Source organism: Helianthus annuus, chromosome 3, assembly GCF_002127325.2.
Source record: "Helianthus annuus cultivar XRQ/B chromosome 3, HanXRQr2.0-SUNRISE, whole genome shotgun sequence".
NCBI classification, from domain to species: Eukaryota; Viridiplantae; Streptophyta; class Magnoliopsida; order Asterales; family Asteraceae; genus Helianthus; species Helianthus annuus.
Window position 1 is genome coordinate 51,904,439 of NC_035435.2, and position 72,089 is coordinate 51,976,527.

At 39.4% G+C, this 72,089-nt stretch overlaps 1 protein-coding gene and 2 long non-coding RNA genes across 4 annotated transcripts; 1 reads left to right on the forward strand and 2 right to left on the reverse strand.

The window, feature by feature from the left end:
- Positions 1–29,263: 29,263 nt before the first annotated feature.
- LOC110927679 lies at positions 29,264–30,395 on the reverse strand. The gene is made up of 3 exons (XR_002585818.1): positions 30,307–30,395; positions 30,108–30,204; positions 29,264–29,383 (listed from the first exon to the last, which is right to left on the reverse strand). It is a non-coding gene; the product is annotated as an uncharacterized LOC110927679 (long non-coding RNA).
- Positions 30,396–32,543: 2,148 nt separating this feature from the next.
- LOC110928999 (ethanolamine-phosphate cytidylyltransferase) lies at positions 32,544–38,650 on the forward strand. The gene is made up of 10 exons (XM_022172087.2): positions 32,544–32,702; positions 33,645–34,043; positions 34,817–35,052; positions 35,152–35,315; positions 35,909–35,980; positions 36,622–36,689; positions 36,768–36,888; positions 37,178–37,243; positions 37,334–37,456; positions 38,376–38,650. The coding sequence occupies exons 2-10, from the start codon at positions 33,688–33,690 to the stop codon at positions 38,445–38,447; spliced, it is 1,278 nt and encodes a 425-aa protein (XP_022027779.1). The 5' UTR covers positions 32,544–32,702; positions 33,645–33,687; the 3' UTR covers positions 38,448–38,650.
- Positions 38,651–42,124: 3,474 nt separating this feature from the next.
- Positions 42,125–44,153, reverse strand: LOC110928998. 2 transcript variants are annotated; one of them, XR_002586775.2, is made up of 4 exons: positions 43,948–44,153; positions 43,393–43,654; positions 43,177–43,282; positions 42,125–42,475 (listed from the first exon to the last, which is right to left on the reverse strand). It is a non-coding gene; the product is annotated as an uncharacterized LOC110928998 (long non-coding RNA). The 2 variants fall into 2 exon arrangements; XR_002586776.2 differs by having other exon boundaries at positions 42,125–42,478.
- Positions 44,154–72,089: the final 27,936 nt, after the last annotated feature.

Genomic DNA, 72,089 nt, shown 5'->3' on the forward strand with positions numbered 1-72,089 from the left:
TTCGACTGTAGCTCATTTTCTTTCTCTTCTTCTTCACTTCCCCACCACATTATTTGATTTGCTTCTTCCTCTTCTGCTATTTGATAGATCAGAGTCTCGACTAGAAGTGTTGATGGTTCCACAAGTATATTTCCCTTAGGATCCAAATAACATTCTTTGTCAGCGTCCCATCTCTTCGCGTTTTTTGCCTCTTTCCATGCACGGTAATGTCTGTCTTTCATTGTTTGGGCTAACATCTTTCTGTTGACATATTTTACTTCTTCTGTTCTAGTATCTTTGAAAGGAACGATTTTTGCCATGAAGGCATAACCTACTGCGTCTTCTTCCGGTAACACATCACTCCAATCGTATCCCTCATCATCATGGATAACAGCTAATCCTCTCGACTTTTCTTTGGGAGCATCTTCTAACTGTTACATTCTGGGAGATTCAGATTTGTTTTGATGATAAGATGGCCCTTTTATAATAGTCTTCACGGAATGGGTTTGCCGTTTCATCAGCAGCTGCATTTCGACATTCACGTTTAAAATGCCCCTTTTGCTTGCATTTAAAGCATGTAACCTTCGATTTATCAAAACCTACCTTTGTTGAGGGTCCGCCAATGGAGTGTCTGCATGTTATATCCATGAATCTTTGAGCCCTTCTGACCGCACTCGCCAACACTATCTTATATCTATCAACTCCATCTCTTCGGGGTCGATTTGATCATAATCTTCCTTGGTGAGGTTGGTGTTTCCGATCTTTCCAGCAACAAGGCTCTCATATGATTCTAAGACGGATGCCAAAAACACCATTTGCTGCTTTGCGGATTCTTCGCTGAAGTTTTATGCATTTTTGAGGTCGACAGCAATATTGCATTGGAACATGTTTTTCGGAATTGACTGTTGTTGTTGTCTTGGAGCAGTTGACGATGACCCTCCATGATAACCACTACTTGGACTTTCTTGATTTGACATGTTTGAATTTTCTGCTGAGAAAGCAGTCTTTGGGGACACAGTTTTAGGGATCATACTTCCTCGATAATATAAGTCAACATTTTGCTGATACGAGGAATTGTTGACTTTGTTCGTTTTCTTGATCTCCAATTCGTGACTCTCCAACCTTTCGATTAGTAAATCAACTGTCAGATCAGTTGGCTTCACTGTGTTCTTCAGCATTAAAGCAAAGTACTGCCAATCTTTCTCATCAGGTAGTGAATCAAACAGCTTATCAACCAATTCTTCCTGAGTATACACAATCTCATATCTTTCAAGTTCCAACTTTAAATGCCCAAATCTTTCTATCATCTTTGACCAGACTCATTTTTCAAACACCCAAACAGATCGAATTCCTTTTTGAACAAATTTTTCTTATTTTTAACAATTTCAGCACCACCCACACATTTTATCTTTAATTTCTCCCATAGATCTCTGACATCTTTGTATTCAATCAATGATATAATATCATCTCTTACTGATTGATGAAGTAAAGCGATGCATTTCTGTTCCGCAATGAAATTCTCTTGTGGAGTATCAGTTAAATTCTCATAATCAATTATTCCGATGTTAAAACCACTCAACTTAGATAAGCAAATACCTGTAGCCATTCCTCAAATCTACTAGCCCATCTGTTGTAATCCTCTATGGCCATTAGCTTGGGCGGTTTGTTGTAGGTGTTGTAGGCATTATCAACACTCAAAGAATCAGCAATGGTTTCCTTCGGACTCGGGTTTGGTGCATTTTCATTTGTGTTACTCGATGTGTTCTCTCCTGAGCTGCTAGTGTAAGCAAAAGCGTCACTGAATGGATTCAGAAAATCATCCATCTTCAAGTACCTGAAACAATCAACAAACACTTAGGAAAAATTTTTGTGATTTTAGAAACAGTTTCAAACGAAAAGAACTCCAAATGAAATGGATCAATCTTCAAGCGGAATGACTTCAAGCGAAATAGACCTAACGCGAAATGAAAATAGCTTTCCCATGAAATGCAAGTTTCAAGCGAAATGATCCTTTGGTACGAAATGAAAGTCTATTTCGTACGAAATGAAATACTCAGTGACTATTTCATGCGAAATGAAGTCCAAGATGTTGATTCCGTGCGAAATGAAGATCAAGATGTTGATTCCGTGCGAAATGAGGTTCTCAAGGTCGATTCCGTGCGAAATGAACTTCACCAGTTTGATTCCGTGCGAAATGGACTAAATCAATCCGTACGAAATGATGATGACATCATCCTATCGGCCATAATTTTGTCAATTTGATCTGGTTTTAGGTCGATTTTAAGTCCAATTCTTTCAAGGATTCGTTAAAACTGTGTTTTACGTGATATATGTGAAATTTAGCCCATTTTAACCGTTAAATCCTGATTGATTTTGAAAATTGTGAAGAAGAATGAGTAGAAGTGAGAAATTCTGGTGAAAACAAGCTGAATCGGTATGAACTCTTCCTCCTGTGCTCTGATACCACTTGTTGGATCGTTATACGACCTGAATGAGTCGTTCAGAAGAGTTTTAATCCATATCAAAGGCGGAATCAATGATATAGACTTGATTACAACTTGATTCTCCTTAATTATCTTCTTTTTATTGATTTCAAAGCAATACAGATCAGTTGACAATTCGGCAACACCTCGGCTCTGAAATCTCGAACGTTACAAATGACAAACCAGCTCAGGTATTTATAGACTGACCATTCCGCACGAAACAATTCGAATGAAATGGTCATTTCGTATAAAATGGCAATTCCATTTCATGCGAAATGGACTAGCCTTCATTTCGTACGTAATGGCTCAAATCCCATTTCGTGCGAAATGTCCTACAATTATACAAAACTTATTTTCCCGACATCTGAGCACTGGTTTATCCTATCTAGGTACAAGACTCGATAAAAGACAAAGTTAACAGACATTAATGCACCAACAGATCGGGTAGGCTTGAGTCGATGGTGAGCTGCATGCTCATACGGGTTAAGGTTCCATAGTCGTAATCGCTCGAGAGTTCCATCCAGTGATGCCATCACATGTTTAGCTCTTTCGAAACAAGGGTACACGGGAGGCCCTTGTGATCGGTCTAGGTAGTGCATTTGGTACCATCCAAGTAATGCCTCCAACTTAAATCCAAAGACCACGGTTTCCACCGCAGGTTGTGACTCGTGTAATTCCCCTTCGTAAATCCACTACATAAGTCGTCACCTTCTCGTGTTGCATCGGCGTGTAACTGGGACTCTGATTCGAACCATCATGGTATACCACTAGATCATCAGTACCCTCGGATAAAAGCGATGCTTAGTAAAGCACTGCACAGTTAGGTTTCAAAAGCTGAAAAGACGTTCTCCTGTTTTGTCTCCCATGAATTCACAGCACCCCGCTATGCTAAAGAGGTTAAAGCTGCGCAATGTTCGAAAATCCCGCGATAAATCTGCGATAGTATCTAGCGAAACCAAGGAATTGTTGTATCCCTGAAGGAATCTTTGGTGTTGATCAGTTTCTAACAAAATGGATCTTAGCGAGATCCACGTGTATTCCCACTTCGCTGATTATATGACCAAAAATGTACCTCTCGAATCAAGAAGTTACATTTAACAATACTTCGCGCGGAGTTGCTCCTCTCTCAGGAGCTCTAAAATAAGATACAAATGCCGCTCATGATGTTCCTTTCTCCTGGAAATGATTCAAAACGTCAAAAATAAAAACGGTCGATTTATGTGGTCCATAAAGCTGCTGGTGTGTTGATTAACCCAAAGGTCATGGAATACAAAGTCGCAATGGCCGCATTGCATTTGATATGCCGTTTTAGGAACATTCTCCCCTTGGACTTCCATCTGATGATAGTTCGTTCGTTAGTTAATCCTCGAATGGGAGCTTGACCCTCGCAACTGGTCAACAGGTTGTCAATACATGGTCGAGGCAAACGGTTCTTGACTGTCACCTTGTTGAGTTCTCGATATTCAGTACATATACGAAAAGGCTTATCTTCACGGATATAACTGGGGCTCCCCAAAGCGAAAAACTAGGTCCGACAAAACTCCTGGCCAACAGTTCCTGTAGTTGATTAGATAGTTCTTGCAACCCTCCTGGTGCAAAACGGTAAGGAGTACGAGTAATCAGGGCTGCCTCTGGCGTGAGATCAAACCGAGATTCTTGTCACACCCCCAAAATCCACATGCGGAGTACCACCGCTTGGGGGCGCGACTGACCAGTATCCAGCCACCAATTATACTGAGCAATTTAAATAATAGCAAAAGTAGTATTCACCAACCATAGGGTTAGCAAATATCATAACCAAGTTCAAAAGTTTTAAGTTCAAATAGTAACATAAATAGCGGAAGCGTAGACAAAACAGTTTAAAACAAAGTTCATGGTTCGAGTCGGGTTCATGGTCTTGGCTTACTATATGTATATATATAACTATGTATATCATATGTACACATTGTCAACACATAACTTAACAAGAGGATCACATAGCATATCAAGATCAACACCATTTTTCATTTAATAATATATATACACATGATGTCACTACAAGGCAGTTGCTCGGGAAAACCTAGAGTGTCACATTATCCCCAAGTTTTAAGAACTTTCGTCCCGAAAGTTAAGGCAGCCACTGACAAGCTAGTTTGAGTGAGAGTGTTTCAACGGGGTGTCACATCATCCCCCCGTTAGTTTGGAATTTCATCCCGAAATTCAGTCGTAGCTTCAGTGCTGGGGGTTTCATTTGGGAACAACTGGGGATACATGTGCTTCATCTGGTCTTCCCGCTCCCAGGTAAACTCTGGGCCACGTCGCGAGTTCCAGCGGACTCGCACGAGAGGTATCTGGCTACGTTTGAGGGTTTTGATCTCTCGATCCGTGATGTCAATCGGTTCCTCAGTAAAGTGTAGCTGTTCGTCAATAGTGAGTTCCTTGAAAGGAACTATGAACGTTTCATCTGACAGACACTTCTTCAGATTAGACACGTGGAAGACGTTGTGCACCGCGCTCAGCTCTTCATGCAGACTCAATCTATAAGCGACTTTACCGATTTTCTCGGTTATTTCGAATGGTCCGACATATCGCGGATTAAGCTTGCCCCGTTTACCAAAACGAACCACACCCTTCCAGGGTGAGACTTTAAGTAGAACCCGGTCACCGACCTGGAATTCTAGTGGTTTCCTACGCTTATCAGCGTAACTTTTCTGACGGTCACGAGCTGCCGCCATGCGTTGTCTGATCTGGGCAATCTTTTCCGTTGTGTCTACCACCAGTTTTGGGCATGTGATCTGGCTGTGACCAACTTCCGCCCAGCAAAGAGGTGATCGGCATTTACGACCGTACAATGCCTCAAAGGGTGCTGCCTGAATGCTGGTGTGGTAGCTGTTATTATATGAGAATTCCACTAGCGGTAGATGCTTCTCCCAATTCTTGCCAAAATCGATCACACATGCCCTAAGCATGTCTTCCAGGGTTTGGATGGTGCGTTCCGACTGCCCATCCGTTTGTGGGTGATAAGCGGTGCTCATGTCCAAACGTGAGCCAAAGGATTTGTGCATAGCTTGCCACAACTCCGAAGTAAAACGAGCGTCTCGGTCGAAAATAATGGAGGTTGGCACCCCGTGCCTCGAAACCACTTCCTTTAAGTACACGTATGCTAAGGTAGAAAACTTATCTGTTTCCTTAACGTGTGCAGACTTGGTCAATCGGTCTACTATCACCCAAATAGTGTCATTCCCGCGTTGGGACCTAGGTAGGCCAGTGACGAAATCCATGGAAATTTGCTCCCATTTCCATTTCGGGATTTCTGGTTGTTGGAGTAGGCCTGCTGGTTTCTGGTACTCTGTCTTGACTCTTGCGCAAGTCAAACATTTGCTGACATATGTTGCTATGTGGGCTTTCATGCCAGGCCACCAATACGTAGTCCTTAAGTCGTGGTACATCTTATCCGAACCATGATGTACTGAGTAACGGGACTTATGGGCTTCGTCCATCACAAGTTCACGTAGATCTCCATAGAGTGGAACCCAAATGCGCCCTGTCACATAGTAAGCGCCGTCTTTTTTTTGTTCTACCCGCTGCCTCGATCCTCGCAGGGACTCGGCCCTGATGTTCTCTGGTTTCAATGCTTCAACCTGAGCATTTCGAATCTGAGTAGGGAGGTTAGACTGGATAGTAAGTTGTCGCGCTCGCACGCGCTTAGGTGCAGTCTCCTTTCGGCTGAGGGCGTCTGCCACGACATTGGCCTTGCCCGGATGGTAATTGATGGCGCATTCGTAATCATTCAAGAGTTCGACCCGTCGACGTTGTCGCATGTTTAACTCCTTTTGCTTGAAGATATGCTCGAGACTCCTGTGATCGGTGTAGATGGTGCATTTGGTACCGTACAGGTAATGTCTCCATATCTTAAGAGCAAAAACCACTGCTCCCAGTTCCAAGTCGTGCGTAGTGTAGTTCCTTTCGTGGGTTTTAAGTTGTCGAGAAGCATAGGCAATAACCTTCTCATGTTGCATCAACACGCAACCGAGCCCATAAATAGACGCATCGCAGTAAACCACAAAGTCGTCGGTACCTTCAGGTAACGAGAGAATAGGAGCACTACAGAGGTTATCCTTCAGCTTCTGAAAAGCCGATTCCTGAGTTTCATTCCACTTGTAAGCAATACCCTTCTGGGTGAGTGTCGTGAAAGGTTGAGAAATCTTCGAGAATCCCTTGATGAATCTGCGATAGTATCCTGCCAATCCTAAGAATTGACGAACTTCGGTCGGAGTCTTAGGTGTAGGCCAATTCTTTATAGAGTCGATCTTAGCTGGGTCGACGTGAATTCCGTCCTTATTGACCACGTGTCCAAGAAAGTGGACCTCTCGAAGCCAGAAGTCACATTTCGAGAACTTGGCGTACAGTTGCTCATTGCGAAGGAGTTCGAGAATAAGACGCAAATGTTGTTCATGCTCCTTTTGACTTTTCGAGTAGATCAGGATGTCGTCGATAAACACAATTACGAATTTGTCGAGGTAAGGCTTGCACACTCGGTTCATGAGGTCCATGAATACCGCAGGCGCGTTGGTCATCGCAAAGGGCATGACAAGGAATTCGTAATGACCATAACGAGTTCTGAATGCAGTTTTAGAAATGTCTTCGTCACGGAGTCTTAGCTGATGATAGCCTGATCGTAGGTCAATCTTAGTGTAGTAGCTCGATCCCTGCAACTGATCGAATAGATTGTCGATACGTGGGAGGGGGTAGAGATTCTTGATGGTAACCTTGTTCAGCTCACGATAGTCGATGCACATTCGGAATGTGCCATCCTTCTTCTTAACAAAGAGCACTGGTGCTCCCCAGGGTGACGAACTAGGACGGATAAATCCTTTATCCAATAGTTCTTGTAGTTGCGTAGAAAGTTCCTTTAGTTCTGCAGGGGCTAGTCGATAAGGCGCACGAGCTATAGGCGCTGCTCCGGGAGCTAGCTCGATTTGGAATTCGACCTGACGGTAAGGAGGGAGTCCAGGTAGTTCTTCAGGAAATACCTCAGGGTAGTCACGTACCACTGGAAAATCTTCAATCCTCTTTTCCTTCTCCTGTGTGTCGGTGACAAGTGCTAAGATGGCGGTGTGCCCTTTTTGTAAACACTTCTGGGCTTTTAAGAATGAGATGATGCCTGTGACTTCTCCGCCTTTGTCACCTTGAACGATGAGGGGTTTGCCGAAACGGCGGGGGATGCGAACCATTTTCTCTTGACAGAGGATTTCCGCGCGATGTTTGGATAACTAATCCATACCAATGACGACGTCGAAGCTTCCAAGATTGATAGGGAAAAGATCGATACTAAACGTCTGACCAGACAATACTAGCTTGCAGTCGTTGATCACATGTGAGGCCTCGATGTTTCTACCATTAGCTAACTTGATGATATGCTTGGAACTTAATAACGCAGGCGGGTGCTTAAGCTTCTTACTAATACGTAGGGATACATAACTAGCATCGGCTCCAGAATCAAATAATACAGAAACATAACGATCATCGAGTAGGAACTTACCCGCCACGACGTTGGGGTCATTCCTTGCTTCTCCAGCTCCAATCACAAAAGCTCTTCCTCTTGCACCATTCCCAGCGTTGTTGTGGTTTTGATCGTTGTTTCCAGCTCCCTGGTTATTGTTGTTGCGGTTCTGGTTCAGTTCAGGGCAATCCCTTCGCATGTGCCCCGTTGCTCCACATTTGTAGCATCCACGGTTATTTCCTTGCTGCTGTTGTTGTTGTGGTTGTTGTTGATTCTGCCTAGCTAGGAACTGACTCCTACAATCTTTGGCTTCATGCCCCATCTTGTTGCATCTTTGACACTAATTTTGCCACATGGCCCGCTGTGATGTCGGTTACACTTGTTACACTTGGGGTGGTTCCCTCGATAGCCACCCTGTTGCTGAGGGCCTTTGTTGTTTTCAGTTTTCCTTTGCTGAGTTGGGGCCTGAGTGGGGTTAGCATCCTTGCTTTGGTTTCCTTCCCACTTACGCTTGTTATCACCAGAAGCTCCATCAGTAGCACTGATCCTTTTGGGTAATTTGCCCTGCTCCACAGCCTGATCAGTGAGTTTGTGAGCAAGACGGACGACTGGCTGGATGGTATTAAGGTTGGCTGAGGTCACATGGCTTTGAATTTCTGGGGCCAAACCCTTGATGTACAATTCGATCCTTCGGTACATAGGTCGAGACATGTTTGGGCAAAGAGCAGCATAGTCGTTGGACAGTTTGGTGTAGGTCTCAATCTCTGACCCAACCATCTTAAGCTCAAAGTACTCGTTCTCGAGTTTGTGGATGTCATCCCTGTGACAGTACTCTTCCTTGATCATATCCTTGAAATCTTCCCATGCAGTAACATTAGCAGTTTCCAAACCAAGCATTTGAATTTGCGCTTTCCAAACCAAGCATTTGAATTTGCGCATTTCCTTCAAGTGTGCCAGTAGCAAACTTCACCCAATTAGTAGGGGGACACTCGCAGACAGCGAACACACCTTCGACCTTCTCGATCCAGTGTAGAAGACCTATGGCACCCTCAGTGCCATTGAAAGGGAGAGGCTTGCAGTCCATGAAGGTTTTGAAAGTACACACGGGTGGTTGCACAGGCGCATGCTGACCTGTTGTGAGAAGCGAAGCGAATATGTTTAGGGGTGAAAAGACGATGCAGCGGTAGGATCTAAACATCCTAAAACAATGAGCTTACCTCCAGGGTGAGCTGTGAAAGCTGCAGCCACCGTGTTGATCAGGTTAGTGAACTGAGCCTGAGTCATGTTAACGTTTCCTCTTCCGCGTCCACTCATCGTCTTCATAACCAGAAAACATAACATGAGTGTGGTTTCGTAATGTAGCGAGAATAGGATAGAAGAGAGAGGTGTATCTGTCTAACTAGGCACACTAGTACGTATAGCAGAACAGAAAGCATAAAGTAAGCAAGCAAGTAAACACTAGTCCGAGCTATGAGGTCTAATGTGTTGAGTCTTGCACTTGGAGTGTAGTGTCGTCACGAGTCACGGGTTATAGTCTGGTTTTTCTCAAAAAGATTCCCTTTTTAAAACCAAGTTTACTATAACCAATGGCTCTGATACCAATCTGTCACACCCCCAAAAACCACATGCGGAGTACCACCGCTTGGGGGCGCGACTGACCAGGATCCAGCCACCAATTATACTGAGCAATTTAAATAATAGCAAAAGTAGTATTCACCAACCATAGGGTTAGCAAATATCATAACCAAGTTCAAAAGTTTTAAGTTCAAATAGTAACATAAGTAGCGGAAGCGTAGACAAAACAGTTTAAAACAAAGTTCATGGTTCAAGTTATTTAGAACCCAACACGTGGGTTAGACGACCACTACACATCCCCAAGTAGCAAGCTCCTGAGTCACTGGGTACCTGCAAAGCATGCAGTAGGGTATCAACAAAAATGTTGGCGAGTTCACGAGTTGTCCAGTTTTTAATTACCAAAAAGTTGTTTCACCAGTTAATTTATCCGTTTATACATGCCATGGGGAGCTACCCCATAAGTAAGCGACTAAACTGTTTTTCCAATACCGAATACTTCATGTGACCGTACGTTTCCGTAAAGTGCCCCGTTTGTCAATGTTCTATCATCATTGACGGATTTGCCAGAGTCTATTAGTTCACTCCCGATCCCATACACGGGCACGGTGTGAGGCTGGTAAGACCTAAATAGCGCTATCAACTAATAACCCGTTCGCCTGGCCCCGACGACTAATCGGTATTAAGTAGTAGGGACTTGAGTGATAGAGTTTTCGTTTAGTGTTGCCCATTGCATTCCGTATAAACAGTAATTAACTAAGAGTCCCACACAAGGGGAGAAAAGTAAGTTTGTTCCCAGTAACAAGGGAAGAAAAGCAAGTTTGTATCCCTCACGAGGGGATAATGTTGTTTTTAGTTCCGTTTCCCAATCCACCGGGAATGCATGCTTTAAGTTATGAACTCACCTTGGGTTGCTTGGGAGATTAGCTTACTTGGTCAAGCTTGCTGGTCACCACGTCCTAACATAGTTACCAGTATAGGTCAGGTTTGGGGTACAGGAAGATCACGTATATTCTACACATAGCTAACACATCGCATGCATAACATGTAAATATCCACCAAGTTATTGGGCCTGATCTAATACTTAAGCTGTTAAACAGTAACCGTCAACACCTAACATACAAATCATAAGTGTTATTGGGCCTAGCCAATCGTACTAACAGTTAGCAGCATTACAGAGTCCAAATAAAACAGTATGCACAGTCCGCACACTTTGGCCCAATAACGGAGACAAGCAGCCCAGTCGAGACGGGGTGGTCTCGACTCGAGAACGTGCAGTCTCGAGTCGCAACCATGAGATCTCGAGTAATGCCGGCATGAGTCGCAACCTCGGGAGTCTCGAGCTTAGTCTCGAGTCGAGAACAGGAGATCTCGAGTCAAGATCGTGATAGTCTTGGTTCCTTGATGCCTGCCTCTTGGTCTCGAGTTGTCACCTTGGTGGTCTCGAGTCGCAACCGAAGGTCTCGACTCGCAACCACGGTTGTGTGCACACGAAATCCTTCTAGAACCTGTCCAGCTCGTACTGTCCAATAGAATTGTGATTTCATGAAATTGTGTACTACCCAATAGGATTTCATAAACATGTTTCTTTGTCTAAATCCTAATCACAACAGATCAAACATCACAATTTTTAAATATTCAACACATCTTCAAACAGTTCATCTTTTAGGTTTTCTCATTCATCTTCATATTCATTCAGTTCATCACCAATATGATCTTAAAATCATGACAATAAGCCTAAAACACTACAACACATAAATCATGCATTTTATAAGCAATAACATGTAATATCTCATTCTTTTCCTTCAAGAACATATATGTGCACAAATCATCAAGATGTCTTAATCAGCCTATAATAATGCATATCAGTCGGTCTATATTTTATCATTCCAAGATCACATTGCTAAGCACCCAATACTTCTTGCAAATGGGTTCATTTAACACACAATATCAATTACCAAAAGTAACACACTAACCGAATGGTGTTTGGTGTGAGAGTAGTAAGGAATGAGCCGAAAAGAGGACCTTCGAGCTAAGACAAGAGTTTGATTTCTGCTACACTTGATCCGAGACAAAGAGGAGAGAATGGTGTTGCTAGGGTTTAAGGTTCTAAGTGAGAGAGAGAGAGAGAGAGAGAGAGTGTGTGTGTGTGTGTGTGTGTGTGTGTGTGTGGGAGAGTTGTGAGGGAATGTTGCAAATGGTGAAAAGTGGCAAGGTTGGCCACTCTTATGGGTTTTATACCCGGACCGAGTTGGTGCACCCTTGTGGTTTCCGGGCATGTCCCAACCGGCCCAACTGTTTAAGGTTCACTCGAGACCGAGTGGTCTCGAGTCGGGTTCATGGTCTCGGCTTACTATATGTATATATATATAACTATGTATATCATACGTACACATTGTCAACACATAACTTAACAAGAGGATCACATAGCATACCAAGATCAACACCATTTTTCATTTAATAATATATATACACATGATTTCACTACAAGGCAGTTGCTCGGGAAAACCTAGAGTGTCACAATTCTGCCTAACAGTTGTGGAAGTAAACCTGAAAGTTCCTCGGGTAGCACACCGAGAGGAATCACGAACAATTGGTGGATCCTCGATCCTCTTTTCCTTAGCCTTAACGTCAGTAACGGTTGCTAACATAACGAGGTAATCCCTCCGTAGACACTTCTTGTCCTTCATTGCTGAAATGATGCTAACCTTTACACCACTCTGACACTTTAGGTCAGACGAAGATTCTCCACTAGGGAGAGGGATACGCAGAATTTTCTCCTCACCGGGTATATTTGCACGATATCTGGAAAACCAATCCACACTAACTACTGCATCGAAACCATTAAGGATAGTAGAAGGAAGGTCGATGTCGAACACTTTTCCCACAAGGTCGAGTTTGCATCCCAACGAACATATGAGGTTTCAATTGACTTACCATCAGCCGATTCCACAACAGGTTTGGTTTCAAGAAGCATCAGGGTTAAACAGAACAGAGACGAAGCGATTAGTTACCAAGAACGTGCAGGCCACCATGTTTCTATATTCCTGGCGTTGCCCACGCCAATACTAAATTCCCTTCCACGAGCATCATTTCCAGTGTTGTTGTTTTTGTTACAAGGATTTCCAGTACTGCCGTCGTTCCCTTGGTTGTTGTCGTCTTGATCTAACAACGGCCAATCCATGTCGTGGGCACCTTCATTTCCATACTGTAGGCTATGATTACGAGTACCTTGATGTCGCTATGACAGTTGTCTCTAATGTCGTTGATTGAAACGGAGCCCTGCGATCTTTCACCAACAGGGTCCATCTTTTCACATTCCGCGTCACGTCCTAAGGCGCTACTCATTGTGCTGGCAGTTACACATTCCACACCATAGTCAATTTTCATCGTTTATGTCCCGATTAATTCGTAAGAGTTGACTCCCATAAGTCGCTAACTAGGGTTAAGGATTTGGTTGAAGTCAATTTGCTAGAGTTTGTTGCCGCTAATCAGGGTCGTTCTAATACTGAGGTCGATAAGGCACTACGCTCATCCTCTTGTCCACTGTTCTTGCAAGTTGATTGAGTAATACACGGTATGTTTCTAGAGTGTTGCAGAAGTGATCGCACTTCGGGATCTAAGGCGTCAATACATTGAGTTCCAGCAAACGAAGAGGAGTGAGAAAGGTATAGACCAATCATTTGACGCTGCGACCTCCAACTCAGGGACGTTCATACAAGCACCTAACATTCTACACAGTTTGTTAGGCGTTCAGATGGGTGTTCAGTTAATACTCGATAGCATTGAGATTCGTAAGGATTCAGAGAGGAGTGAAAAGGTCACGTTCGAGTAGGAGACAATCACTGCTATGACTCCTATAGATTTGTTATGTTCCTCATTGGTCGAATAACGGATCAGAACCCCTTTTTCACTTGTTAAGCCTCACTGGGACTCACATGCACCCCACATTATTATTATGTGTGCACCCACAATAATATTGTGATTTGCATGCTCATCTCAGTTCCTCCTAACTCATGTCAAATGGTTCTTCAAACTCAGATGTCAAACGGAGGTTATCAAAATGATAAAACCACAGAAATCCAACGACTATGACATACCATCAACGCATCATAACGTGTGTTAGTGCAGTAACGTCTATCGCCTTCGTCAATCCGAGCCGTAGCGAGAAACAGTTCAAAACGAGCTTTATATTGTAAAAATTAGATAGAAGTAGCAAGGTGGCATTTTGGTAATTAATGAGAAGTCTCATTAATTCCAAGGGCTATATATAGGAGAGTTATGTCATCATTTGCAAGACTTTTTGCTCATTTGGAGATTTAGGAGATCTAAGCTTAGAGAGAGAAAGTTCTCTCACGTGATTCTCGGTTTTGTACACGTTATCATATTCAATTGAATCACCTTTTTAGTACGTTCCTGTGTGTTCGGTCACGCACGTTCACGGATTCCGCACGTCGAACGTTCGTTACGCAATCGTTTGGTGTCAAAACCGATCCTACAAGTGGTATCAGAGCAGGAGCTCGATTGCACTGATCAAACACATAGATTCGTACCAGATTTCATTGATTTCAGATCCGAATTTCATCTATTTCTTCATCTTTTTCACTTTTATCACAGTTTTCACTGAAAAACGTCAAATTGAACAGGTTTTTACGATTCAAATCGGCTGATTTTTTGATATGTTGTGCGAAAACACTTGATTTACAACCCTACCAAATTTCAGATTCAAACTCCTAGCTGTTTAGAAGAAATTTGAGTTTTTCGGTCCGATTTTGCGTCAAAAACCTGATTTCGCTCGAAACTTTAGCTTGATTTCACTCCAAAAACAGTTTACTTCTAATTCTGCTCGAAAATTATCTTCTGATTTCGCTCGTAATCAGAAAAAAACAGATTTCGCTCGAAATTTTACTTGTGATTTCGCTCGAAATCAGTTAAATTCTGATTTCGCTCGAAAGATCCTTTCTGATTTCGCTCCAAATTAGAATTATTTCTGATTCCGCTCGAACTTCAAAAGTTGATTCCGCTTGATCATTGGTTTCGTTTTGAAAAGTCTGTCAACATGTTACAGTCTGTCACGTGAACAGAAGTTATCAGTCCAATAAGATTTTTGTGTGGCCCAAAAGGATTGTATTGACATTTAATGTTGTCGGCTTCTTTAATTCAATCAACATTCATAGGTCCAATTTGCATGATGATTTGTAATGATAAAACTGCATGTGACAATGACCATGTGACAAGAATTGTGAGGTCCAATGATAATCAATTGAGTGTTGTATTTGAAAATTGTTGACTGTACACCTAATATTTTCGGCCCAATCAACATATTAAATCAATTATAGATTGTCGGCCACTTAAAAGGAGAATCAAGTTTGCATGTGAAGAGTAAAATTCAATTAGTCAATTTGTGATATCCATGTGACTACACTGCTCAAGTCAAATATCGGTCCAATAACAATCATGTATAGTTGATTGTTGTCAGCCCACCACACGGCCCAATCACAATATTTAATCAAGTCTTTTAAGTGTTGACCCAATCATAGTTTAATAAAACAAATTGTTGTTGGTTTGTGGTTGTCGGTCCTTGTATGATTAAAAAGAAAAGCCCATTAAAACGGTCTAACCATATTTGTTTGAAAATTGCTTGTCGGCCCATTCAATATAAGGTTTAAAGCCCAAGTTTGTTCTGGTTAAGGAGTTGTTTTTGTGTGAGAAGCCTAATTCATTCAGTGATTGAACATTGAAACGAGTTCGCGAATCTTCGACAATGAGTCTTAGATTGATTACACCGTCACACTTTCACGTATTCAATCCGTTTAAACTGTTTGTTTGTTTGGTTGCAGGTAATTCAAGGATATAAAATCATGGATAAAGTGAAACCTTTCAAAGATACAAGAACAGAAGAAGAAAAATTAGTATACAGAAAACAGAGAGCTCACTGGAGGATGATGAGAATTTCTCGTATTTACCATGAAGCTAAGAAGGCGAAGAGATGGGATGCTAATAGAGAATGTTACCTTGATCCTGAAGGAAACATTGCTATTGATAATAAAACTCATAGTGAGGAAGCTCTAGCTGAATGTATTGCTGAAGAAGAAGAAGCTTTACAGAGAAAATGGTGGGGAGGTGAAGTAGAAAAAGAAAAAGAAAAAGATGAAACTTCAAAATGTGAAGTTGTGATGACTGAAGAAGTTGTGAAAGAAGCTGTTACGGAAAAACAGCATGTTCTTGAAGAAGTAATTTCCAAGAAAGAAGAATCCGAGAAGAATGGATCTTCAAGTTCTGAAATTGTGTGCTCAAAATGTGACAAATCTGCAGCAGACAATGTTAAACTCTTGAAAGATGTGGAGAGTCTAACATTGGAAATCAAAAGGCTGAAATCTGAGAATGTTAAACTGTTAAGTGACTTGAACAGTTTGACATTAGAAAACAAGGTTTTGAAAGAGAAAGAAAAAGAATTTGAAAAAATTAAAGTTGAAAATGAAAATGTTTCTTGGATCAAATTAGAAAATAAGGTTTTAAAAGAAAAAGAAACAGAATTTCAAGATCAGATAAGAGTTTTTGAAAATGAAAAATCTGTTCTTGAAGAAAACAAAATTGTGAATGAAAAGGCAATCAATTCTCATCTTGAAAAAATCTCTCAGCTTGAAAAAGAAGCTGAGAATTCAAGGAACAAAATTGAAGAACTTGAAAAGAAATTGAAAGGCTTTGTGACTTCATCATCATTACCAAATCTTGTATGTCCAAAACCGATCAATTCTGTTCCAATAAGTGACAATGTCACAAATTTTGACAAAGTCAAAATTGAAGATTGTGATGACAAATCTGATGATGAAAAAGAAAAACATTTTTGAAATTAAATTAAATGTTTAAAAATACTGTTTTACATTCTGCTGAGAAAGGTGAATGCTCAATGCAAAAACCTGTAAAGAATAATGTGGAACAGAAACAAAAAGAAAATAAAAGCTCATCAGATCAATCATCCAATCACAATAAAAAATCACAAAAATTTAAAAATCAAAACTCAAAAATAGTTGGTAACTAGTGGTGCAGGTCTGACCACAGTGCTCAAATGCCAAATCAAGGATACAAGAAGAGAAATGACTACCACAAGGCAACTCAATGCTTCGATCTAAGTGTGTGGTATGAAGATGGTGTGTGGTATGAAAGTAGTGAAAGGTATGATAACAGAGTATGTTACACTTGTGGCTATCAAGGACACATTGCTGTTAACTGCCAAAGTTAGAGATTTGAAACAAGAAGGTGCTATGAATGCCACATCAGAGGACACATTGCCAGAGATTGCCCAATGAGATCAAAAGGAAGATCGAGGGCTGAATCTCAGAAAATGGCAAAGAAACCAGTCAGTGTCAAGCCCAAAGAACAGAAAGTTCAAGAACCAAAAATTCAAGAACAGAAAGTTCAAGAAAAGAAAATTAAGCTTTCACAAGGGCAGAAAGACAAACTGAGGAAGAAAAGGAAGAAGGCAAGAGAGTATCTGGAAAGGATTTTGTCCTCGGATACAACTGGTAATCCGAGAAAAACTTCTGATGAATTGCTTTCCTCAACTAAAAAGGCAAGCAAAACGAATTCATCAGATGCAAATCTGAGGACAAAAGAGAAGATAAAGAAAGAAAAATTAACTAAGCAAAATGATAAACAATCAAAGAAAGTTAATTTTTCAGACAAAATCATTATCAAGGTTTTCGAGTATAAAAGAGATCGTGAAACATTATTCATTTCACAGGCTAATAAGTTTGGAAAACCTAGATCAAGTAAAAATTGGGTACCAATGAAGGTTGGCGATGAATCTGGCTCATTAAAGTCAAACAAGCCACTTCAGGCAATGAATCTGACTCGAAAAAGTCAGAAGAGCCACAAATTGAGGTGAAAAGTGGTGAATCTAAATTGTCAAAATCACCCAAGGCTGGTCAGGCTTGGGTAGATCTTTCCAAATGAAAAACCTGACTTGTCGGAGTTCCCAGGTTGGTAAGTGTGGAACAGGAATCGACATCTTTCTTGAGAAATTCACAGGTTGGTAACTGTGATATTTCAAATTACAAAAGACTAATCAAGGACATTAAGTTGTACTTGATTTCTCTTTCCGACAAGTGATTAAAGGAAAACAATGTGATGAAAGAACCCCAAGTTTGTGAAAAGACAAACAAAACTAATTTTCCGGAAAAACCATTTTGATTAAAACAAACTTAAGTGTTTTGAAATCTAAATGGGAAAATAGTTTGTTGTCAGGGGGTTCTGACTGTTTATGCCAAGTGAATGGCGAATTGAAGTGATTTGATATCAGTTTGTCACGTTTCTTGTACAATTTATTTTCAAATTTTCCTAGAAAATCAAAATTGAAATATATTTTGATTTTAGGGGGAGAAAAATTAAAAAAAAAATAGAAAATTTGAAAATGTCAAAAACATTGAAAAAGCAAAAATGAGTTTTGTTGTGAAAAAGAGGAAATGATTGTACACCAGTGGACTATCACAGCATGCTAAAGAAATGAAATGTCAAATGTGATAAACGGTCTCACTAAGGATGTGACGATAGGCTCAGCTAGACTAGTAGATTTGCGATAACGATACAAACTAAATGAAAAAGCCTAGTTCTAGTGGGAAACATGATTGAAAGCATAGTACTTAGTTTTGTCCTTCGTGATTGTGTACCTACTCAGTAATTGCTGAATGCTAAAAGAGCATAAAAACCAGTCAGTTTGTGAACTTTCACAACTTGCTGAAAAAGTCGTTGTGATTGTGCATTTTATTTTGCAAAGATTTAAACTTGTTTTATTTCTTTATTTTGTTTAAGCATTGGACATCCTTTGCGTATACGTGAGTATCGACCTGGATGTTATTGCCTAAACGTTCTGCGTTATTTTCTTTGGTGTTTCGTTTAAGCTTTGGATCACCTCTGCTTATACGGGAGTATCGACCTGGTGGTTAAAGCCTAAACAATTTCAACTTGTTTTTATTTTCTTATTTTGTTTAAACATTGGACTTTCTCTGCGTATACGGAAATATCGACCTGATTGTTAATGTTTAAACATTCTGCTTTATTTTCGCATATATCACAGTTGATGAAAGTTTAAAGGCATTACTTGAGTTAGTGTATTGCATGATGAGGGGATATGCTTAGATCGTGGGGTCCATAAGAATTTAGTGCAAAATTAATATACCTTAACGTATCGGTAAACATTTCGAAAGTTTTTAGATTGAGTTTAAGAGGACAACTCTATCGTCAATCTATGTGAATCGTTTAGAACATAAAATGATTAAAGCTTAACGGTGCTAGTGATTTGTCTCATGAACTGATATGATCCTCTTACACAAACTCACAAAAATATTATATGTATATATTTCTTTACTGCATTTCTATTAAAATCAAAAATCCAAAAATATTGTGTTTTAGTTTAAATTTTGAAAAATACAAAAAGATTTTCGACAACTGATGTTGAAGAGCTGATATTCAAAATTCTAAGTGTTAAACATGATGAATTGGATTGGAAGAAGATGTTGGAAACTTTGAATGTTATATACAATTGTTTTGAAAGATTGTGTGATTAGTTAATCAAGATCATTCATTTGAACTTGATGTAACTATACAGATTGATGAAAGAATGATTTCTACCAGTAAGTTTCTTAAATCTTAATGTTATAAATTTGTGAAACTTATGGTGAGGTAGAGGATGTGCAGGTTAATCAGGTTTCAAATCCTGAGCAGATGCAGAACAAAGCCAAGAATTGATCCTGAACTTGTGAATCTGTGAAAGCCAGACTACGATCCCGTCAGCTGAGTCTAAGGGGGAGTCTGAAGACGAGCTCAACGCAAGAGGAAGCGTGGATTCAAAGAGCCAGATATCTATCTTGGAGGAGCTTGTATACGGAAAGCCAGGCGTCGATCCTAAAAGCACGGAAGCTTAACGAAAGGGGAGCCTGAAGGAAAAAGAGTCTAAGAAGAAGGGGAGCAACGGAAGCTCGAAGACAGATCCACGGGGATTCTGTTCGTGAAAGAGAAAAGACAAGACGCTACGAGATTGACTACGGTAATATCCAAGGGGGAGTCTGTTAGTGCAGAAATGTCTATCGCCTTCGTCAATCCGAGCCGTAGCGAGAAACAGTTCAAAACGATCTTTATATTGTAAAAATTAGATAGAAGTAGCAAGGTGGCATTTTGGTAATTAATGAGAAGTCTCATTAATTCCAAGGGCTATATATAGGAGAGTTATGTCATCATTTGTAAGACTTTTTGCTCATTTGGAGATTTAGGAGATCTAAGCTTAGAGAGAGAAAGTCTAGAGAGAGAAAGTTCTCTCACGTGATTCTCGGCTTGGTACACGTTATCATATTCAATTGAAACACGTTTTTAGTACGTTCTTGTGTGTTCGATCACGCACGTTCACGGATTCCGCACGTCAAACGTTCGTTACACAATCGTTTGGTGTCAAAACCGATCCTACAACGTGAACAAACAATTCATGTAATCATGCTATAGTGACGAGTGTGTGTCCGTACGCTACATCATAAACAAATGTGTACTAGTCATGTAATGTATACAGCAGGTGAAAAAGACGAACCTTGCAAGCTGGAGCTGAGTGTCATGGTCGTATTCACGTATTCAGAACTGTTCGGTTATAGTCTGGTTTTATAAAAAGAAACATTTTTTAAAACCAAGTTCACTATAACCAGTGGCTCTGATACCAAACTGTCACACCCCCAAAATACCACATGCGGGAACCCCTGCGAGGCGTGTGACGTACCAGGATCTAGCCACCAATCACATTGAACTCATAACAATATTTCAAATAAACTTTCATTCATTAATGTAAAGTGTTACAAAACATTTAAGGTAACTCATCGTGTTCAGCGGAAGCATAAATCATTTGCTAAATGTTTCATAAACCATATGTACAAAAACCATTAGACTTGTCTCGCGATTCCATGTATCTCAACCCATGACCACTCCAGCCTCCCAGACAGCAAGTTCCAATGATTTATACCTATAGACCTGCAAGCATGCAGAAAAGTGTATCAGACAACGCTAGTGAGTTCAAAGTTTGTTATCACGTTTAGTTACCAGTTATGAGTTTAAAACATTTCAGAGTTTTGATGTTGTTAATAACTCAATTACCGCAGATGGCTCCAGATTAGATTATTTGCCCTTCCCCAATGCTCTATCAAACATTGGTCAAGTGGTTAAGGTAATTAGCTCACGCCCGTCCTCCCTGGTACGGTGTGAGGGTGCCAAACCTAATAGCGCTATCAACTAATAACCTCGTTGCCTCCCCGACAACCAATTCGGTATATGATGGGACTTAATGATAGATATGAGTGTATTAACCAACATCTTATGTTTAACATTCCATTCAAACCCAATAACCCAGTATTCCTCCCCGGAATACCTACCAGCTGTCCCTCCCCGGGACGCATGCTTGAAAAAGAGTAGTGAACTCACCTTAGATTTGCTCGGTATAATAAGTTACCCATTCCAGTTAGTCAACCAATCCTACCGTGGTTACCAATAATATCAGTTTCATAACCAATCCAGTCACGTATATCACACAGATTACATTCAGTCACAAAGGTCACTGTATAACATGTAACAACTACTCAGTTCGCATACAAGCTCACATCCCACGTGAATGTCACATAACAACACCCAACAGGTGAGTGTTCTTATTACACAAGTCAATCAGGTTTCTCATTCATAGCCAGCATTGTTATCATGTATCAGCTAGTATTCATAACACTAATATCCATTATCATATTCAACATACACAGTCCATTAACTCCTATGCTGCATCCTTATGAAGAATCAACCTTCGTGGGATGCTTTCTCGGCGAAGATCCCCTATGACGAAGGATTATCCTTCATCGAAGTTAAGTGTGGCGAAGAATCCCTCGGCGAAGAATCATTCTTCGTCGAGGATGATCATGATGAAGACCCCAATGGTTCGCCGAGAACCAATTAACGAAGAATCACATTCTTATCATTGCACCCAAGACAGTTACAATTCCTTACAGATGTTAACACGTTTTACAATTTCTAATCGGATCAAACAACACTTTTAATCATGAGCATGTATCATAAACATGAACGATCCTTAACCATACAAACATAAAGTTCTCAATCAACATAAAACCATACTAACAATCATTGACCCTACCCATCCTATGACCACACAACATCAGAATATCATTTTATCAAGGAACAAGTTCGTCAAGCAGAAACATCAATCTCATCAAGACCATGAACGTATACAAATCATTGAACCTTCATCATATAAGTACTAGATTTACAACCTTAACAACGAAACCCTAATCTCACATAAAATCACATCATCAGTGTTTTAACAATTAACAAGGACGGACACTAACCGTTATGCCGAAGTGATCAGTTTGCTCGGGATGGAGGCTTTCAAGAACTCGCAGCCGTCGCCGCACAGGAGAAAGAGGGAGAGTGCTTTAGGGTTTGTCATTAGAGTTTTTGCAGGTTATGCACGAGTATGAGAATGAAATAACCTTAAAACCAAAACTGGGCCACAAATGGATCTGGGTCGCAAGCTGTTATGGGCGAAGAATATGTTCGACGAAGATTATTCTTCGTCGAGATTTGAAGACGGCGAAGGATCATTGGCGAAGAGTCCATCTTCGTCGCAAGGGGTCATTGTCATTTTGATTTTTCATTAAACCTTAAACATTAAGCCAGCAAGCATAACCATACTATCATCATTCAATTAACTATACACAACATCACGTAAAACAAATTGTAAAAACAAGGTTGTAAAAAAAGTGATTCATAGAGAAAGGGCCTTGAAATCTCGGGTTGTCACAGACAGAGAGGGAGGCGGGGTACAAGAGGGGGTCGATCATACTGTCGATCGATCACAGGTAGCTGCGGAGGATTTACAGGGTGATCGCCCGTACGTTCGACGGAGCGTGAGACAGTGTGTGATGCCTCCACCGGGGGTGGAGGAGAGACTCGTTCAGGTGGAGGAGAGACTCGTTCAGGTCGAGTCGAGACTCGGTCAGGTCGAGTCGGATGTAGTTGCAGTCAGAGGGGATGTACAGTGGATGGTCGAGGCAATTGTGGCTATGCATTCTGGCGCGCCCATACCTCCACGAGTTGGTGCTGCACCACCACCACCACCGCCGTAGCTGCTTATTGTATTTTTTTTTTGTTATTTTACGTTTGAAACATTGTAAAAATTTATCTTTTTGTTTGTTTTAGATGTAAAACATTCTAAATATTAATTTTATGTTTAGATGTTAAGTTGTTTGTTTAATAATTGTTGTCGTAGTTTATCATAATCATATCGCATATTTATTGTTTTACAAAGTGGAAACTTATTAAACTTTATAAATACGTTTAACTACAAACTCGTAACATAATCCGATATATACAACACTATTTTAAAATTTACAAAACTTATTAAACGGTTTCCCGATTGCAACAAAAAATTAACTTTTCTATACATATTTATCGTTTTACAAAGTGGAAACTTATTAAAAATAATAAATACGTTTAACTACAAACTCGTAACATAATCCGATATATACAACACTATTTTAAAATTTACAAAACTTATTAAATGGTTTCCCGATTGCAACAAAAAAATTTACTTTTCTATACATATTTATCGTTTTACAAAGTGGAAACTTATTAAACATAATAAATACGTTTAACTAAAACTCGTAACATAATCCGATATATACAACACTATTTTAAAATTTACAAAATTTATTATATGGTTTCCCGATTGCAACAAAAAATTAACTTTTCTAAACTTGGCTATACGGGCCGTATAACATTATACGGCCCGTATACAGATTTCAAAACTAAAAACCCTTGTCAAACCTTCGAAACAAAATTATGCAAATATGTATACGGCCAGTATATAACTATACGTCCCTATACATATAAAAATAAAAAAAACATTCCACCGCATTAAATTCTGCACATAAACATTCTATACGGCCCGTATCAGTCTATACGGCCCGTATCAGTCTATACGGCCCGTATACAAATAGGGATGTGAAAATAAGATTATAGGAGTGTGGAAATAGAACAACCCTTATATGTGTGTGTGTGTGTTTGTTATGTATAAGATTGATTCTACAACATTCTTTTCTTTTTTTTACTTTGTAGTTTGGATCAAAAGTTGTGTTTTGGTAATTTGTGGTAAATAGTGGAGGAATTTATGTACTGCAAGAACACGTTTTTCTTTTACTTTTTGGAAATAAAGATCGTTTTTTATGTGTTCTGCCTTTACCTTTTCCTCATGTAAGTATTTCATTTTTTATATCATTTGCTGAATTTCTTAAAGATGATCGGTGTTGTGGGCGGTAGTGGTGGCCTAGGAGAGAGAACAATGTGCGTTAAGAGTGAAAGAGAGAGTAGAGTGTGTGTTTTTACTTTGGGAAAATTACTTTTTTAGTTTTTGTGTTTTAGTGGTTTTAACCACTTGAGTACAAAATCAAAATGTTTAACGTCCTGAGTCCATACAACCAAACCACTTTTCTTAACCATTTGAGTCCAAATTCTAATACCATCCACCAAGTCTGTTAACTACGAGGGTAATTTAGTTATTACACACAAAGTAAAAGTCTTATATGCACATGAGTACAAGGAATAAGTCTTTAATGCATAAAGTTTTAATATATAATATATATAAAAATAAATTACATATATATATATAGGGTCAGGATTTAGAGAAAACGATGAAAAGTGTGAGAACAGTGAGAACGCTTATGGATCGTCTGATCAAAACAATCTATGGATTAGATTGGCGGGTGGCATTTTCGTAAATAATACGAATTCTATTGAGTCGACGCACTTCATTAAGGGTAAAAAGGTCTTTACACTTCTATACCAAAAACACCAACTAATGAATAAAACGTCATTATAGACCAAAACGCATCCCTATATAAACAAAACATTCTCATACATAAGAACACATCTCCCCCAATCTGAAAACGCCATATTTCTACTATATAACATTCATCTTACAATGCCAAAAAATCCAAAACATCAAACACATCTACTCAAAAACGCCATATTTTACTATATACCAATCATCTTAGAAAACGCCAAAAAACGCCATATTTTACTATATACCAATCATCTTAGAAAACGCCAAATCTCTCAAATATCAAAAATTTCCAAAAAATGGACTTTTCTTTCGGATACACTATTTCCTCATAAAAAACGCCAAAAATCGTTTATTGTAGATTCAATATTGTTCTACACGAAGTTTCGGAAAATGCATTCTTTCTTGAGGTGCTGCGACTCAAATAACATTTTGCTGAATGAGATGGACAAAAATTCAAGAAAAAGATACAGGGGTCAGACTTATGTCAGTTTTTGTGTTTTGTTATTGATGAATATTATAATGGCAAGAATTAGACGAATGACACTGATGAGTGCTTTGAAGATACATATTCAAACAAAAAACTCATGTCATATTGCCTTTCCAAACGGCCAAAAAAACACAAGCATGACAAAGCCAAACCGCCAGTGAACATGTTTCAAAGAAGAAAGTGACTGACGACAGTGAAGATTTGAAAGATAAATTGTTTCTATTTTTATTTTTTTAATTTTCTTTTTCTGTTGTTTGTTATGTATTTTCCAACTTAAAATAAAAAATAACATTATATTAATAAAACGCCAAAAGTCTTAATTATTGAGAAACGCCATAATGAAGTAAAAACCAAAAACTCCCAACCTATAATAAAAGTAATTTAGAGAAGAATTATTAAAAGCTAAAAATGGAAACAAACGCCAAAAACTACTTAAAGCCATTAAAAACGCCAAACTTGGAAGATGGAATGTCTAAGACCATAAAAACTCATAAAAACCTGAACAAAACCAGTAAAAAATACACACTGTAACTGAAAAGACCGCTACTTTATTAATATCATTTATTATGAATAAAAATCCCGCTAAACTACGCGCCAAAAACATCCCATAAGAGAGACGTATCTGCACAATCAACTGATCACACCACCAAAAAAATAAACGCCATCTTTCCAACACTTTAAACGCCAAAAAAGATACTTAAAAAGCCACAGATGCGGAACGTCGTTTCTTCTTTATTGAGTATTGTTCTGCATGAAGTCTCACGGAATGGATTCTAATCTGAGGTGGGTATATCTATGAGCTTTTGCTGAATGAGATGGACAAAATTTCATGAAAAAAACGAAGAAAAAAAGACTTTTACCCCTTAATAAAAACGGGCATTATGTAGGAAAAAAGGATCTACATAAGGTATTCAAAAACAGGTTCAAAACGCCAAAAATGTTAAAGCAGAAGAGGCTGATGACAGTGAAGATTTGGAAAAGAAATTAGATTATAATTTTTTTTTCAGTTTCAATTGTTTGTTATCTAATTCTCTGATTTTATTATCTAATTCTCGACTAAAAGAAATTAATATAAAACGCCAAAAACAGCAAAATGACCGATAGTGTGAAAACTGGGAGAACGGATGCTAGCAAAGCACAATGTTGCTATAAAACGCCAAACAAGGTATTAATGAAAAATCAACACTAATTCACCGATGAAATTGAATGAAACACTAACTGCTAAACAGTAAAATGAAGAGACGGTAACATTATTACCAAACATTAATTAAATTAAATGCCAATACATGGATAACTGAATTTATTTATCTTTTCAAAACGTCATAATTGTCTGTCAAATTATAGACCAGTATCCTACTTTGATATAATAAACATCAAGAAAATTACTGATGTTTTACATCATAGACAGGCATCCTCATTTAAAAAAACAATAAAAACGCCAAAACATAATTAAAACGCCAAAAATATTAACTGTGATCCTGATCTACAAACAATAAAACGCGGCGTATTTATTAAACGCCAAAAAATGGAAACGGGATGTGACACGCGTTTAAAAAAAAGAAATATGAAAGGACAAAAAGCCCCTCCGCCCTTTTCTAGGCCGCGTGACACGTGTTAGGCCAGGAAGCGTTCTCACCGTTCTCACACTTTTAAGCGTTTTCTCCTGATCCCGTTTCTATATATATATATACATATATATATATATATACATATATATATATATACATATATATACATATATATATAATATAAACACACACACACGCACACCAGCACAGACACCTACACACATATTTTCTCTCTCATCTTTACACACCCTTTTCTCTCTATAAACACCATCGCACTACCACCATCTCCACCACTGCCCCACCGTCATCCCAACCAGAATCATAGTCCGGATCCAGAAACCATCAGATCTGATAGGCGGCGAAGGTGGCTAAGGGTCCGAAAGGACCTAGGTTAGTCGTTTGGCCAGAAGAGATTCCAATGGAGATGTTTAGATCTTGTTTTAGGGTCATTAGAAAATTATTGGGGTGATAGTGAGGCGGTTTCACGACTGAGGTTGGTCTGAAAGCTGAGAAAAGTTAAAATGGGAGTCTTGGGTGTGTGTGTTTGTTGTGTTTTGATGTGAATGAGGGTTGCCGGTGTGGAGTTGCAGGTAACGGGGTTAGAATAAGTCGCGTGATAAGTCCAGGGCGAAGTATCAGTTGGTGCACGTGGTGAGAACGCATCGTGGGTCGGATGAGAAAGCGTTTAGGTGTGTGTATTAGGAGCAGGACGATAACGGAAAGACTGTGTTTCGTTGTCGAAAGATTTGATGGCGATTGCTGGTGGTGCGATGAAGACTAATATCACAACGTTAGGTCCATTTGTGCTTCCAATTAGTGAACAACTTTTGTTCTTCTGCACGTTAATTGTAAAGAAGTTTTCAAGAATGATATTAAGCCTTACATACCGGACTTCAAACCGGCGTTTGATTATTTTTGTATACACGCTGGTGGTAGAGCTGTGATTTATGAGCTTGAGAAGAACTTACAGTTGTCTCCGATACATGTTGAGGCGTCGAGAATGACACTTCATAGGTTTGGGAACACGTCTTCGAGTTCGATTTGGTATGAGCTGGGTATATTGAAGGGAACGGGAGGGTAAGAAAGGGTCACAGGGTGTGGCAGCTTGCGTTCGGAAGTGGTTTTAAGTGCAACAGCGCGGTGGTGGTTGTGGCTGTGGCGGTGGTGGTGGTTTTGTTGAGAGAGAAAGATAAGTAAGAGAGAAAGATATTAGGGAGAGAGTGTGTGATGTATGTGGAATCTATACATAGTTTTAATAATAATAAATTGGTTTTTTTAAGTATGTGATAATAGTTTTAATAATAATAAATTGGTTTTTTTAAGTATAGGGATAATTTGCTCATTTAACAAAAGTTAACAGACAAATTCTAACAGTGTTAGAAATTTGGACTCAAATGGTTAAGAAAAGTGGTTGTAGGGACTCAGTGCGTTAAACATTTTAATTTTGAACTCAATTGGTTAAAACACTTAAAACACAGGACTCAAAAAGTAATTTTTCCTTTTACTTTTTAGAGAGGGAAAGAGATGAGTTTTTTTAATTTTATATATTTTTGTCTTATTTTTTTTGTTTTATTAAGAGTGAAAGAGAGAGTAGAGTCTATGTTTTTAGAGAGGGAGAGAGATGAGTTTTTTTAATTTTATATACTAGGTGGACACCCGCCCGAGGGGCGCGGGTAGATCGTAAACATTGAATGTAAGCCTACGTTTATATGTAAAATTTGATGTGAAATTATTTAATGAATTCATGTTCGCATTATACTTAAGAATACATTAATAATGTTTATATGTAAATCTAACTGAAGTACGAAAAAGCCACTACGGATTCTGTCATTCCCAACTTGTCGACTAATTAAGTTTAGACACAAGAGAAACATAACGAACCCACAAAACATGTTTACTAACACAAATATTCTTTGTTTATAAATCGGGTCCAAGCCTAAACCTTGTTTATTAAATGTGGTTCAAGCCCAACACATGTTTATTAAATCTGGTCCAAGGCCCATATGTTGAAACAATATTCATGTGTCTTTATTGATCAAATAAAACATTGTATCAAAATGACTTGTTTCCCAAATATCCTTTTAAAGTACCTTTAAATAACATGATTTGATATCATGATTGCCACTTAATCTTTACTTTGATAAGTCAAATTTAGAAGATATATATCAGTACCATAACAAAATCCAATATCGCTTCATACAAACAAAATGGTCTAATTAAGTTATAGACATACAGACTGAAAACATCAATGAGTAGCATAGTAAAGCATACGATAATATACATAAACAAAGGTACTTGTTCAAAACACAAACGTTAACCAACCAACAAAAGCTTAGTTCATATCAACCACCACTTAACTACGTATTATAGATATATAGGTTTTGCAGAAAGTGTATAAATGTATGTGAATTATTCTAACCGTTTCGATCTCAATAATGTCGTCAACATTCTTCTTCGGGTAATTTATCAGAAATTCTTTCTGGACAGAAAAAACAGTTTGAGATGACAATATCGATTGAGAAGAAGAACCACCAGCTTGGCCTTGTTGTACCAAAAGGCTATAAAATTAACTGTACAATCAATAAGAACTTCACATTATAATAGATAATATTCTGAAAATATTTAAACACATGAATATTGAATAAATACATCTTCCTGAGTTGTCTAACTTCATCGATTTCTGGATTAAAAAAGATACGTGTACCAAACTTATCATTCTGAACAGTGTATTTTTCTAAACATTTTTGATACAGAAAACCAACAATTAATTAGACTACAATAATAAAACAATCAATTATATTGACGAAATTACCATGCCATTCATTAATCTTTCCGTGCTGAATGACAGCCATTACAGACTCAGTCGGGTTTTTTATATCCAAGAAATCTTTGAACTGTTGGGCGTATTCATTCCACAATGTACAACCCACTATATTACCACTGAAGAAGAAAGAAAAACAGATGTAAACATGGCTGTTATTACAAAAAAAAAATTCACATAACTTCAAAATTAACTAAAGCTGAATTACAATAGCAAGTAATCTCCAACATACAATATCTTTTTAATATACCATGATAGTTGTAATAAATAAGAGAACCCTAACAGCAATTAATACATCTTCATACTTTAAGTGATATATGACAAATAGACAACAATCATTGATAATAAATACCAATCTTGTTACATATAAATACCAATTCTCTTACAAATCTCAAAAATACAAACAAAAGTGGATAATTGCTTATCTACTTTAAGTGATATATGATAAATAGACAACTTGTAATGATTTTGTAATTGTTGGAAAGTTATTGCAAGGAAGACAAATACATACAAATCATTTTTAATAAATGCAAATCATTTAAATCCAAAACATTTGCATTAATTTTGGATGAATGAACCTACATGATCTAAATAATACCAGTGAAATTAAAAATGAAAATGATTTTACAGAACATATATCTAATAACGCATACAAAAGAACAAAAATCTAAACAATATTCATGGTGAACAAACTTAAGAAACGAACTGAATCTATGTTCATACATGTTCACAAATATGTTCACATATGTTTTTATATCACAGAAATATGTTCACAAAAATCTAAACATCTACATTATCAAATAAATATGTTCACATATGTTTATATCACAGAAAAATACTTACTCCACATCTTGGAGTTCAAAGTTGATCCTTTTCCTTTCTTTAGGAGCTTTTCCATATATGTCCATATCACTACAGGAAAGGACAGTACCAGCAACATCTGTAATAAAATAAGGACGATCACTTCCCAACCAAAATACAGACCAAATTTAACAAATGTTTCGGGAAAGTTATAAAAACTGGAAGTAAACAAAATACATACCAACAGTCAAAAGGTCTTGGCATTCTCCTTTGTCAATAAGTGAATGTGAGATCAGCTTAAAACCGTATTCAACACCTTCCCAACCAACATCAGGTCTAACAGTTGTACAACGATAAAAGTTAATCTTATAAGCATGATTCACAACTTTGTATGGGTCCCAGTTTTCACCAACACCAAACCTGGACAAAACAACAACCGAATCTTCCTGAAGTTGGGAGTCAAAAAAAGATATCAAATGGCCCTTGATACCAGCCTGAATCTTACAACCCTGAAATGTAAGAAAAAAACCGTAACATCAAAATACATTACAAAGTTAAAAAACCTAATATCATAATGTACCCAAACCCTAACTCGAATAAATGAATCTTACAAAGATGATTTGTAGCCTGAATCTTTCAACCGAATCTTACAACACGGAACAATAGTCATGATTTGAAGCCTGGATCTTTCATCCCAGAATACATTACAAAGTTTTATTAAAAACATAATATCATAATGTACCCAAACCCTAACTCGAACAAATGAATCTTACAAAGATGATTTGTAGCCTGAATTATTGTTCCGAATGTTACAACCCAGAATACATTATGATTTGAATACTTTAATCTTTCAAAAGAGAATACACCACGGAACAATACTCATTTGTTTACATCCTTAGAACAACAAACAGAAATAAATACAAATATCTTCTCATACAAATCATTTTTAATAAATGAAAATCATTTAAATCCATTACAACCCTGAAATGTACAAAAAAAAACCGTAACATCAAAATACATTACAAAGTTAAAAAACCTAATATCATAATGTACCCAAACCCTAACTCGAATAAATGAATCTTACAAAGATGATTTGAAGCCTGAATCTTTCAACCGAATCTTACAACACGGAACAATAGTCATGATTTGAAGCCTGGATCTTTCATCCCAGAATACATCACGGAACAATAGTCATGGAAAAGAAAGTTAATAAGTATATACCTTCTCATCCAGCAAGATCAGATCCATCCGAAACATTTGGATCCATTTTCTGATGATTCGAGCCTTTAGGTTCCACATATCTTTCGACGGATTGAGATCATCGATGAAACTGAGAGAAAGAGTCGATCCAGAAGCTTCAAACATGTCCGATTTTGACATCCCCGTGTGTTATTGATGATGGAGATCGAGAAAGAAAAAAAGAAGAGAGTAAAGAAGAAGAAGAAGTTCCGGAATGCTTTGTACGAGAGATGAGAGATTTAGGTGAAGTGAGAGATTTTGAAGAGAAATGTGATGATGATATTCAGAATCATTAAATGCAATAACTTTTCCCCATGCAATTCAAATTTCCCCCCAAACTAGTTATTATTAATTAATTTCGAAAATTACAGACTAAATACAATATCTATTAATCTATTAACATTTTAATTGATATATTTATGACATCATTTTATTGATATATTTATGACATCATCAGATCCTATGTGACATGCCTCTATAATTGACAAGTACCCAAATTTACATCAGCATTACTTCTCCTTTTATAGATAAGTAGATTTTTGTCTTGTTTGTATTTTATTTTATTTTATTATAGATCTATTTATTAATTATAGGTAAAATGACAAAATTGTCCCTGACTTAATAAAGGTCTATGGATGAGGTTAAGTTAGTTGAACCAAAATGGCAATCATGAAACCTTTTAGAACCACAAATAAAAAATGAAACCTTTGACCTGCCCAAATCACCCAAACCACATGGACCATTTTAGCAATTCACTCTTAATCATAACCAAGATTAAGGATCCTGTTAACGTAATCATGTCAAACCAAAGACCAAGAATAATCTTTATAAGACCATGCGTAGTGGAAGATACCCCAGCCTTTGACGTTATGCGTCATGTGACAGTCCAGTCAGCAATAGGGTATTATGAGACGTTTTTCTAAAATGAGTGTAGTAGAGATGTACGCATTATGTTAAAAGGGGTGTAAATAATTAAATAAAAAAAACCAACAAGAAAAGCTACCGGACAAAAAAAAAAAGACTAAATGTGATTGGCCAACAAATTGAACAAGAAGCGTTCTTAAATCCACGTCTGGGACATTTATTTTTGAGAAAAACGCCCAAAGGGGTGGTTTTTGGACGTGGAGAGCGTTTTTGAAGGCAAAAAACGCCATAAACTGCACCCACTACGTGTACGTGTGGTCTAAATAAATTATTCTATTCTACTTTTCATAATATGTTATTCTTGATGTTGAAGATTTTCTTAGTCAGCAAGTTCTAATTTTAAAAGCTGCAAGGGGGAGAAGAACAAATTGATTCCTACCCTTTCCTATGCGGTATATAAAACACAACCCCTTGATGATCTAGCAGAAAAAAACAGAGGAGCCGCAAAAGGAGGCACGAATTCCAACACAAAAGGTAATAACTTTCCAGATTCAATCTGTCAAAACATCTTTATGATTCATGTACATCATTTTTCAAATCTAAATTTCTAGAATCTTGATTAAATTATATGTTGTTTGCGTTTCATGTTTTCAGATCCCAATTGGGTAGTTGTGTTTCTGATCTGTTTTGTGATTTTTGTATATATTTTGGTTTATTTTGCTAAATTTTCATGTGGGTTTGCAATATTGGTGATTATTGTCATTTGAATTGTTGCAAAGAAAGTTGATTTCTTGCTAATCTTTATGTGTTTGACTTCCTCTGTTAGTCAATCTGATATGTATTTACAATCTTCTGATTGATTATATCTTTCTGGGTATGAAAGTTGCTGCTAGAATTCGGTTTACAATTGAAATTTGAATGATTTTTATAACAAATTGTATGAAGTTGGATGTCACCAAATTAGAAATTAATTTTTTTTCCTTGTACATGAGGGATCTTTGGTTTTAAGAAGTCTTAAGGCGCGTGCATCACATGCGGCATCGATGTATAACCAAATAAGCTTTATTTACAACCAGTGGTGAAGCTTGAGATTTCCAACCGGGGGTCGAAAACGTATATACCCAAAAATTTCTATAAGACCGGGGGTCGAAAACCTATATACCAAAAATTTCTATACGAAAACTACGTACTCTCCACTACTGAGCGAAAAGTTCGGGGGGGGGGGGGTCCCGCCCTATAGAAGCTGCGCCACTGTTTACAACCAGAAGTTTCATATCTCTCGTCTGTTTTACATTTAAACCTCCCATAGACCATAGTTTTGACCCAAAACTACTTGAGGTGAGCCTTTATGCCGCTGATGCGTTTCCTTGACGCTTCACGTCTAAAATGCGCTTTTTTAAAGCAAAGAAGTACTATACTTTGGTTATGTATTCACTTATATTCTTGTGCAATTTGGTTAAATCTTTCTTGTTATAGGGTTTGTGTCTCCGGTTACGACATTGAAAGAGCATTATAAAACATGGAGTTTGAGAGCAATGATTCAAACTGGGACGGGGTATACTACTACCCACAACTATTTGGTGGTGTTATGCTAACAGCCGCAGTACTCGGTTTATCGACAAGTTATTTCGGTGGTACAATGGGGTTTCCCACATTACCGTATACGTTACCATACTTGAACAATCTTCAAAAGAAAAAAAGAGAAAAAAGAAAAGTTAGGGTTTATATGGATGGGTGTTTTGATCTTATGCATTATGGGCATGCTAATGCTTTGAGACAAGCTAAAGCTTTAGGCGATGAGTTGGTGGTTGGACTTGTAAGTGATGAAGAAATTGTATTGAATAAAGGCCCACCCGTTTTATCCATGGAAGAAAGGTACATTCCCCGCTTTTTGACGTTTATTTTTACCTTTTTGCCCCTGTATCGCAATCCCGACTTCGTTGGAATTTTAGATTTGATGTAATATAATTTGTCAATGGGGAAGGTCCCGTGTTTGTGAGTTTAGAGGGGTATGTAACACGGCGCTTGGATGCGTGTTATGGAAATGATGATGTGGTAATTAGAATCAAATATTAATCTATGATTAAAATGTGCGACGGAAAAAAGGTTTTGCATGCTTTCGTTATTTGTAGTTGTAAGAATAAATAACTTGATTAACTGTTTTGAAAATGCTGATTATTTAGGATAGGGTAAAATACACGAATATGGTCCCTGTGGTTTACCAAAATTTTGGATTTAGTCCCTAGCTTTCAAAAAGTACACAAATGGTCCTTGTGGTTTGTACTTTGTAAAGCATTTAGTCCCTAGCTTTTTCCAAAAGTACATGGATGGTCCCTGTGGTTTGCACTTTGTAACGCAACTTTGACATGCTAAAACCTTTAGATTTGTTGGCTGGGGACTGAATGCGTTACAAGGTGCAAACCACAGGGACCATCTGTGTACTTTTGGAAAGCTAGGGACCAAATCCAAAATTTTGGTAAACCACAAGGACAATCCATGTACTTTTTAGGATATTAATAACTAAAATGACGGAAAACGACATTTTTGTTTAAAAAGTAGAGACAAATTGTGAAAGAATTAGAACCTTCATTTGATTGTAGAAGTCACATAAAGATTTATAATCTAATGTTCTAAAATGTTTATTCTAGGCTGGCTCTCGTTAGCGGATTGAAGTGGGTGGATGAAGTTATTGCCGATGCACCGTATGCAATTACTGAAGATTTTATGAACCGTTTATTTAACGAGCATAAAATTGATTATATCATTCATGGTGACGATCCTTGCCTACTTCCTGATGGAAGTGACGCGTATGCCCTTGCAAAAAAGGTTGGTCGTTACAAGCAGATTAAGCGCACCGAGGGCGTCTCTAGCACCGACATTGTAGGTACTACAATTAATTTATAAACTTTTTAGTAAAATTTAATTGATTTATTTTTATAGTTTCACTATAAAATTAGTGTAATATCTTTGTTTTTTCATGCAGGAAGAATATTGGCTTTTATAGAGGATAAAAACGCATGTGACGGTTCACAGGAGTCATCTCGGAATGATGAACCTAATGGAATGAACAAAAGTGTTGAAAAATCTAAACATGCGTCTAATTTTCTGCCTACATCAAGAAGAATTGTGCAGTTTTCGAATGCCAAGGTACCATATTCCGTTCATCATACGAATAACAAGCTTGTTTGCTAGTACTTTCACGGTTTTACTTACATGTTGAAACGGGCCGGGTTGACAAGGGTGTAAACGAGCCGGGCCGTGCCCGAGCTCGACTAAGCTCGAGCTCGGCTCGTCATGTTTTTCTAAAGCTCGAGCTCGGCTCGCGAGTAAAACCCAAAGCTCGAGCTCGGCTCGAGCTATTTTGAAAACAACCTCAAATGAACTAAAAGCTCGGCTTGAGCTCGTTTCAATGTTATCATCATCATTATTATATTAAATATAAAAAATACAATTTTGTTTGGGCTCGTTTAAACGAGCTTTGTATTTCAGGCTAGAGCCCGGGCTCGGGCTCGTTAAAGCTCGGCTTGTTTGAGCTTTTAACCGAGCCGATAACGAGTAGCTCTCGAGCCTCTGGGCTTGTTTACACCCCTAGTTGACATAAAACACTTTCTGTTCAAAATTATGAGTTTTTCTTATAAATGATTAGTATCATCTTCTTTGCTATAGGATTATGTTTGAAGATATATTTGAAATTTCTGGTAGAAAACTGCTGTTTTAATGTATATGTTTCTACTCTTCAGGGGCCTGGGCCGAATGCTCGTGTGGTGTATATTGATGGAGCATTTGATTTGTTTCATGCCGGGCATGTTGAGGTACGTCTCTTATGTTACATTGGATATTCTTCTGTTGTTTGTCTTTGAAGTAAGTGTTGATTATTTGAACGTCAATGTATTGTGTTACCACTTTGTTATTTAATTGGATACCTTATAAGTTGCCCGAGATCCCGAATCAGTGAAGCATAGCGACTATGGGGCGCATTCAATACATAACCAATTACAAGTAAAGAACTGCGAGAACCGCGTACGCACTTATAGGTCGTGCTTGTTATATAAAGTGAGGTTACATAACCGTCTTATGTATCATAGTTACAACAATAGGTACACATGTTTATGCGTGTCATAGTTCACGTCCGTTTAGTGACATCACTTATTGTGGCCTCTAAAACCCTTGGGTGTCAGCCCAGTGGCCACCGACCCCCACTCTAATCTGGCTCGAGGACCCTGTGAGGTCACGGGTTCGAATCCTGGGTGAAACCAGGCTCTTCAGTTCCCCTCGAGTTGGTAGGGGGTTCGCCGCCAGGCAGCGTTGTCGGGTCGCTAGCTTGGGAAGTGGGATCACTTCCGCGGTCGGGGGTACCGTGCATCTACCATTTTTTTCTTATTATGGCCTCTAAGGGCCATTTTGACTAGCATTGATCGTAATTGTTAATTACCCATGGTTTGTGCGTACATAGATCTTGAAGAGCGCTCGACAACTAGGAGATTTTCTACTTGTGGGTATTTATACAGATCAAATTGTGAGGTAACTTCCTTCGACTGCATGTTAAGTTTCTCGTATTGGTATTATATAACTAGAAATAACTATCTTATGTTTATGTAGTGAACAAAGAGGGCCTCATTTCCCGCTTATGCATTTGCATGAACGCAGTCTTAGCGTTTTGGCGTGTCGGTATGTTGATGAGGTCATCATTGGTGCTCCTTGGGAGATCACTAAGGACATGGTACGTGACATCGGTTTTTATTTATTTATATATTTGATTCAAGTGATACGAACTACTTTTGTATTTAAAAATGCCATTTTTGGATATTTATATCTATTAATATGTTAAAAAATCAGAATGTTCCGAACAATTTAACTACAAAAGCACATCCAAACACTATATTCTACAATGGGTTTTATCTAGTTTTTGCTTGTTTAATATTACATTTCAAAAGGGTAGTTTTGTCATTTTCAAGGCCGTAGCTACTAATATCCTTGTCGTTGATTGCATAAATTCGTTGAAATGGCAGATTACGACTTTCAATATCTCATTGGTTGTGCATGGAACAGTTTGTGAAAGCAAGTCTTCAGTCAATGTAAGTATTTTTTGACACTTTCGGTTCTCACATATTTGATCAAATATGGAAGTGAAAACCCTAATTTGCCCTTGCTTTTGGTTTCTACAGGGCCAGGCAGATCCTTATTCAGTCCCGAAAAATATGGGCATTTTCAGAATGCTTGAGAGTCCGAAAGACATCACCACAACCTCTGTGGCTCAAAGAATAATAGCCAATCATGAAATCTATGAGGTATTTTTGAGTTTTAAATGCTTTTGTTTTACTAGTTGTATCATGTGCATATGCGCTACTGGTGTTCACAATCCGATTTTTAAGAAAATTGCTTTCGTTGTTTGAATCGCTATTTAAAAATAAAAAATTCATAATCATTAGTTTGTATTACATTTTGAAAAATGATAAAAGGTTCATGAATGCTATGAGTATCTCAATAATGGAACAAAAAAAAAAAAGAGTTAATTACTGTTTTCGTCCCTATGGTTTGTCAAAAATCACTATTTCAGTTCATTAGTTTAAAAATTGCGATTTCAGTCCCTGTGGTTTCACTTTCGTAACCATTTCAGTCGTCCCTGAAATGGTTACGAAAGTGAAACCACAGGGACTGAAATCGCAATTTTTAAACTAATGGACTAAAATAGTGATTTTTGACAAACCACAGGGACGAAAACAGTAATTAACTTATTTGCTAGCTTCATCCAAAAAAAACTTTTTTCGTACCATATTGCCCGTCACTTTTGGTATTTTTTGCCAGTTTCATCCAAACGTCTAACTTTTTTTGTCAAAATCATCCCTGAGATTTGGGATATTTTGCCATGTTCATCCAAAATCTAATAGAAAAAACAAAGCAAATTAGACGTTTGGATGAAAATAGCAAAAAAATTCAAAAATGAAGTACGAAAAAGTTGTTTTGTATGAAACTGGCAAACATACTCAAACCTCAGGGACGATTTTGACAATTTACTCAAAAAATAATCAAAACTGATTAATCTATTTCTTCAAACCTTTAACCGAACTGTTTAAACCTCAAACCGGCCAAACGGGTGTATTTGTTTCAGTTTGTTCGGTCGGCTTCAACTATTTATTAACACCCAAAATATTCAGTAAATGTGAAAATGATGAAATATGAAATTGATTTTATTATTTACTTGTGCAGAAAAGAAATGCAAAGAAGGAAGCTAGTGAGAAGAAGTTCTATGAAGAAAGAAAGTACATATCGGGAGATTAATTAATTATTTAATTAATTTGTTATCGTATACTACACATTAGTGACCTACATCTAGACAGAAGAATCATTTTTTATATGTTTTGTAGTTTTTATTTTTATAGAACCTCAACAAATTGAAACATGGATTTGAAATGTATGAGTTGTGTTTCTCTAAATAAATTTTGATATACAATGAGATGTAACATATTATTTTTCTTCAATTATTCTTTTTGTACATTGCATGGGTTGTGTTTCTCTAAATAAATTTTGATATACAATGAGATGTAACATTATTTTTCTTGAATTATTTTTTTTGTACATGGTTGTGACTAATCTTATGATTTTAGAATTTTAAAATTCATAAAATTTAGGTTTGTATATTTTCCAAAATTGCAAGTGACTATAGGGTGTGGTCATGACCATCATGACCACTATGACCCTCCATGTTAGTGTCATGTCACTCACTTTTAATCCATCATCCAAAACAAACCAATACCTTAAGGGTGTGGTCATGACCCAACCATTATCCCCTTGTTTATTTTAATTTATCTTTGTTTAAAGAAAAAGAAAATAGTTTCTTGAAAAATGGAAAGGAGTACCATGGTTTAATCCATGCAAACCATGATGGATCATGCAACGGGTGATGTAGCCTTCCATTCATGTTCCTACGTGACGAATCATGTCCCAACTATAACCTCTACACCCTTTAGCCTTATTGACGGTAAATGTTTTGCTTATCTTATAGGGGCACAACACTTTAAGACGGAACATCAAGACTATAAATTTTCATTCGTGAGAACACTATAATGATGTGAATTTATAACAAGACACCTAAACAAAACACAAATCTAACACGCAAGTTTAGATGAGTTCGGGTTTATTTTATGTCAAACCCTCGCTAAAATGATTGAGCTTAGGTTAGTTTGGCGAATTTACAGGTTAACCCAATTTATTTAAAAAAGAGTAAAGTGCAATTTGCCACCTTGTGGTTTGGACCAGATTGTCCGATGAAACCCTATCTTCCACTTTTTGTCAGATGAAACCCTCAGGTGGGTAATTCATCACACTCTGCCACAGACTATTAGTCAACCTATTATTACTTTTAGGGGTATAAAAGTCATTTCATCGATGAATCTTATGGACCACATCTTAGGAGCACCCTTATCTTCTCCCCTTCACATTTTGACACCCCAAATTACTCACACACTCATCATCTTCCTCTCACTGTGTTCACACACCGCCGCTGAATTAATAGAGTTCAATGTGCAAATGGAGAATGATTCGATCATAGATATGATTCCCCAACCTCTATTTCACTTTCTTAGTACTGAAATCATATCGTTCACACACCTGATTAAGCTCTGTTTCACTTTCCTTGTACAATGTAGCCGGATTGCAGATGTCGGAGACCCAGAACCACCACACAATGGTTCGGGTCACAGTTTTTTTGAGGTGGTTGAACGATTTCACGTTCAACCTTTGTGTCGTCTTCCAGTGGCGGACCCAGGAATTTTTTCATGGGGGTGCGGAACATTTTTAAAAATTTTAGGCCCCAATGTATATAAAGTAAAAAAATTGGTTCGTATCGGGTCGGTTCGAGTCGGTCGGGTCATGTAAAACAAAAGAACATCAAACTAAATGGTTGATATGGTCCTCTTAGTAGATATGCCCTTCTAATCTCATCTCGTTGATTCACGTTATATGATTCAATCGGCTTGCGATTATAAGGATCCAAAAGAAGAGTATCCACATCAACGAATTCAGAAGATGTATCAACTTTTCTCTTGAGAAATCGCGTCATAACGTCCCTACTCATGGTTCCTATTGGCTATTACAAACAAATTGATCTATAAGTTCATGGCTCCATAAGATATTACATAATGTATCAAGTATTCAAACACTAGAAATCATAATGTGAATTACACTAAAAATCATCCAAACATCATATACACCATTAAAAAAAAAAACCCAAACATCAGGTCAGATCATATATAACCCACCATAAAAAAGACAAAATATCATCATCATCACTAACAAAATATAAATATATAACCCACCACAAAATAAAATATCATCACTAACAAGAAGCACATGTCTTCTGCCATAAAAAATCACTTCCGGTGGCTACCGGTTCCGTCCCACCCCACCAAAAATCAACAAAAAATATCAAAGAAAATTACCCGTGTTCGATTAGCGATGGTATGATGGATGATTACGGTGGTATGCGGCTGCTATTGTCGCTGATGTTCTGATTGCTGGCGTGCGTGCAGGGATGATAGAGAGCGGGAGAGAATATGTGAGGGTTTTGGGCTTGTTTATTTTATTTTAGTTTGAAATATTGTTGATTTGTTGGGTTTCTTTATTGGGCTAAGACTTAGTAGTGGGCTAGTTAAAGGTATTGGGTAATTGAGTTTAGTTATTTAGGTATTAAAAGTTATATAATTTAGGTAGTGTTTTTAAAAAAAATAAGAGTTTACTAAAAAAATTTTAAAATATAAATTGATAACATTTTTTACCTAAGAGATGCGGACAAAAAATTCCAAGGGGTGCGGACGGAAAATTCCAAGGGGTGCGGACGAAAAATTTCAAGGGGTGCGGACGGGATTTTCGACGAAACTTAGCACTAAATTTTTTTTTCCCGGGGGTGCGCCCACCCACCTTGGGCAACCCTTAAGTCCGCCCCTGTCGTCTTCCCACCATCACCACCGCAATGCCATCACCACCAGATCACAACCATCACCACCGTCGTCACCACATCGTCACCACCGCAATCCCATCATCACCACCATCCCCGGTACTCTCACCACCACCATCAGAGAACCGCCTTCATCAAGACTAAAGTGGTTCTGTTCTTTTGATTATGGTTAAGTATTAGGTACTAAGGTTTGATATGTATAATTTTTGCAACATTAGATTTGGTACTATGTGGTTTGGTTAACTATTCATATGTATAATTATACAAGTAAGTATGTTTCATCATATCTTTCTATAATCAAGGTTTGATATGCATGTGGATGTGTATTTGTTCATGACTAGCCATTTACCCGCGCGATGCGGCGGGAGTGACGATTTACAATAGGATACTCGTTTACTGTAGTTTAATCAGTCGTCTCGTGATATATTGTATAGTACTTAAGTACATTCATCTTTTTTAAAGGCCTACGAACGCAAGTTATTAAATAAAATCAATTTAAACAAATTAAAACTTGGTTAAACCGCATATTATTAATAAAAATAATAATAAAGTAAGATGACCAATTAAAGTGAACTATTTAGTGTTAAGACAAAAAAAAACTTGCAAATGTAAAATAAGAGAAATGACAAGTTACTTATTAGCGTCAAGAAACCAAAAAAGCGAGAAATTGTCAAACTGGGTGCATATAACCTAAATAAAAGGTCTAACCTAGAAATTAGTAACTACAATGGCACTCAACATGCATTTAACCTCAAGAAAACAAAAAAGAGAAATAGTCAAATTGGGTACTGAGACGGGTCAAATTGACCCATGAACACTCTTTTACTGCAAATTTTAAGGCTAATGAAAACTATATCACAGTACTATCATTTTAACTTGTTTAAGTTTTTATAAGATATCAGTCTAGGAGGTACTTGAGTTTCTGGCCGAGACGGGATTCGACGCGAACCGTTTCATGTAGATAAAAAATTTAAGTATTTTTAAAACAATAAAAGGTTTTACATAGTTAAATTATTCATCAACTTTCAATTCAATGACCATAAAAACATCATTAAAAACAAAATAAATTGGAACTTAATGTAAAATATACTTAAAAGCATAAATAAGTCCATTTCAACTCTCAGCTCTATAGTACTTGGTGAACTCATTGCATCTTATACAGGTCTTACAAACCTCATCATCATCTGCATCCTCTAAATCCTATTCATTTTTTCATATATGCCATACCCTCTCCAGCTTGCCTGACCCATAGATGCTTCTTGCCTTTATAGTGCACACGCAGATGTGCAGCGCTCATGCAATACACATCATAAAGGCTTCAATGAAATCTGCGACTGATAGCAGCTCCACCCACCTGCTGAACAATTTTTGGCAGTAAAAAACTGACAAACATAATCAAGGAATATACCAACATAACTATTTTTTTCCCAACATTCAATTTGGTCGCTTTCTTCGGTTCGGTTTTGATTTTTTCAGTTTTTTGTTTCGTTTTGGCCGGTTTCGATTCGGTTTTTTGTTTTGTTTTGATTGGTTTTTCCGGACGGGTTTCGATCTTTTCAGTTTTTTTGTTTCGTTTTGGTTCAGTTTTCGGTTTTTTGTTTCGTTTTTGTTGCTTTTTTCGTTTGATTTTTTTCAGTTTTTTTGTTTCATTTCGGTTCAGTTTCGGGTTTTTTTGTTTCGTTTTGGTCGCTTTTTTCTTTGATTTTTCAGTTTTTTTTTTCGTTTTGGTCGGTTTCGGTTCAGTTTCAGTTTTTTTGTTTCATTTTGGTCGGTTTCGTTTTTGTTGTTGTTGATTCTGAATTCTGTTACCAGACTACGCATCCATTTGATTATCTTAATTTGATTTCTGTATACACATTACGAAAACAAATTCTACTTCTTTGAAACGAACTCGTTCTGACCCAACCCAAAACAACCCTTTTTTAATTTGACCCAATTTGACCCTAACCTGTTCTGACCCATGACCCGTTCTGACCCGACCCAACCCGTTTGTCAGTCCTTGCACCAATACAGAAGTCCATAAATTGCCATCTGAGAACTGAAATAAAAACATACCTCGGCCAGTTCAGTTAAGAAAAGTCATTACAATCATGGTGGCTCTGAATCTTCCTCTTCCTCTTGCCCATTTACCACGTCTCCCCGCCCATGAACTTCGTGATCCCTTTGCATCAGCAAAAAAAGTCAATACATAAAAGTTAAATTACTATATAGTTCCTTATGACACGTGACACAACCGGTTGCACGAACGATAAAAGTGAGTAAAGTGTGTACCCTACGGTGAAGATGAAATGGCCGAATGTGGCGAGGAAGAGCCTGGACTGTAGATCTGGATGAACGAAGTAAACCGTTTCGAGATTCTGTTTGACGGTGACCGGAATCGAATCGTAAACTGACTGGAGAAAGGATATTCCGGAAAAATTCTCGCTCTTACAAACTTCGGTGTGGATGTAAACCACCGCAAAAGGTCTTTTGAGTTTCGGAAATATCTTCTTCTCCAGATATTGATTCAACACATCCAAACTTAGCTCCTTAGCTGCAACAGATCATGTAATTATAATTTATAAGTTGATTGATTCAATTTCAATTGTTAATCAAACGTAAATACATGAAGATCCAGAAATCATATATGTTATTAATCGTCTGATTCAACTTCAATCAAACGTAAACGCGTGAAAATCAACAGATCATGTAACTATAATTATAAACCGCTTGATTCATCTTCAATTATCAATGTAATGTAAACATATGAAAATCAAAAGAATGTAAGGAAAGATGTTATACAATGATACTACAGAGTTTGCAACTGAAAGCAGATTATATGCATACCTTTTGCTTTGGTATTGTTGATGCAATCTTAGAGGATTTGACTTGCTGCAACGCTATCTCAACCGCTTTACTCCCACCAACAAAATTTGGGTGCGAGGTGTTTATGTAGTCCATCTGTAATATATTATATAAAAGTAACCATCAAAACAAACGATGACCCTTGGAGCAACGGGTAATTTTACACCTTTGTAATAGGTAGGGCTGTAAACGAACCGAACATGTATTATTATGCAACTTTTGATGTGTTTTTATTATTAAAGTTTGTATAAGGTATTACAACTAATTATACACAGTCAACACATAACTTACCATCTCCATCATGGTTCCTAGCTACATCAAAAAAAAAAAAAAAAAAAAAATAATAATAATAATAATAATAATAATAATAATAATAATAATAATAATAATCCTTAGATGTGGATTAAGGATCATGTCAAATTTATTTTCTACCCTCGTTATTAATCCTTAGATGTGAATTAGTGAAACTGTTATACGTGCCATAGATTTAGATTCCTTCAACTCATTGTCATATTTTCTTGATATTACTGGTCATGGTTCATTATAGAATTTTTTTAATTCTTGTTTAATTAGGGAAATGCATGTAACAATTTTGAAGGTCAGCACACAACCTCTGGTCATTCGATAGATAATATTGGCATCAATGAGTTCTTTATCAAGCTCCTGAATGCACCACTCGTCTAGCAATCACATTGTACGAACTGTGCACCCGCAAACATAAGTATATGAAGCTTGATAAATAACGCATTGGTGACAATATTATCTTTTGTGGTGCATATATGTGGTTCCATTGATATCCTTCTTGAAAAATAAGGACTAATATGATGCTCCAATATTTGAAAGAAACATTTATGCCAAACAGACGTAATTACATGAAAACAACCCACAAATTTTGGTTATATGTGTCACGTTTCATTTATTGGAGTCATCTACCTTTTAGTTTTTCCGCCCATGTTTCCTACTTATCTCTTTTTAACGAGAAATTTGGATCACTGACGGATCACTGTAGTATCATCGTGACACCAACGGAACCACCGGGTCATATCCATCTCCATTAGGCTATAATGCCTATACACAAATTCAGAAGAAAACCCAATAAATCTGGGAAAACCCCCTTGTAGGAATCGAACCCAGGACCTAGGGCTGGCATATCGTGTATACCTGTATACGATAATACACGAACACGATAATACATGATACACGAAATCCCCTACACGAACACGACACGATAAGGTTTCGTGTCCAGTTTTCCATACACGAACACGAAATATTTTTTAATAGGTATACACGATAATTACATGTTGAATGTTTCAATAATTACATATCTAGGAACCTGTTTAGTGAAACAAAAGTTGCCAAAAGTTCACAACAGACTTAAATAATGCATAAACGCATAATCCATAACAAGTTTGAAACAAAATCCATAAATGACAAATCACAAAAGGTTTAAATAATTCATAACATCCATTCAAAACATTTGTAAAGTTCATTGGAATGGGAACGGTATGAGTTAGAGGAACTAGAAAAAATAAGTGATAAAATCAGGTTTTCAAATCACATAGTCACACTAAATTATATTTTTATCATATTAAAATTGTTAACATGTACTAAACTAAAGAGGTAAACATGTATTATACCTGTTTAGACACGAAAATTAATAGGTATTTTCGTGTCTACCTATTTAGTACCTGTTACTTGTTAAGGCCATACACGATACCTGTTAACTTCGTGTAGGTTCGTGTCGTATATTCGTGTACTTGTCTAAAATTGTCGGCCCTACCAGGACCTCATGGTCCCTAAACTTTATTCCACCCCAAAGATATCACTAGGCTATCATGCCATAGACTCCTACTTATCTTATTAATTAAATAAATAATAAATTAATATTAAATTTTTATCACCTCCTCTTTCTTAGATTTCAAATCTTTTTTTAAAAGATATTACAACTAAGGCTAGAGGGTATAGAGAGCCCCATCCTCATGAGGATGGGCCGCCACGTAGGCGTCACATCATCATCCTATGGAGGATGGGCCTTCTTGCATTTTGAGTGGGGGTGGAAGATGGGCCTATCCTACCTAATTATTTTATAATTTTCTAACTTTTTTTGTTTACTTAATAAAAACTTCATAAAAATTAAAAAAACAACATAAAACAACATAATTAAATTCATTTCATAACATAAAAAAATTACATTTCCTAAAAATTAAAATTACTAATCCTAGTAACGGTAAACATAAAAACGAAAAAAAAATAACGATACGATTAAAAAAGTAAACAATCTACGACGTCCATTTTTTCTTAACCTCCTCTTTCATCCTCCGATAAACCTCGCATTCATCCTCCGGAACCGAGTCGAGATCCAACCTCATAATCCTAAAATCCTCCGCTCAAGCATAGTCGGCCGACACGGTTTTCTTGTGACTATATTTTTCGGCCGGAAGCTCTTTGAACGAACGAAATTCGGTTATCAACTCGTCCATTTTCGAAGCCGCCCCCTCCACTCGAGCCGCCCCCTTTTCGCTTTTCGGCCACCTCTTTTTTTTATTTGTCCCTTCCGGGGGGACGTTCCGACTCGTGAACGGGCAACACATCCTCGTCATATATCGGGTCGTCGTTTATGTCGATTTGACAACGAGCGGTGGAGCCTCCCGCACTACAACTTCCGGACTCGGAAGTTTTACTCCGTTTGGCGGTTGCGACCTCATTTGGAACCGACTTCCATTTGTTTTCTTTCTTTAAAACGTTCCATGCTCGGAGGTGTGGGAAAGGCGTTGAATTTTTAGAATCCCATTTAGCCGACGCAAGGTTAAGAATGTCATCGTCGTTACTCCAACTAGGAGGATTAGTGTAAATTTGGTTATAATACCCGCAAAATTCATTGATAGTCTTGTTCATTTTACGCCACTTGCCCGAGACGAAATCGATATCACGCATCGGGCCTTGCCCCATAATTGTGGCAACTGTCACTTTTCCGTACATTCCGTACAATAATTAGACAGTAATATGTGCTTTAATGACTGTGCATGATCTAGTTTATAAGACGAATGAATTTCTGATTACTATTATATACATACAATGACATTTCATGTTGCAAGACTTTTATCATTACTACATGCAACACGATATAGTTCTATTAATGCACAGAACAGAATTGGCACCATTATCAGACAAACTAGAAGCACTGACGAGAGTTCAGTACTTAGACAAACATGATGTTAAGACACAAAATAAGCCCAGGACCAAGTGTTGCACTAGTATAGTGTGTAGGAAAGTAGGGGTTACAAAACTGTCTTCCTAGTGATGACATAGGTGCCGGAAAGTGCCAAGAAACACACTAAAACTGCAGAATTCTGCAGTAAATAAGCAAATTCAGCAATTTTCAGGAATTTAACATCTAAAAATAATGCAGAAAAGTGGCTTAACGGTCCAGAATAGTTTCCTAAGTGTCGGGAATCGAAACTGTCATAAAAGGTAACATAAAGCACACTAAACTGCGCAATTTAGCACTTTAACGAACAGTAACGAACCGAACAACCGGACTCTATCCGAAACATCAAATTTTCACTAGATGCATTGTTTTAGTGTTATGAATGTGACAACCCTCACCAAAACAGGTATCCGTACAAGTTAATTAATATTTAATTAATGCTTAATAACTATGCTTGCTTATAATTGTGGTTAAACTGCTTCTTGATTTCTGATACATACATATTCATGCATCATACTTTACTACTGTCACTCCATTATTACACACAAAACTATAGTGACAAACTTGATGCACAAAAAGCACAGTTAGCACAATGAACGGATAACCCAGTGAACATGCTGACATAGCCAGCACTAGACAGGCACTGTCTCTGAGGCCAGTATGAGCCGGGAATAGATTACTACACTAGTAGGGAGTGTAGGGATGTGAGGATTGTAAAACTGCGTCACTAGGTGATAGTTATAGTGACCGGATGTGCCTAAAACATGCTTTAATGACAAAATTCTGCACTTTGTGCAAAAAATCAGCATTTAACATAACTAGTAAAGTGCAAAAACATGGAAAAATAATATTAGACACATTCCAAAGTGTCGGGAATTTATTGTGTCACTAAAAACACTATAAAAAGCACTTTAAAGCTTTACTTGACACTTTAACGGATCAATATCCAACCGAGCAACCGGACTTTACCCGAAACATAAAAATATTGTAAATGACATTGTTTACACTTTTCTGAGCTAGTTAGGGTCCCCGAACACCCTAACACCCTTTATATTACACAACACACTAATAACCTATTTAAGTCCTAACTAAACATAACTAGGCACTTAAATTGAAATCTAACCATATATCCCCCCCCCCCATCCGATCGGTTCCCCATGTGGGGACACCCTCCACCATTTTTGATTATTTTATTTGATGATGTCTAATATCTTGTGAACACATTATATAATGGTTAATAGAGTTGAATGGTTTATAAATAAGCTTATGGGACAAGAACTTCATTTACATTAAACACTTAACAAGTTGCTCTCTCTCTCCCTCTTGTCTTGCTTACGGCCGAGACCACCATTCCACATCCACCCATCATCAAGTTTGGTTCTTGCTATTTCACATACACACAAAGGTGAAAGGTGACATACAAGGAGGCTCGGTGCTTTCGGAATCTCAAGAACCTCTCTACATTACTTTTATCCACCTTGTTTACGCTTTGATTCTTCCCTAGCCACGAGCTAGTAGTAAGTGCTTCTAAACATTCTCTTGTTCTTGTTTAAAATGGTTAATAAGAGATTTAACGGTTAAAACTCAAGAACATACAAGATCAAAACTAAAAGTCTTGAAAGAATGATGAACTAGTTGGTTAAAGAGAAACTAATGGTGTAAATCTTGTGAAACTTGTCAAGTTGTGATTATTTTATGTTGTTAGTTGCTAGTAGTGGAACGGATCGTCATCTAACCATGCTAGATCATGTTCATGGAACATGAACTAGTGATATGTTAGGTGTAAAAGATGCAAGATGATGAACTCTTCCACACATAAACATGAACTTGTGTAAAAGTGATTTTTTTTTTTTTTTTTTTTGTAAAATAGAGTTCTAAACTAGTAGATCTAAAGACCTACAAGTGGATTTTTGGAAGAACCAAGTAAAATATACAAGTCTTGTTTAGAACCCGGGCTTTTCATAAACTAAAAGCATTTTTGTGAACAAGCAAGTGTGTAAACACTTGTGTGACAAAAGGATTTAACAAAGAAACATTTTTCGTAATTTTTGACTAGAAGTTGTAAAATCACATATTCTTTAAAAATAAAGTTTTCAAGAAACTGATTTTATTTTTAAAGATGGAAAGATCTACTAAATATGTTGGAAAGTTACTACATATTTTTACAAAACTTACAAGTTCATGAGTTTGCGATTTATACTTATTTTTGACTAATTTGATGTTTGGATATTGTATATTGATGATTGATAAGTTGTTGATTGAATTTTGAAAAGAAAATGATACGCTAGTAAGCATGGCCACCTCCAGTTACAGAGGAAACTCTGGCGAAATTTTTCCAAAAATATAACACTTAGAAAATATTTTTGTGACAAGTGTTCATGAATATATTTTTAACTTGTTTTTCCAAATAAATTTCCCCATGATTATTATTACAAAATAACCAAGTGTCGGAGGTGGATTTTCGTAAATAAAACTTGTTAAATATATATTTAGCATATATATTTCATGGTAAAACGCTTGTGTGATTTTATGATTATTTTGTGAACTATATATATTAATTTTAGAGTAAAAATAATATAACTTGAAATATCATGAAGTTACGACTTCCAAAATAATACCAACGCCCTCACAAATAAATATTTAAGTTACACCGGTATTATTACTACCACACGAACCTTAAAATGTAACTTATGTATTTTCGGAAAATACTCTTAAATGCGTATTTTGATAAAAGTATTATTTTGGGAAATTGTATGGAACAAAATATAATATTTTTGGGAAAAATATGTATATTTTGGAGATAGAACATTTTAGACAAATGAATTAAAATATATTTTATTAAGTGAGACTTAAAAATATATTTTTGGAATTACAAAAACGCACATGTATTAAAACCCCCATCCTTGGGAAGGTACAAAATAATTAAGAAGTGTGAATACGAAATAGTTGTCTAACTATTTCCCAAAAACGTTAAACCTTAAGCCAAGGCACGGCCGTCCGTCTAATAGAAGTTAGTACGTGTAGGTCGTCACGCAGCAGGTTGATTGGGATTTACTATTTCGAGACTCACTTCTGTGAGTTCATGTCCCCCTTTTCTCTTAACTGTTTTCAGTTTTTATACTTCGGGGGTGAAATACATGTTACTATGATCACGAATACTTTTTACATGGTATGGTTAGCGTAAGGAGGGTTACTACTTAGATCATGTGAGTGGGTAGGCGGAAACTGGAGGCCATTAATCCTCATTGTAGGACCGAGGGTCATTAGCGGTAGATCTATCTGGGTGTAGTGAGCCCAACTCTAGTCACAACAGAACGGACCTCGGGGTGACTTTGAGCCCGACACAAAAATCTGCTAGGTTTGAGTCTTCCTACTGCACTTCACACATATCAATGGCCTTGCAAACCATTGGTGATCTCTTTATTTCCTTATTTGCTTCATACCAGGGATTTTCATACTTACAAATGTATTACAAAGGTTTTACTTACTCACTTTTACATGAACCCGCTCAACATTTTTGTTGATTTTTTCAAACTTACATGTATTTCAGGGAATTAGGGATCTGGCGAGGTATGCTCTGTCTTCTTGCTGCGTAGATGTGACAACCTGAATATTTAAGGTCAGCATTACTCGAAAACCCCGCAACTTTTAGGGTGTGCTTTTATGTTTATATGCCTGCATTGCATATCACTATCTGGTCACGTGCATTTAATTGACTAACTGTACATGATTGCGTACGTTTAACAAATTAATCTTCCGCGCGTCGTGCAACTGATTTAGAAAAACTAAACCTTGGGTTGTATGCTTATGGGCCACTTATCAATATAGCCATGGACTAAACAAGCCCATTACACTAAACAAGCCCATTACACGCCTTGTGTAACTTCATTAGGATTTCGGCCCAAAGCATTGATCACCGGCTCACTTGATTAAGGAAACATGAATAGGCCCACTTGTTTAAGTATTAACCATATAAGATGATTGAACGTAAACATTTTGTAAAATCCTTAACCACAACATCAAACCCTACACCCCCCCCCCCCAAGTGTGTCTCGATTTATGATACCTTCATTCTTGTTTTAATTCATTTATTCGACCCGTAACCCGTGAACGTACTAACATATTGTGGTAGTGGTGCATCGTGGGGGTGTGTTTGTTTGGCTAAGAAACATCACGTGTAACAAAGTGGATTGAACTCAACCCAAACTTGACATGTGACACCGATTAATGAGTGGTTGGGCTAGACCCGAAATACGGCTACACGTGGTTCTGAATAACCGGCCAAGTCATTGTGTGGGCATGTAGAAAAATCGGCCCAACCACATCACAGTTTGATTAACAAACCACAACCGGCCCACTCGTTTAACCATAGGCTTTATAACCTCATTATGCGTAACCGTCTTTCTTACCCTATCATTTGCAACCCTATTACTTCCTACTTGTGACGGCAGCGAGACAACTCTCTCGAGGCACTATCTCAGCCAACAGAATCTTGTGAGTCAGTAGTTATCTTGTTTAAATTACATTGATAATCTTGTTGGGTGATGTGTATGATATTAGAGTTGTGATACTAGATGTTGCATGAAACTTTCTGTAGATTTAATTGATTACATGACAGTAAACCCTTGGAAGAATACAAGGTTCATATATGGTCAAATGATTATTTAGGGTGTTGGGGGGGATTCCTACGACTCATGTTGGCAGCCATATAGAGATATATATATGTGTGAGTCGAATCTTTAGTTGTGAATATCTATGTGTGTGATTGATGTTGACAAGTGCATGTGATAAATACATGAATAATTAATATTTGTTGACAAAACAAAGGATAGTGATAACTTGTAAATAGGAGCATTGTGAGTCTCAATAATTTGTCAGCACCTAGAAATGTGTGAGTCCTACATGTGGGTATAATTGAAAGATGTTGCATGTGAATGTATGGGTGTTTTGTCTGTTGTGGTATGGTAGTAGTTGAGATCAATATTGCAAGGATTTTTGATAATAACCAGCTTGTGATATTGGGCTGCCTATAACCGCCGAACACATACCTTCCTTATGCCGACTTTAGGCCACAAACAAAACGGTGCACAGTGTATAACTAGGGCCGGAGTCAATTGAGTAGCATAACCGGACTGGGCCAGTAACTTTGGGCCGAGTAAGACTGCCAAGGCAGTGATCCTTCGCCTGATATGTTTTGATGTGCAATGTATGTTAGTGTGCTAATAATTATAATATATGTATACTTTATTATTTGCGTCATACATGTTTAATAGCCGGATTTGGGGCATGAACGAACAGGTTATGTACCTATGTGTACCACATGCTTGAGTGATTATAAGTTAAGCATTTGGATAGTGCAGTAGATACATGAATGAACCGTTGAGAACTGGACTGTATGTGTACGTTATGTGAACAAGGAGTATGCTTGATGTAAACCTTGAAATAAATTAATTAATTGTTACGCCATACGTGCCATGAGATGAATGATCTATGTCTACAATCTGTTTTAAATAAGTGGATGTTTGTACAAGAGTCTAATTGATATCGGTAACTATGATAGGATTGTTTTGAGCAACTGAAAACATAGCTAGTCTTACCGAGCAAATCAAAGGTGAGTTCACTACATTCGAGCATGCGTCCCAGTGGTTGGGGACAGTCAGTGGGTATTCCATGGGGGGAATGAGTCTTTGGGTAAAAACGAGTATATTGGTTAATGATCTCACCTATCATCATTTGTAAGTCCCTCATCGGGTATTAGTTAGTAGCGCTACTTAGGTTTGGCACCCTCACCCCGTGCCTGTAGAGGACGGAGGTGAACTAATGACCCAGTCTGGCCCAGTACTGGATAGGAGTACGTGGGAAGGGCAGTCGTGTATTCAGGAGCCGTCATTGTTCGGAAATGAGATATTAACAATATTACTTGCATTGGTTATTGAACTGTTTTTCATACAATGGGTAACAAACGTTTTCTAAAACTGTGAACTCGCCAGCTTTGTCTGATACGTGTGTTACATGCTCGCAGGTCCATAGGTACTTGGAACATAGGAACTTGCTGGCTGGAGGGCGCGAGTGGTCATGGTTGCATAGTCGAGTTATTTATCGAATATTTATTTACTCTGATGATATGAAACATATACTTTGTGATACGTTTACGCTTCCGCTGAATTTGATGGTTTCGAACAACTTGTGTTTGAATTTTTATTAATGATAATTATGAAACTTTGTTTTGAACTTGTGATTCAATGTAATTGGTGGCTCATTGCTGGTAGTTACACGCCCAACAGGGACATTCCCTAGGTGGTAATTTGGGGGTGTGACAGTTTGGTATCAGAGCCACTGGTTATAGTGAATTGGTTTTAAATATGTTTTATAAAACCAGACTATAACTGAACTGATACGACATACTGATACGACATGGACCATGACACTCAGCTCCAGGCAGCAAGGTTCGTCTCTTGTTTACTATTGCATAACATAGTTAGTACATACTCATGATTAGTATCACACTTGAGCGCACACATGATATTACAATATGAATTACTATGCTATCTAACTATACTACGTGTTTCAAGAGTAGGACTCTTCTTGGACTTACATGCTCTATGTGTGATAATCGACGGTCGTACTGTATGAATATGGGGAAACCTTCTTAACATGAGTAGGGAAGAACTGAGATAAACATGCAAATCAGGTTATTATTATGGGTGCACACATAATAACAACGTGAGGTGCATGTGAGTCCCAGTAAATCTCGACTAGTGTGAAAAAGGAATCTCGCATTGTTAGTCAATTTTGTTTTAGAACCTCGGAAACTGTGAACATCATAGAAATACTTGACATCTACTTGAACCTGTCCGTTAATCCGTTCTTTTCCCCATCTTTATAGAATCATGAACGGACGTGGCGGAGGTCGTCGTGGTGGACGTGGTGGAGGCCGCGGTGGTGGGCGTGGCGAAATCCATATGACTCAAGCTGAGCTAGAGGAGTTACTCAACGCCCAGGTGGCTGCAGCCTTGGCAGCATATCAGGCTGGTCAGCCGGCGCTGCAAAACCAGCCTCACCCACCGGTCTGCACATTTAAAACTTTCATGGATTGCAAGCCACAGACCTTCAGTGGCACTGAAGGGGCTGTAGGACTTATACGTTGGTTTGAAAAGGCGGAGTCAGTGTTTGCGATATGTAACTGCCCAGTTGGTGATAGAGTAAAGTTTGCAGCAGGCACACTTGAGGATGGCGCTTTGACCTGGTGGAATGCTCAGGTCCAACTGCTAGGTATTGAGGCGGCAAATGCCACTACGTGGGAGGATTTCAAAGAACTGATGAGAGAGGAATACTGTCCTCGAGATGAAATACAGAAGCTAGAGAATGAATACTATGATCTGAAAATGGTGGGGTCTGAAATTGAAGCCTATGTGAAGCGGTCGTATGAGTTAGCTGATTTATGTCCGAACTTGTCCCGACCCATGCCCCGAAGGATCGAGTTGTTCATTAAGGGGTTACCTTCACGGGTGAAGGGTTTAGTTACAGCTGCGAACCTCAATAACCTCACTCAGATCGTTAGACTGGCACATAAGATCGTGGACCAGGAAGTGGAGAGCAAATCATTGCCACCTCGTATTTCTAGCACTGCCACAGCTGCCACTACTTCCACTACATCTGCTGCTGATGGCAAACGTAGGTGGAACGACATGGACAAGGGGTCCAACTCTGCACAGCCTCAGAAGAAGACGGATACTGGCAGCACCCGCAGTTTCAGTCAGACAGCATCAGTGAATCAGAACTCGAGTAACAAATCAGGGCAGGGATCATATGCGGGGAAGCTACCCATGTGCAGCAAGTGTAACTATCATCACAAGGGGCAGTGTGCTCGGGTTTGTCATCGATGTAATCGACCAGGGCATTTGGCCAGGGATTGTAGGACCACACTACCAGCTCAGCAGCAGCCAGCGCAGCAGACGGGTAGGCAACAGCCTCAGCAAACTCAGGGTAATCAGAGAGGGTGTTATCAGTGTGGGGCTGAGGGGCACTTCAAGCGTGACTGCCCTCAGCTGAGGCAGAACACAGGGAGTGGTAACGGGAACAATAATGCGGGGAATAACGAGGGTAATGTAGCGCGTGGGCGCGGGTTTGTGCTGGGAGCTGGTGAAGCGCGGAACGACGGCAACGTGGTTACTGGTACGTTTTCAGTGAATGGTGTTATTGCTTCTATTTTATTTGATTCTGGTGCCGACTGGAGTTATGTGTCTTTAGGGTTTAGTTCTCAGTTAAGATTAAGTCCTACACTTCTCGTAATGAAACACATAGTAGAAATCGCAAATGGTAAAACGATCGAAGCTACGCATGTTCTATTCGGGTGTAAAATCGACCTTCTGGGTCAAGTCTTCGACATTGACTTAATTCCTATTACTCTTGGAAGTTTTGACGTGATCGTTGGTATGGATTGGTTGTCCAAGAATCAAGCGGAGATTCTCTGTAAGGAGAAGATCATACGTGTTCCCCTTCCCAGTGGGGAATTGCTATCAGTTCAGGGTCATCGTAGTGGGACCCCAGTTAGTATTGTTTCGGCGATGAAGGCTCAGAAGTATTTGCGTAAGGGCTATCCTGCTATACTGGCTCTTGTCACTGATTCATCGCCTAAGGAAAGGAAGATTGAGGATCTTCCAGTTGTTCGTGACTATCCTGACGTATTTCCTGCGGAACTCCCTGGTTTACCTCCACATCGTCAGGTGGAATTTCAGATTGACCTCGCCCCAGCGGCAGCTCCAGTTGCTCGTGCTCCTTATCGTCTTGCGCCAGGGGAACTGCAGGAATTATCAAACCAACTCCAAGAGCTGTTGGATAGGGGTTTCATCCGACCTAGCTCTTCTCCCTGGGGAGCCCCAGTCTTATTTGTGAAGAAGAAGGATGGGTCCTTACGAATGTGTATAGATTATCGCGAGCTCAACAAGATGACAATCAAAAACCGTTATCCTTTACCTCGCATCGATGACTTGTTTGACCAGCTGCAGGGGTCAAGTTTCTACTCCAAGATCGACTTAAGGTCGGGTTACCATCAAGTGCGAGTCAGGGAAGAGGACGTTCCCAAAACCGCGTTTCGGACGCGATACGGTCACTACGAGTTCTTGGTTATGCCATTCGGGTTAACCAACGCACCGGCGGTCTTCATGGACCTCATGAACCGCGTATGCAAGCCATACCTTGACGACTTCGTGATAGTTTTTATTGACGACATCCTGATCTACTCCAAGAACAAGGAGGACCACGAACGGCATCTACGCCTTATCCTAGAACTCCTGAGGAGGGAACAGTTGTACGCAAAATTCTCGAAGTGTGATTTTTGGATTCGGGAGGTGCATTTTCTGGGGCACATAGTCAACGAGGTGGGCATACATGTGGATCCTGCCAAGATCGACGCCATTAGAAATTGGGCGGCACCAAAGAATCCTTCAGAGGTGCGACAATTTCTCGGTCTAGCAGGGTACTATCGTCGCTTTATTCAGAACTTCTCAAAGATTGCCCAGCCACTCACCTCACTAACACAGAAGAAGGTAGTTTATTCTTGGGGAACAAGACAGGAGGAAGCCTTTCAGCTTTTGAAACAAAGGTTATGCAGCGCGCCAATTCTATCCCTACCGGATGGTACTGAGGATTTTGTGGTATACTGTGATGCTTCGATTCAGGGTCTCGGTTGCGTGTTAATGCAACGCGAGAAAGTGATAGCTTATGCCTCTCGTCAGTTGAAGGTACACGAGAAAAACTACACGACACACGACTTGGAACTAGGAGCAGTGGTCTTTGCACTGAAGATTTGGAGGCATTATCTCTACGGCACGAGATGCACCATCTATACTGATCATAAGAGCCTTCAGCACATTTTCGACCAGAAAGAATTGAATATGCGTCAGCGTCGCTGGGTAGAGTTGTTCAATGATTACGAGTGCGCCATCAAGTATCACCCGGGTAAAGCTAACGTTGTAGCGGATGCTCTCAGCCGCAAGGAACCGAAGCCGAAGCATATTCGTGCCCTACAGCTTACTATTCACTCTGACTTACCTGCTCGAATTCGTTCAGCTCAGATTGAAGCATTAAAGGAAGAAAACATAGAGGCTGAAGGATTACGAGGTCTACACAAGAAGAAGTTCGAGCAACGGTCTGACGGTATCCACTACTTCATGGAACGGATATGGGTTCCTTCATTCGGTGATCTTCGAGAGCTTGTAATGGACGAAGCACACAAGTCACGATATTCTATTCATCCAGGGTCCGATAAGATGTACCAAGACCTCAAGGTTATGTATTGGTGGCCGAATATGAAAGCTATCATCGCAACGTACGTGAGTAAGTGCCTGACTTGTGCTAGGGTCAAAGCAGAGTACCAGAAACCTTCGGGTCTACTTCAGCAGCCAGAGATACCCATGTGGAAATGGGAACAGATCGCTATGGATTTTGTTACGGGGTTACCTAGAACACAGGCTGGGAACGATACTATATGGGTGATTGTCGACCGTCTCACAAAGTCAGCACACTTCTTAGCGATCAAGGAGACAGATAAGTATTCGCAGCTCGCAGCAGTGTACCTTAAAGAGGTGGTTTCTAGGCACGGGGTGCCGACTTCTATTATTTCTGATCGAGATCCTCGTTTTACTTCGGAATTATGGCAGGCTATGCATAAGTCGTTCGGCTCACGTCTCGATATGAGCACGGCTTATCACCCGCAAACGGATGGTCAGAGTGAACGCACTATTCAGACACTAGAGGATATGTTGCGGGCATGCGTGATTGATTTTGGAAAAGGATGGGAGAAACACTTGCCGTTGGTGGAGTTTTCCTACAATAACAGCTACCACACCAGTATCAAGGCGGCACCATTTGAGGCATTGTACGGGAGGAAGTGTCGTTCACCTCTTTGTTGGGCTGAGGTGGGGGATAGTCAGATCACAGGTCCTGAGATGGTACTCGAAACTTCAGATATGATCGTGAAAATCAGGGAACGTATGGCAGCTGCTCGTGACCGCCAGAAGGCCTATGCGGACAAGCGTGCCAAAGAGGTAGTGTTTGAAGTGAATGACCGGGTCATGCTGAAAGTCTTACCGTGGAAAGGGGTTGTACGCTTTGGGAAACGTGGCAAGCTGAACCCACGTTATGTTGGGCCGTTTAAGGTTCTGGAGCGTATCGGTAAGGTGGCTTATAGGTTGGAGTTACCTACTGAGCTGGGTAATGTTCACGACGTATTTCATGTATCACAGTTAAAGAAGTGTTATGCTGACGACCCATTAGCGGTACCTTTTCAAGAGTTAAAGATCGACGACAAGCTACAGTTTGTTGAAGAACCCATCGAGATCATGGACCGTGAGGTCAAAGTGCGTAAACACAGTCGTATTCCCATTGTTAGAGTTCGCTGGAACTCAAGGCGTGGACCGGAGTTCACATGGGAGCGAGAGGATCAAATGAAACTCAAATATCCACATCTTTTTCCCGAAGAAAAGACCGAATCTAGTAAGATTGGCGAATTTCGGGACGAAATTCCTCTTCAAGTTGGGGATGATGTCACACCAGAGAAAGATCCGCAACAATTGTGAATCCTCACTTCACCTCTCTATGCATACTTGTCAAATTTCGGGACGAAATTTCTTTCAAGTTGGGGATGATGTGACAACCTGAATATTTAAGGTCAGCATTACTCGAAAACCCCGCAACTTTTAGGGTGTGCTTTTATGTTTATATGCCTGCATTGCATATCACTATCTGATCACGTGCATTTAATTGACTAACTGTACATGATTGCGTACGTTTAACAAATTAATCTTCCGCGCGTCGTGCAACTGATTTAGAAAAACTAAACCTTGGGTTGTATGCTTATGGGCCACTTATCAATATAGCCATGGACTAAACAAGCCCATTACACTAAACAAGCCCATTACACGCCTTGTGTAACTTCATTAGGATTTCGGCCCAAAGCATTGATCACCGGCTCACTTGATTAAGGAAACATGAATAGGCCCACTTGTTTAAGTATTAACCATATAAGATGATTGAACGTAAACATTTTGTAAAATCCTTAACCACAACATCAAACCCTACACCCCCCCCCCCCAAGTGTGTCTCGATTTATGATACCTTCATTCTTGTTTTAATTCATTTATTCGACCCGTAACCCGTGAACGTACTAACATATTGTGGTAGTGGTGCATCGTGGGGGTGTGTTTGTTTGGCTAAGAAACATCACGTGTAACAAAGTGGATTGAACTCAACCCAAACTTGACATGTGACACCGATTAATGAGTGGTTGGGCTAGACCCGAAATACGGCTACACGTGGTTCTGAATAACCGGCCAAGTCATTGTGTGGGCATGTAGAAAAATCGGCCCAACCACATCACAGTTTGATTAACAAACCACAACCGGCCCACTCGTTTAACCATAGGCTTTATAACCTCATTATGCGTAACCGTCTTTCTTACCCTATCATTTGCAACCCTATTACTTCCTACTTGTGACGGCAGCGAGACAACTCTCTCGAGGCACTATCTCAGCCAACAGAATCTTGTGAGTCAGTAGTTATCTTGTTTAAATTACATTGATAATCTTGTTGGGTGATGTGTATGATATTAGAGTTGTGATACTAGATGTTGCATGAAACTTTCTGTAGATTTAATTGATTACATGACAGTAAACCCTTGGAAGAATACAAGGTTCATATATGGTCAAATGATTATTTAGGGTGTTGGGGGGGATTCCTACGACTCATGTTGGCAGCCATATAGAGATATATATATGTGTGAGTCGAATCTTTAGTTGTGAATATCTATGTGTGTGATTGATGTTGACAAGTGCATGTGATAAATACATGAATAATTAATATTTGTTGACAAAACAAAGGATAGTGATAACTTGTAAATAGGAGCATTGTGAGTCTCAATAATTTGTCAGCACCTAGAAATGTGTGAGTCCTACATGTGGGTATAATTGAAAGATGTTGCATGTGAATGTATGGGTGTTTTGTCTGTTGTGGTATGGTAGTAGTTGAGATCAATATTGCAAGGATTTTTGATAATAACCAGCTTGTGATATTGGGCTGCCTATAACCGCCGAACACATACCTTCCTTATGCCGACTTTAGGCCACAAACAAAACGGTGCACAGTGTATAACTAGGGCCGGAGTCAATTGAGTAGCATAACCGGACTGGGCCAGTAACTTTGGGCCGAGTAAGACTGCCAAGGCAGTGATCCTTCGCCTGATATGTTTTGATGTGCAATGTATGTTAGTGTGCTAATAATTATAATATATGTATACTTTATTATTTGCGTCATACATGTTTAATAGCCGGATTTGGGGCATGAACGAACAGGTTATGTACCTATGTGTACCACATGCTTGAGTGATTATAAGTTAAGCATTTGGATAGTGCAGTAGATACATGAATGAACCGTTGAGAACTGGACTGTATGTGTACGTTATGTGAACAAGGAGTATGCTTGATGTAAACCTTGAAATAAATTAATTAATTGTTACGCCATACGTGCCATGAGATGAATGATCTATGTCTACAATCTGTTTTAAATAAGTGGATGTTTGTACAAGAGTCTAATTGATATCGGTAACTATGATAGGATTGTTTTGAGCAACTGAAAACATAGCTAGTCTTACCGAGCAAATCAAAGGTGAGTTCACTACATTCGAGCATGCGTCCCAGTGGTTGGGGACAGTCAGTGGGTATTCCATGGGGGGAATGAGTCTTTGGGTAAAAACGAGTATATTGGTTAATGATCTCACCTATCATCATTTGTAAGTCCCTCATCGGGTATTAGTTAGTAGCGCTACTTAGGTTTGGCACCCTCACCCCGTGCCTGTAGAGGACGGAGGTGAACTAATGACCCAGTCTGGCCCAGTACTGGATAGGAGTACGTGGGAAGGGCAGTCGTGTATTCAGGAGCCGTCATTGTTCGGAAATGAGATATTAACAATATTACTTGCATTGGTTATTGAACTGTTTTTCATACAATGGGTAACAAACGTTTTCTAAAACTGTGAACTCGCCAGCTTTGTCTGATACGTGTGTTACATGCTCGCAGGTCCATAGGTACTTGGAACACAGGAACTTGCTGGCTGGAGGGCGCGAGTGGTCATGGTTGCATAGTCGAGTTATTTATCGAATATTTATTTACTCTGATGATATGAAACATATACTTTGTGATACGTTTACGCTTCCGCTGAATTTGATGGTTTCGAACAACTTGTGTTTGAATTTTTATTAATGATAATTATGAAACTTTGTTTTGAACTTGTGATTCAATGTAATTGGTGGCTCATTGCTGGTAGTTACACGCCCAACAGGGACATTCCCTAGGTGGTAATTTGGGGGTGTGACAGTAGAGAAGTGATGTCATCCACATTTAGGGATTGTGACTTTTGCCTGGACGATTCACAAGTCTTCAACTGTGTTTATTTCATGTTTGTGGTTGTGTCTTATGAACAAGGTTTTTATTATGTTGTGTTATAAACTCGTTGCATGTGTCAACTTTAAAACAATGTTGTGGTATTTTATTTTTAAAACGTGAAGTAATGGATGATCATCATGGTTTTATTTTCATATAGCTTTGTTGTGGTTAAGCTATGGTATTAAGAAGTCACACCAAATAAACCCACGCTTCCGCAAAGCCAGGGTGTGACAGCTTGGTATCAGAGCTTTGATCATAGCGAACTAGGATTCCTTCTCGAGTCTAGACTATGATCACCAGGGCTCTCACGAAAACATTTTTACATTGCATACATTACGTCCAAATCCCGGATACAAAACATTTTCATAAACAAAAGTTTGAGCACTTTTTTCTTAAAATTTATGGTTCAGTCGGGGAGACTGAGGGAGTTCAGCCCTAGAGGCTGGGAGGTTCAGTCGGGGAGACTGAGGGTGTCAGCCCTAAAGGCTGGGAGGTTGGTCAGGGAGACCAGGGATTCAATCTTATCGACTGGGAGGTTGGTCGGGGAGACCAGGGATTCAGTCAGGGAGACTGAGGGGCCAATCTTTAGGATTGGGGAGGTTTTGGTCGGGGAGACCAGGGAATTAGTCTGAGAGACTAGGAGGTTCAGTCTGAGAGGCTGGGAGGGTAGTCTGAGAGGCTGGGAGGTTAGACTAGTGGGACTAGGAGAACTATTTGATTGCTTATTGGTGACTAACATGTTTATTTGATTATATGATTGATTGCTTGTGCATATGTGTGTTTGTGTTACAGACATTATGCCTTCCTCTTCAGATACTGGAATTTCAGACACTACAGATCCCATGGCTATAGTACCAGATGACAGAGTTTCATCAGAGCATGAGGTTCACACTTCCGATACTACCAGCACAGACGATGACGACTTCCAGCCCTTTGCGCTGCCTGATGTCGTAGCCGAGCCTGCTGATGGCCATCTCGCTGGGGATTTACCACTCGCGATGATCCCTGCTCCTGTGCCCCTTGCTGCTTATCCTGTTGTTGATATGCCCATCGATATTGTTTCCGACGATGACATCGATTTATTTGAGGAGGACCCACTTGAGGATGACCTTGAGAGTGAGATCCCTATTGCTGCTGGTGATATCCTACTTCTTGCTGATGCTCCTGCAGAGGAGGCTCCCATTCATTCACCTGTTCCAGACTCCTTTGAGTCTGTGGCGTCCGCACCATCGCACACGCAGGGAGTGCAGCACCACTCACACGACGCCGACCCGGGCATGGCGTCATCAGCTGCACCGGTTCCCATCCATAGCTTCGAGTTTGATCATGATGTTGATGATGATTCAGATCCTGTTTTTCCGCCTGGTTTTGATCCTGACCAGGAGATTGAGTTTGTACACTTAGACCAGCCCCTGGAGGATCCTGTAGGCCCTGTTGATCCCTTGTTTGCTGATCCAGCTGATTTTGAGATGGAGTTTGTTGAACCGGAGCCTGCTGTGGCCCCTGAGCCAGTCATTGCTCCTGACCCCGCATTAGAGCATGACCCTGTTCATGCCGATGCACCTGCTGCTGCTCCGTTTGTTGATGATATACCTGTTGATGATCATCCTGTTGTTGCTCTGCCATTGGTGGATGATCATGCTGTCGATGCTCATGTTGATGCTCCACATTTGTTAGAGGATCCTGTTGTTGCACCTCTTCCTGATCCAGTGCCGGTGCTGTTCGACTGTGCACCATTTGCGACCCATATTGATCCACGATACGCGCACACCCGCAATGGGTGGATAGATGATGACGATGATTACCTGCCTTTCGTGGTACCGGTTACACCACCTGTAGCCCCCGTTTCAGCCCCTGTTTCAGCCCCCATTGATGTTCCTTTGATTCCCACATACATCACAGATGCGCATCGCGCAGATCTTCCTGTTACATTTCGTCAGGACATACCTCCACCACATCCCGGGGAGGGTTCGTCTCGACAGCCTTTTGGTCATAACCTTTCATGACAGGAGGAGACCAGTTTGTGCCTCAGATTTCTCATCCTATTGTTGTTCCCACTGTTGCACCATTTGCAGTACCACCCTTCACGCCATCTAGTGAGCCATTCCTCTGGACTACGCCCCCCATTATGCCACCATATCACGTGGGGTATTCTACGGAGGATATTCTCACATCTTTCATGATACAGCAGGAGGCGCTGACCCGTCGCGTACAGGAGCTGGAGAGAGCTCAGCGACTCCCGTGCCAGTGCAAGACTCCATCTGCAGTATCACACCCTCCGCGTCCACTTTCACCCGATTCTGCCGCTCGCTTTTGGACTCCTGAGCAGCAGATAGCATACTTATTGCGCTCTCATCGCGCTATGGAGGAGGACTGGCTTCATATGCGACGTTTACTCTTTTCTCGTTTTCTCCCTCCTCCACCGCCATCAGCTTAGGCCCTTTTTGTACGACGCAGGTAGACTTTTGATGAGAGGACCGCGATTGTGCAGATTACACAGCTTTTGGGAGACCGCATTTTGGATGATTATGAATTTTTGATGTTTTGTATATTGGTTGTTGACACTGATTAGATAGTTTGGACTAGGGTGATGTGGCCCTAAGTCATTGATGATGTATGATACAGTTGTGAAATTGTAAACCTTACATTGGGGTCTTGATTTATGATAGTACAATCGCAGTATTCTCATTATACGTGATATTGGATTGATTGTGTATATTTTATAACATGTGATGTTATGTGTTTGGTTTATTTAAAACATGAGATGTTATGTGTTGATGAATAGAATACGTATGATTCATTTACTTATTATGACTTGACCAACGTGAAACATCTTTTAGAAGATGCCGCCGAGACATAGTCTACGCATGCCTACCAACGAGGCAGAACTCCAGCAAATCATTGCTGCCGCCATTGCACAGTATGCAGCCTCGCAAGGAGGAACCAGTGGAAGTAATTCGAACAACAACGGCAATAACAATCCACCTCATGGGTGCACTTACAAGCAGTTCCTTGACTGCAAGCCCGTAAACTTCGACGGCACCGGAGGTGCTGTTGCATTTGTCAGATGGGCCGAAAAGACTGAGTCTGTTCTCAGAATGAGCAAGTGAGCTCCAGACCAACAAGTGACCTACATTTCTGGGCTTTTATTGGATGGAGCCCTATCCTGGTGGAACTTACAAATGCAAACTCTTGGTGAAGCCGCAGCTTACGCGATGACGTGGAATGAGCTGAAAGAGCTTATGCGAAGAAAGTACTGTTCACATGCGGAGATTCAGAAGCTGGAGACGGAATTCTGGCACTTGAAAATGGAAGGTCCCAAAATCGTGGAGTATGTTCAGAGATTCCATGACTTGTCTCATGTGGTACCTTATATGGTTACACCGGAATTCAAACGAATCGAGCGCTTTGTTTGGGGTTTAGCTCCACAGATCATGAGTATGGTCGCTACTTCCAAGCCCTCGACAATCACAAAGGCCATCGATCTGAGCGTAGCTCTTACTGTGGAAGCCATCCGCTTAAACAAGTTTTCAAATGCTGAGCAAAAGAAGAAGGAGACTCACGTAGAGTCGTCCGGGGATAATAAAAGGAAGTTCTCAAACTTCAAACAAGGTACAAGCAGTGTTGGCAAGAAAGGAGAATCAAGCACACCGATCCAAGCTGCTACCGGTGCTGGGAAGAAAGGGAAAGGTTATATGGGTACACAGCCCAAGTGTAACACCTGCCAGCGTCATCATTCTGGCCGGTGTGGGCCAAAAATATGTGAAGCTTGTGGAAAAGTTGGCCACTTGAAGGATAATTGCTGGGCTAGTGCTGGCCGGGGAGGCCAAGGAGGTTTTGGTAATCGGAACAATAACCGTGGTGGTAATGGAAATCGTCCGCAAGGGAATAATGGAGGCAATGGAAACCGAGGAAACAATGCAAATCAAGCTGGTAATGTGAATCGAAACCAAAACAACATTCAAGCTGGGAATGGAGGTGGTAATGGGCAAAAACTGGGTTGTTTTAACTGTGGGGATGTTGGGCATTTCAAGAAGGAATGCCCATAGCTGAATCAAGCCCGCGGAAGAGTGTTTAACATCAAGGCGAGGGAAGCGTGCCAGGATCCCAATGTTGTTACTGGTACGTTCCCTATAAACCAACGCTTTGCATCCATTTTGTTTGATACTGGTGCCGATTATAGCTTCGTGTCATTAGAATTTAAGAATATGCTTGGGTTAGCCGCTAGTAAATTAGATATCCCATACTCAATTGAACTGGCTAATGGGAAGCTGGTTGAAGCTAATGAAGTTGTCAGAGGTTGTGTAATCGAGTTGGGAGAGAGTGAGTTTACTTTGGATCTACTACCAGTCAAGTTGGGAAGCTTCGACGTGGTAGTAGGGATGGATTGGTTATCGAGCAACAAGGCTGAGATTGTCTGCCGCGAAAAGATCATTCGCATCCCAACCGAAGATGGAGAGACGATCGTAGTTCATGGAGAAAAGCGCGATACACCTCTAAGAATCATTAGTTGTTTGAAAGCTCGAAAGTGTTTACAGAAAGGATGTGCTGCCTTCTTGGCACACATCGTGGATAAGAAAGCTGCTGAGCCGAAGATCGAAGACATCCCTATCGTGAAGGAATATCCTGAAGTCTTTCCAAAGGACTTGCCAGGATTGCCACCCCAAAGGCAAGTAGAGTTCCATATTGACTTAGTTCCAGGCATCGCGCCTATGGCTAAAGCACCTTATCGACTTGCCCCGTCCGAGTTGCAGGAGTTGTCCACACAACTCCAAGAGCTACTAGACAAAGGTTTTATCAGACCAAGCTTCTCACCTTGGGGAGCTCCAGTTCTGTTTGTCAAGAAGAAAGACGGTAGTTTTCGTATGTGCATTGACTACCGGGAGTTGAACAAGTTGACGATCAAGAATAGGTATCCTCTGCCAAGGATTGATGATCTATTTGACCAACTGCAAGGTTCAAGCTTTTATTCAAAGATCGATCTTCGATCTGGATACCATCAACTGAGAATACAAGAGGAAAGTATTTCCAAAACCGCTTTTAGAACTCGATATGGGCATTACGAGTTCCTGGTAATGCCGTTTGGGTTGACAAATGCGCCAGCTGTTTTTATGGATTTGATGAATAGAGTTTGTAAGCCGTACCCAGACAAGTTCGTGATTGTGTTTATTGACGACATTTTGATCTATTCAAAGACGAAGAATGAACACGAACAACATTTAAGAGCTATTTTGGAATTACTAAAGAAGGAAAAGTTGTATGCCAAATTCTCGAAGTGTGAATTTTGGTTACGCGAAGTCCAATTTTTTGGACACGTGGTTAATGGGGATGGGATTCATGTGGATTCCACAAAGATCGAAGCAATCAAGAATTGGGAGACTCCAAAGACGCCAACCGAGATTCGACAATTCTTAGGTTTGGCTGGGTACTATCGAAGGTTTATTGAGGATTTTTCAAAGATCGCTCAACCATTGACTTACCTTACGCAGAAGGATAAGAAGTTTGATTGGGGAATCAAACAGGAAGAAGCGTTTCAGCTGTTGAAAGACAAGCTTTGCAATGCGCCGATCTTATCGCTACCAGAGGGAACTGATGATTTCGTGGTATATTGTGATGCCTCGAGTCAAAGTTTGGGTTGCGTGTTGATGCAACGCCAGAAAGTTATAGCTTACGCTTCGCGCCAATTGAAGGTACATGAAAAGAACTATACCACGCATGATTTGGAACTAGGCGCAGTGGTATTTGCATTGAAGATTTGGAGACATTATTTATATGGTACAAAGTGTACGATCTTCACAGATCATAAGAGCCTACAACACATATTCGACCAAAAGGAACTGAATATGAGACAAAGACGTTGGGTCGAATTATTGAACGATTACGACTGCGAGATCAAGTATCATCCAGGGAAGGCAAATGTGGTCGCCGATTCCCTAAGTCGAAAAGAAAGAATCAAGCCCATAAGGATTAGGGCTTTACAGATGATTATCCAGACAGATCTTTCCTTGCGTATTCGTGCCGCGCAGAAAGAGGCTCTTAAGGAAAGGAACATTGAAGAGGAATATCTCCGGGGAATGGAGAAGCACTTGGTGCCAAACGAGGAAGGAAAGTTATGTTTCATGAAAAGGATTTGGGTACCTTAGTTTGGTGGTTTGAGAAAAGTTATTTTTGATGAAACTCACAAATCACGATACTCTATCGACCCAGGAGCGGATAAGATGTACCAAGACCTTAAGGATTATTATTGGTGGCCTAGAATGAAAGGCGGTGCTGCTGTTTATGTTGGCAAGTGTTTAACGTGCGTCAAGGTAAAAGCTGAATACTAGAAGCCTTCAGGACTTCTGCAACAACCTGAGATTCCCAAGTGGAAATGGGAACAGATTTCAATGGATTTTATAACAAAGTTGCCAAGAACGCCAAAAGGTCACGACACTATTTGGGTAATAGTAGACCGGTTAACAAAATCTGCGCACTTCTTACCCATCCGAGAGAAAGACAACACGAGCAAGTTGGCTGAGATATACATGAGAGAGATCGTTGCACGTCATGGAGTGCCTCTCTCGATCATCTCTGATAGAGACGGAAGGTTTGTGTCAAGGATTTGGCAATCCTTCCAAGAAGCATTTGGATCTCAGTTAAATCTGAGCACCGCTTTTCACCCGCAAATAGGCGAACGAACAATTCAGACTTTAGAAGATATGCTGCGAGCTTGCGTTATGGATTTAGGTGGAAGTTGGGATACTCACCTACCATTGGTCGAATTTTCGTACAACAATAGCTACCACACTAGTATTGGAGCCGCACCATTTGAAGCTCTATACGGGCGCAAGTGTCGATCACCGCTTTGTTGGTCTGATGCAGGTGATAGACAATTGGTTGGTCCTGATGTGGTCCAGGAAACCACAGATAAGATTGCACAGATCCGAGATCGCATCAAGGCGGCTCGCGATCGACAAAAATGCTATGCGGACCGAAGAAGGAAACCTCTGGAGTTTGAGGTAGGTGACTTGGTATTGTTGAAGGTATCACCCTGGAAGGGTGTGGCACGCTTCGAAAAGCGTGGAAAGTTGAATCCGCGATATATTGGTCCATTCAAGATTCTGGAAAGAATTGGTTTAGTAGCATACAAGTTGGATTTACCTGCCGAGCTGAATGGTGTTCACGATACATTTCATGTATCAAATCTGAAAAAGAGTCCAACACAAGAAACTGTTGTCATTCCCGCAGACGGGATTCATATTGACGATACGCTCCATTTTGTTGAAGAACCGGTTGAGGTTACAGATTGGAAGATAAACAAAACCCGTAGGAGCAGTGTTAAACTCGTCAAAGTTCGTTGGAATGCAAGACATGGTCCAGAATACACCTGGGAACGTGAGGACCGAATGAAAGAGAAATACCCCCACTTATTTCCAAAGACCCCTGCAACCAGAAGCAGAGCCTAAAATTTCAGGACGAAATTTTCTTAACAGGGGGAGAATGTGACAACCCTCACCAAAACAGGTATCCGTACAAATTAATTAATATTTAATTAATGCTTAATAACTGTGCTTGCTTATAATTGTGGTTAAACTGCTTCTTGATTTTTGATACATACATATTCATGCATCATACTTTACTACTGTCAATCCATTATTACACACAAAACTATAGTGACAAACTTGATGCACAAAAAGCACAGTTATCACAATGAACGGATAACCCAATGAACATGCTGACATAGCCAGCACTAGACAGGCACTGTCTCTAAGGCCAGTATGAGCCGAGAATAGATTACTACACTAGTAGGGAGTGTAGGGAGGTGAGGATTGTAAAACTGCGTCAATAGGTGATAGTTATAGTGACCGGATGTGCCTAAAACATGCTTTAATGACAAAATTCTGCACTTTGTGCAAAAATTCAGCATTTAACATAACTAGTAAAGTGCAAAAACATGGAAAAATAATATTAGACACTTTCCAAAGTTTCAGGAATTTATTGTGTCACTAAAAACACTATAAAAAGCACTTTAAAGCTTTACTTAACACTTTAACGAATCAATATCCAACCGAGCAACCGGACTTTACCCGGAACATAAAAATATTGTAAATGACATTGTTTACACTTTTCTGAGCTAGTTAGGGTCCCCGAACACCCTAACACCCTTTATATTACACAACACACTAATAACCTATTTAAGTCCTAACTAAACATAACTAGGCACTTAACTATCCAATTGAAATCTAACCATATACCCCCCCCCCATCCGATTGGTTCCCCATGTGGGGACACCCTCCACCATTTTTGATTATTTTATTTGATGATGTCTAATATCTTGTGAACACATTATGTAATGGTTAATAGAGTTGAATGGTTTATAAATAAGCTTATGGGACAAGAACTTCATTTACATTAAACACTGAACAAGTCGCTCTCTCTCTCTCCCTCTTGCCTTGCTTACGGCCGAGACCACCATCCCACATCCACCCATCATCAAGTTTGGTTCTTGCTATTTCACATACACACAAAGGTGAAAGGTGACATACAAGGAGGCTCGGTGCTTTCGGAATCTCAAGAACCTCTCTACATTGCTTTTATCCACCTTGTTTACGCTTTGATTCTTCCCTAGCCACGAGCTAGTAGTAAGTGCTTCTAAACACTCTCTTGTTCTTGTTTAAAGTGGTTAATAAGAGATTTAATGGTTAAAACTCAAGAACATACAAGATCAAAACTAAAAGTCTTAAAAGAATGATGAACTAGTTGGTTAAAGAGAAACTAATGGTGTAAATCTTGTGAAACTTGTCTAGTTGTGATTATTTTATGTTGTTAGTTGCTACTAGTGGAACGGATCGTCATCTAACCATGCTAGATCATGTTCATGGAACATGAACTAGTGATATGTTAGGTGTAAAAGATGCAAGATGATGAACTCTTCCACACATAAACATGAACTTGTGTAAAAGTGATTTTTCTTGTAAAATAGTGTCACACCCCAACCGATGGCTTTCGTCTTAGAATAGATCAAGACATCGTCGATGAACACGATGACGAAACGGTCTAGAAATGGCTTACACACGTGATTCATCAGATCGATGAAAACCGCGGGTGTGTTAGTTAAACCAAAAGGCATAACAACGAATTCATAATGGCCGTATCGAGTTCGAAAAGCAGTTTTGGGGATGTCTTCCTCTTGAATGCGCAATTGATGATAGCCTGAACGTAGATCGATCTTCGAGAAACACTTAGCACCTTGCAGCTGATCATATAAGTCATCGATTCGAGGCAATGGGTAATGGTTCTTGATGGTTAACTTATTCAATTCCCGATAGTCGATGCACATCCTGAACGACCCATCCTTCTTTTTAACGAAAAGGACTGGTGCGCCCCAAGGAGAGGTGCTCGGGCGAATAAAACCTTTTTCAAGTAACTCCTGGAGTTGGTTCGAGAGTTCCCTCATTTCGGATGGAGCGAGTCGATAAGGGGCTTTGGCAAAAGGGTTAGCTCCAGGAATAAGGTCGATACGAAAGTCGATATCACGACTTGGCGGTAGTCCAGGAAGATCATCAGGGAATACCTGAGGAAATTCACGAACCACTGGAACGTCCTTAACTTCAACCTTCTTTTTCTTTTCCTTCTCCGCTACTACAATGTTGGCCAAGAAAGCTCTGTATTCCTTGCGGAGATACTTGCTAGCTTGGATACACGACATGAGCTTGAGACCTTTCGAAACAGTTTCACCGTACACACATAAAAGATCACCATTCGCGAGCGAGAATCGAATCATCTTATCAAAACACACAACTTCAGCATGGTTTTCATGAAGAAAGTCCATACCTACTATGATGTCGAAACTTCCGAGTTGCATCGGAATGAGGTCGATAGGGAAGATATGATTGTTGAGCTCGAGAGTACAATCACGGAGAACAGAGTTAACGGCGACAGTTCTTCCAGTAGCGACTTTAACTTCGAATGATGAGGGGAGATAAGAGCGTTTACGACTAAGGAGCTTCTCGAATTCAAACGACACAAAGCAGTTATCGGCTCTAGTATCAAACAAACATGATGCATAAATACCATTCACAAGGAACGTACCATTAACCACGTTATTGTCAGCCTGAGCCTGACGAGCGTTGATGTTGAAGGTTCTGGCACGGGCTGCTTGTTGCTGCTGCTGCTGAGGCTGTTGCTGCTGCTGCTGGGGCTCTTGTTTCACCACCCTGTTCGGGCACATGTTTGCAAAGTGGTTAGGATCACCACATGCAAAGCAGACTCGAGCATTGACCGTGGGTGCTTGAGCTACAGGTTGGCCTTGAGGGGCTGGGAGTAGAGCTTGATGAGTGGCAGCTTGAACTGGGGCTTGACGGGGACCATAGCGACAGTTTGTAGTGAAATGACCGTAGAGGTTGTAGTGAGCGCAGAAACGACAGGCGATTCCCACCGGATGATGATATGAGTATGTCGGGCAGAGCGGGTGGGGACCTGTGTAAGCACGCTTCGC

Excerpts from the sequence above, each read along its gene's own strand:
- LOC110928999 (XM_022172087.2), top strand. The coding sequence starts at position 33,688 with ATGGAGTTTGAGAGCAATGATTCAAACTGGGACGGGGTATACTACTAC. Across the intron at positions 35,053-35,151 it reads CTCTAGCACCGACATTGTAG|GAAGAATATTGGCTTTTATA; the intron begins GTACTACAATTA and ends TTTTTCATGCAG. Across the intron at positions 37,457-38,375 it reads CCAATCATGAAATCTATGAG|AAAAGAAATGCAAAGAAGGA; the intron begins GTATTTTTGAGT and ends TTACTTGTGCAG.